The sequence below is a fragment of the Haliotis rubra genome, unplaced genomic scaffold, assembly GCF_003918875.1.
Source record: "Haliotis rubra isolate DU_JTF1 unplaced genomic scaffold, ASM391887v1 Scf77, whole genome shotgun sequence".
Classification (NCBI taxonomy): Eukaryota; Metazoa; Mollusca; class Gastropoda; order Lepetellida; family Haliotidae; genus Haliotis; species Haliotis rubra.
Window position 1 is genome coordinate 2,084,102 of NW_025767490.1, and position 72,089 is coordinate 2,156,190.

The window sequence follows — 72,089 nt, forward strand, 5'->3', positions numbered from 1 at the left end:
TATTCTACCCCGCTGTGGTTTAGGGTCTTCAGTTCGCTCTCCACGGTGCGTCGACAGGTGTTCTTTGGCCTTCCTTGCCTCCGTCGTCCTTCTGGGGTCCAGTGTAAAGCAGTGCGTGTGCTACTGCTGGGCTCCTTCCTGAGAATATGGCCAGTCCATCTCCACCTTCGTCTGGTTAAGATGGTATTTATACTTTCCATTTTGCAGGATGTTAAACGTTATATTAGCAGTTACTGGTTTTGTTGGGCCAGAAGATTTTTAGGATCTCTCGGAGGCTTTTAGTGCGAAATATGGACAGCTTGTTTATGTCGTATTGTCGTTCTCTAGCATTCAGAGCCGTGCATAAGTGTGGAAAGTACCCAGCTCTTGTACAGTCTAAGTTTGGTGTTTGTGCTGTACTGTACTGTGACGACTTCCACGCGTTGTTCAGCACACGAAAGGCATTGCGTGCTTTGCAAGGCGGTTCTTTATGTTGGTACCTGCGCCTGATGGTACTGCCAAGGTACATGAACTCCTCGGTACCTTGAGGCCTAACCTTTATGCCACGTACATTCTTCTGTGTATGGATACCAATAATGTAAACAGAACTTTCATGAATGATAGATACGTTGGTGACGCACATTACATTTCTAAATTAGCTGATTAGTTGTTTAAAAGTTGGATGGGGATTTCTTTAATATAGGAACTGCATGAGTATATATGCTATTTTCTGCTCCTCTGTATAATACAAAACATTTATAACAAAGGTGACGCTTTTTAAATCCAGCTGTTTGAAGGGCATGATTTTTTATTTGCGAGTGCCAAATGCAATGGTTTATTGAGAATGAGTGTAAATCAAACGTGGGTTGCTGTAGACCACTTCAACGTAGTCATTTTTAGGGGCATTTAGAAGATAAGTTGTTTAGATGAATGATTGTATTACAATCAGGATAGCAACTGGTGAATGTACGTTCTTTTAATCAGTCAATCATTATTCAATATTCAAAGGCCACAGGCCTATAGTATGATACATATTAATACAGTATAGAACAGTTTTATACACGATATTGATGATATGTTTACATACAATCGTGGCGTTCAGACGATGCTCTGCGGTCTTTTCTGGGTTTCATAGCGTGATATATAAACATAGCAACATTCTGAATCATATCATGGATGTTACAGTTTTATGAAGACTAAAATTTATATATAGATGGATGGACATAATAAAAGTCTTTAAGGTATTTCGTAGTTTATCATATAATGGACATACGAGCAAAAATGGTATATTATTTACATAATCTTTCATCTCTTTTTATTCCGGTGTCCCCCGCCGTGATATTGCTGGAATATTGCTAAAAGCGACGTAAAACTAAACTCAGTCAGTCAGTCATCTCTTTTTATCTTCATAAATCTACCTTTTTCATGGTAATGAGCAGCGAAAACGTGCTAAACTTAATCTAAATATTTTAAACGTGACACATGATAGATAATACTCAGTATACATGTATAGTTTAAAAGATGGCATTTCATAGAAAAGGAAAGTTTTTCAAGCCAGTTAGTTGGTATATATCTTTTAATCTTTGCGTAAATAAACTAATAAACTTTGAGTGAAACTCAACATTCTGCTCCTGCCTCATGTGATTGAAACCTCTTGTAAATAAATAATTCTTTACATTCGTTCCCCAATTCCTGTGCCCATTCCCATCATATAGAATCATCATCATTTTCATAACATTTCTTTGATTTTCATAACATTTCACTCTGTAGCGCCTTGAGCATATCTGTCGAGGTTGATTGGGCGCACACATAAATATGCATTATTATTATTATTATTATTAAACGAAAAGAGGACATATTTAAAAGTCTTAGCCAATATTTGACTACTTTAACTTGTGAAGTTATATAAAGAAGAAACCCGCCACATTCACCATAAAGAAGTTGTTCACATGCCTTACCCTTATGTGTTCATTAATTCCTGTTGCCGAAATATATTCATTATTTGCAAAAGGTATTTCTGCGACCTTCTGCTCTTACTCTACAATAACAATATTCTCATTGTGTTACACCGTCCTAGGCCATTTTGAAAGGGTTGTAGCCAAAGGACAAAAGGGCCAAAACTGAAAAAATCAAAAGCGCCAAAGAAAAAGTCGAAAAGGCCAAAGGAAAGTCAAAAGGGCCATAGATTCAAGTCAAAAGGGCCATAGATCAAAGTCAAATAAGAACATACAAACAAATATATATTTTATATGTTTTATTATATTTGTATCAATATGTAGTAGAAATAGTATTAATATGTAGTGTGGTCATCATACATTCAGGTAGAGATGACAACAGTTTATGGATGATCAACTTCTTTATTCTCACAATAGTTTATATACAGGAGGGCGGAGATGCATGTACATATGGGTGCAGTTGTCACCAGTGACTCTGTTGATACCTCTTGTAATCATTGACAGTCTAGTGTCTGTCAACTGGGAGATAACCAAATTAACAGTTGTATTGTTGGCTATACTCACAAAATAAACACTTAACCACTCTGAGATGTTTTAAATAAACAACACTGGGATGTTTAGATTTAGAACTACTTCAACAATATGTAATGGATTTCTTCTAATCTTACTATTTAAGTATATTCTAAAAGTTTGGCCCTTTTGACTTTAATCTATGGCCCTTTTGACTTTCCCTTGGCTCGTTTGACTTTTCTTTGGCCCTTTTGACTTTTCCAGTTTGGGCCGTTTTGTAATTTGGCCCGTTAAACCTGTTCCCTTTTGAAACGACTGTTGACACTGTTGCGGTAGGAGGTAAACAAGTGTTGCTAAGCAACTGAGAGTGGTATGTCTAATCACTTCCGCGCCAGACTGGTACCTTTCCCTTCAGGGTCCAATCGGTTGCACAATGTAGTGCAGCGAGATGCGCAAGCGCTGAAGGGCAGGCATACCAGTCTGCTTCCACGCTGGATGGAATTTTATTTAGGGTGCTTTTCAAGTATGAGTTGAGAGAGTAGCCTCCCTTACATTGGTCAGCCGGGTGTTCATATTTGTAAACAATTAGTGGAAAACAGAGCGTTGTAAATAAATGCTCATCGGTGAAAGTGTGGAACGTGGCACGGCTCTACATTAGAGTCTAATGGCCACACGCCAGTGAACTGCCACGCATCACGGCCATCAGCTGAACACTGTAGTGTACGCAGTGTCACCTACCAATCTGTATCACACGACCTCAATAAGGTTTATCGTACTGACCTCGGACGAATTAGATAACTGTCAACTTATCTTCAACCTTTCTCAACAGACGTATTATGAATGATCAGCTAGTGGGTGCGTGTTTCTGTGAAAGTTACGCTGGAGCTTGTGTTATCAACATCATTCCAAGTCGGAGTGGACTGTCTTGTCGAGGACAGATCGTGAAAAACGGGTTTGCAAACATCTCACACATAGTTTGAGTTTGTGTCGAGCGATTTCCATTATGTCCAGGTAAGTTAAATATGTTTCAGAACAACTGACTGTGTATTTCAATGTTAATCAGGGGCGGATACAACCTTTTAAGAAAGGGGTGGGGTTTTGGTGTGTGTGGTGGTGTGTGTGTGTGTGCGTGCGTGCGTGCGTGCGTAAGGGGTGGGGTGCTGCACACTTCATTTTCACCCGTTTTCAATGGTCTTTTAGATCTAATAAACTTTCCTCCCTCCTAATTCTCTCTCCCCCCTCTCTCTCTGGATCCGCCTATAATAAGGACTTTATATCTTTTACTGAAGGAAACTGCTCACTGCACAAGTCACATCAAGGCATGATACCACAGCCTTTTTGTCTATCTCACAGTCCCTGAACCACATTAATTTCCCTACTGCCTAGCCCTCCTTGCAATGCTAAAGCACTAAATGAAGCAAGTCTAGATTTCCTCAGGTTTAGGGTTTCCCACCTCACAGGGGCTCCTTTTCAGTTTAAATGGGTTTATTTTTACTATCAAAATTTTGTATATGCAGAGACTAAGCGTTAGTCTGCACTGGTTGATGTGGCCATGAAAGTTATAATGACATTAACCTACAATTTTGGGTAAAGGCAAGAGATAAATCTTCGAAAGGCACAATGTGTTGAGTAATAAAATATTGTCATCTAAATTTTTAATCTCACTTAAACATACTGCATCAAAACATTTGGTGAGTCTTTCTTAAATTTTGAACTTGTAGCCATTATTTGCATAAATGGGAGGGAGAAAAATAGGTTTAACTAGAAGAAAGTTAAAAGTCTGACGCAGGTGATGAGTTCCATAATTTGTGTATTTTAGAAAGAAAACAATTTTACACAGAATACTACATTGAAACCAATATTTATAAAAAATGAATTTACTTTTCACTAGTCCACAGTTATGAACCTTGAGAAAATTGTCCTAATTTTTAAAAATCGTCAAGTTATTGTTTAAACCTATAAAGTAAGTCTCTCCTTACTGAATTGCACCTATACTATTAACCTAGTGAATCTGTATATACGTGCTCGGCAATGGTGTGTTTTTTCCATCCTACATTGGTATATATATGTATTATTTTCGTGAACTGTTTTGTGCCACTGATGTTGCTAATAGAGGCATGAGGGTAAATAAAAGTTCACCTCAGTCTTTTAAATATTTCCAGACCAGTTACTATGATGAGTGTCAGAAATGCGCTATTCTGTAGTATGTACTGTGAATATTTAATAGGATGGTGCATTTTATTAAAGTAACAACACAGGGTCCACTTGCGTTATATATACCTTACACAGTCTTATACATCAATCACTATTTATCTGGGGCGGTCGGGTAGCCTAGTAGTCAGCCGTTCGCTCATCATGCTGAAGACATGGGTTCAGTGTGTGAAGTAGTGGTGGTCTGATTAATTGAAATAATCGAAGATTGGTCGCAGTGACTAAACGACCAAGCAATCGATCATGTTTTCTCATAATCGAACACAAACAATTCTAGAACACTTGTTTTCATTAACAGTATTTTTCACTAGGTTGGTTTTGTCTGTTACATTTCATAAGCACTACAAGCTCGTTCCAAGTCATGATTGAATTTATCTTAAAGACTCTAAGAAATTTATGTTCCTCCATACTAGTCATCCTTTAAAGATGTGAAATTTTGCCCCAAAACACCCCAAAGAACTACATGTTTTTTTCCTTATTTTTGTGTGCATTAACACATTTCATAAATGATGCTAACCAATTATTTTCGATGATTGATCGGTTGTAATGAACCAATCATCAATTATGAGATTTTAACCAATTCCCAACACTAGTGTGAAGCCCATAGTTGGTGTCCCTAGCTGTGATATTACTGGAGTATTGCTAAAAGCGTGCATGAAACTAAACTAAACTCAATCACTCACTGAGTTTGGTTTCACTCACTCAGAACATTTATTGTTTCCCGGGTCTTAAGCTTTAACCACTTGGCTCTAATCAGATGAAGAACTAACCTTTAAAAGACAACTTTGCCTTAAAGTTGAAACACAAGCCATCATCCATGTATATACAATGCCTGTACAGCACAACACAACCTCATTATATTGTGATTAAACACTACTGTCTGACAACGTATTATGTACTTAATATATACATTCCTAGAGCCAACTGCCATGGGACCTTTTTATGGCTTCATCAACTTTCCAAGGGGAATTCTTCTATATTTTTACCAATTTTGAAACTTTTAGTTTTTACATAATTTTTTACATAATGGTCTGTTACTACTAATTTGTTTTTTGACACATGTCATCGGTTCCCAGTTGTGCAGATCGATGCTCATGCTGTTGATCACTGGGTTGTCTGGTCCAGACTCGATTTTTTACAGACCGCCGCCATATAGCTGGAATATTGCTGATTGCGGCATAAACCTAAACTCAATCACTCACTAATTTGTGTTCTGACATTTAGAAATTAGAACATTGTTAACATCGACAAAACTAACACATTGAACTTTGCACTTTTTGTGAAAACATTGAGATTTACAAGATGCAAGAAATTTTCTTAAATGGTGCTTATGCAAACGAAAAATACATTAATTGCCACAAATAGATGAACAGATTATCATGATTTAGGAGAAAAAATACATGGATTGGTAGAAATTCTTTAAAGATTAAAAGTCATTTAATCCAAGAGAAATGAAACTAAAATTTAAATGAGAGATCAGTTATCATATTTATATACAGAGCAGTTGCACATGGAGTAAGGCAAGCTCTGACAAGTTCTGAAGTCTGCAGAAATATCTACATGAGTAATAAGCAACTTATACCATATCTGAATGTTTCTGTGCCATGAGAAACTCTATTGTAAGTTCTAGCATGAGAGTGTAGTTTATCAGGTTTATTTAAAAAAATTAAAGACAAGAAAATGTTTTTGGGATAATTTTGAAAAGCATGCCTGCGCTATCTGCTCAGTGTTTTACAAGGAGCTTGTTTGTGCCAATTAAAGACATTTTAGATAGGACTATCATAGTCATATTCTTAGGTCTTGTTCTTGATTTTTCCATTTACTTACTGCTGGACTTGTGCAAAAACACCAAAACGGGAAAGTAATGAATTTAGAGAGGATAAAAGATAAAAGACCTGCCTTGTGAGGCAGTGACCCATGCATATATGAAATGTAGTTGTTTACCTAATATTTTTGCAATGGTTGTGTCGATGTGTGGTCTGATACTGACCCCAAACAAGTTTACTTTGTCATCAAAATCAATTATTATGTCTCCAAAAAGAAAAATGTTAATTAATAATACAAAGTTCATTTTTCATGTTTATAATGCACCATTCCATATTACCCCGGTCAGTGGATCAGCTTGTACAGTAGAATACTTTTATAACGAACATGGATATAACGAACTGATGGTTATAGCGAACTTAAGTCCGAATAAACCTTATATTATCATTTAAAAGTGAATAGCGAACTACGGATATAACGAACTAATTTCAGTGGTCCCTTAGAGTTCGTTATAAAGGTATTTTACTGTACTTGAATTTCATCCTCAGGGTACAATGTGTGAAGCCCATATTTGGTGTCCCCTACTGTGATATTGCTGGAATATTGCTAAAAGCGAAAAAAACTAAACTCACTAACTTACTTTAAGCTCGTAACACTTAAGTTTTGCTGGTAACAATTCTTGAGGAAGACAATCAAAAGATTTTGATAGGTGCCTTAATACAATAATGTAATACCCAGCATTGTAAAATTTTCTTCTGGTCCTGTTATCAATGAAATACAAATGAGGTTGCAAAGCAATTGCGTTAGTTATAACCTAATTCATGGGAACAGTTTTAATCTTATCTTCGGACCCAGCAGAGACAAGTCTCTTTATGCTCCAGCGAGAGAAAAATGTTTGTCTATTATCTACAAGGACAGCACTATCTGAATGTACATAGGAATGTTTACTCTCAGATAGCCTCTAGCAGGGTCTTACATCTTCAATCAGGTGGTCACAATATGTATAGTGACACGAAGTGTAGGTGACACAACTGGTGAACTGATATCTGAGCAGATTGTTTTTTTCTTGTGTTTGAAACATTCTTGTATTTTTTAATGATTGAATTGTGATCAAATTCTAAAAGAATTCATTGTTTCATCCTCCTGTTAATGCCTCAAACAAAACTAACATTAACACAGTTACTTCTCCCAGAAAGGAGTTAACTCATTAACTGTATTACTAGGAAATGGATGTTTAGCATGTCTGTGCAGAGGCCCAGATAAGCTGTGTATCTGGGTAAAATATGCATAGAAAATTTCCAATTACGCATTGAAAAATATTTGTTGCGTACCAATTAGGCATTTAAAATGTTAGATACGCAAAAGTTTATAACAAATGCGTACGGAATATATTTATAAAAATCGCTTTGGTAATGAAAAAGACATCGATTGCTATCAAGTTGTACTGTTAGTATAGGACAAGTGTTGTACTGTCAGTACAGGATGAGTGATTTTTTATGAAAACATTTCCATTCTATTTAAGTTGGTTTTGATTAGGTATGACATAAGGCAGAACATACCTGCTTAGTAAACCTGCTCAATGACATAATACTTAGGTGAGTAAAATGACTGAAATACCCACATATTTGAAAGCAGTGGGTAACGGAAAATGAATACCCACTCAACATTCATAATACCCACTCCAAAAAAATACAATGGGTACAATACCCACATGAGCTAAATCTTATCTGGATCTCTGTCTGTGGTTTACTTATTAGGGTGATGGTGTGTCCAAATGGATAAGTGAGTGAGTGAATAAGGTTTTATGCTGCTTTTATCAATATTCCAGCAATATCATGTCGATGGACAAAGAAATGGGCTTCACACTTTGTACCCATTTAAAAATCAAACCTGTAACTTGTAAAGCTGTTTCCATTCTATAACAAACATTGGCTTGCATACCTAAACAGAGTTGTGTTTTGTGAACAAGAGCCATCCCTGTTAAATTTTCAGAATGATGAGTGGACGCTTTAACCTCTCGGCAACCCCCTGCCCCCAAATGGTTCAAGTTGTATACCAAAGTGGGCGGTGGGTATCCTAGTGGTTAAAGCGCTAATTCAAATCACACCAAAGACCTGGTTCGATTCCCCACATGGGCACAATGTGTGAAGCCCATTTCTGGTGTCCCCGCCGCGATATTGCTGGAATATTGCTAAAAGCAGCGTAAAACTAAACTCAGTCAGTATACCAAAGTTTGAGTGAAACCCATTCTTGTCCATTTGGTTGATATATCTGGAATAATACTTATAAACATGTGATTATTCACTGTTAGGTCTAGATCATAATTGGGGCGGTGGGGTAGCCTAGTGGGTAAAGCGTTCGCTCGTCTCACCGAAGGCCCGGGTTCGATTCTCCACATGGGTAAAATGTGTGAAGCCCATTTCTGGTGTCCCCCGCCGTGATATTGCTGGAATATTGCTAAAAGCGGCGTAAAATCAAACTCACTCTCTCACTCTAGGTCATAATTCATCTCCAGCACCATGAATGTCATAAGACACAGTTCAATGGATATGGTGGTCAGGCCCCAATGACTTTGTTTGTTGTGTGTCGACATGCCCCTCATTATATCAATCACTAGATTTTCTGCTCAAAACACATGTTATTTACATTTGTGATGTAATGTTTCAGCAAGCGTCCTGCCACATTTGTACCCGGCTTCCATGATGAAGAGCTTTGTTCCAAAATGCGCTACAATACCTTTGGAGATACAGGACTTGAAGTATCAGTATTAAGCCTTGGTGAGTATTGGTTGTGTTTGGTTACTGTATTACTTAGTATAGCTGAGGAGTCGTTGTCAGGAGGACGTTTCTGTATACAGAAATGTACCCAAGCCAAAATCAGAGAAACGTACCCCAGGACGATTACATACTGTATTGTGAACGGAACTGTCATACTGTTGTATTAGACGCTTTTGATTGTGTTATGTAAGAAACAAGCATACACAATAACAGCGTTCGAAATACCTGCCTGCCCGACCACCTGGGACGGGTTATTTTCAACACGGACTGCCAGATTCTCAAATTCACCTGCCCAACGGTCGGGTTAAAATTTAGACACGTATGTGAAGATATTCATCATATTTCAGGATAATAGATTATTATTAAATTACTTGTAAAAATAAATGATGAATTCCGATTGGATGAACTACATCGCTTGTCACACCTAAATTATTTGCGGACAGGTAAGTTTTGGTCAGGGCTGGCAAGTTTTACATCTTACCAGCCCTGTGGTCTGGCTGACATTTTTGGGAGTTTCATACCCTGACAATATGCACAATACCACTTGGAACCAGTTGAACGGGAACGACTATAAACGATTTCACTTTTGGGGTGTGGAATATGGACTCATCCGTCATTTAGGGTACAGAAAATGTTTCTGTACTATAACTTTGTTTATATCTGTACATTTGTATCTGTGCCGACGACCTTTTCAGCCTTAGTAAAATTTGACAGTTGTCAAACTATGGTCACTCAATAATGAAATATATACAGAAAGTCATTGCAAAAGAATACCCAGCCTTCAGTATCCTCAGAAGTAAATTCCTTTTGGCATAAAGAGAAAAAAGCTGTGAAAATTCTATGAATGGATGAATAAAGTATTTTTTGTGAGAAGCGGACACCACAAAGCAGTATTTCTGCCAGGCAATGGCGTTCTGTAAACAAAGCAGGCACTCAAATACAGTTTTAGAAAAGAATTGTTAACATTTGATGTGTTAAGGTGGCAATGGCTACCAAACAGTAAACGCTTACGGAGAACAACAAAAACAAAAGAGAGGATCTGCTCCTGGCCAAAATAGCAGCTGGGATTGCAAAATGTAAGAGGCAAGAACTGCTACTTGGCCACAAAATGTTTGGTTTCCAAACTTAACCTTTTCTCCTGATAGTTTATTGCCCTGTGTTGTTGCAACGCTGGTTGGATCATGTTCTTAACACTGCAAGACTGACCATGGCAAATTTATTTATTTATTTATTATAATCTATTTATATAGCGCTGAGTTCCAGCTAGGCTGCTCACAGGTGCTTTGTTTTTCCCTGGATCATAGGATGTCAGTCTCAATGGCTCCTCGTATTATCAATCTCAACTCCCTGGGTGAGAATACAACACTTGCCGCCACTAGGCGCATCGAGTTAATGTGGCTTTCCCATCCCTACGAGGTACCCATTCACATAGTCACAGTACTTTGTCCAAGTTTACTGCACGTTGCTGTACCCGTAACTAGGTGTTTGTACGTATTCATGTGGCCACCATCTGGTAATGTTAGTGTAATGGCTGCACACTGACTACATCGACTACATCGACTGTTTGTGTATCAGGTGCGTCGTCCCTGGGCAGCGTGTTCCGTTCCACCAAAGAGGAGGAATCTATTGAGGTGGTTCGCAAGGCTCTGAGGAGTGGCATCAATGTTGTAGACGTGGCACCCTGGTATGGCCATGGCAAGGCGGAAACTGTCTTGGGGAAGGTATGATATAGATTAAGTAAAACAATTTTATAATTTAGACATCCGGTGTTGCTTGGTTCATGTTATTTGTGTCGCACCACACCCACTTTCTCTCACCCACCACACACACTTTCTCTCACACACCACACCCACTTTCTCTCACCCACCACACCCACTTTCTCTCACCCACCACACTTTCCACTCACTCTCACACCACACACACACTTTCTCTCACACACCACACACACTTTCTCTCACACACCACACACACACTTTCACCCATCACACTTCTACACACACTTTCTCAAACACAACACACACTCATACCATACACACTTGCACACACACAAACAAACACACTCATACCATACACACCTGCACACACACACACACACAAACCCATAACACTCCACACACATACATGTTGCTGTATAAATGAATTAATATTGACTGCGACATTACACCCAATTTCACCCCACCACATGTCTTGTCATGATAACACCAGGATACACAGGAATGCCAAGCTCAGTACATAGTGTGGAGTCATCCCATAGATGCCATCTTTACCTTGTCAGCTTGCTGATGTGGTTAACCTCTTTGCTCATGTGGACAAGGCGTCCGACTTTGGATCAGATAGTCTGGTTCAAATACCCAGCACGGGACTCACAAATTTTATGAACTGAAGTTTTCAACTTCAACATATGTTGGGATAACAGGGCAGGACCAGGCCCCGATTTCTCGAAACAAACTTAAGTCTGAGTTTTGACTTAAGTTAGAGTTTTACTCAAATTTGAGCAAATGCATTTCCCAGAATGAACTAAAATCGATATTAAACTCAAACATAGTAGACAATTTGAGTTTGGTGGATAGATTACTTAAGTTGTTTGGGCTTTTTTATTTAAAAATGCAGTTGAGTTAAAAATTCATCTGCTTCAAATTGTCCAACTCAGGTTGAAATTTGAGTAAAAACTTAAGTTGGTTTCGAGAAATCGGGGCCTGATTTTATAAGTGTTTTACTTGTCTAGGCCCTGAAGGGCATCCCCAGGAAAGCTTACTACAAGTGTTTTACTTGTCTAGGCCCCCAGAAGGTGTTTTAGTCCCCTGAGGGAAAGCTTACTACAAGTGTTTTACTTGTCTAGGGCCCCTGAAGGAGCCCCCAGGGAAGCTACCTCACCACCAAAGCTTACTACCTCACCACCAAGTTTGTCGGTACCTGCCTGAGCCGGACCAGATGTTTGACTTCAGTGCTGAGAGAACCATACGGAGTGTGGATGAGAGTCTCATCGATATTATACAGGTGTATGGGAGGCTGGGTGTGGACTACATCGATATTATACAGGTGAGTGTCTACAAGGCTTTTTTATACTTCTTTTTTACATGATGTTAAGTTATCAGAGTGTAATGCGAGCCTCCAGGTCTAGCAAATATCCCAACAAAAATATAACTTTTACTTGCAGTAAATCAAGGAAATGAAAAAGGCAAAAAAAGGCAAAAATCATAATGGCCAAACAAACTTGAGAACTGCTCATGCTACAGATCCATGATATGGAGTTTGCTGACAACCTTGACATTGTGATCAACGAAACCCTGCCAGCATTACAGAAGGTCAAGGAAGCTGGGAAGGCCAGAATGATTGGCATCACTGGATATCCTCTAGAAAACTTCAGGTTAGTACAGGGTTGATCATCATTGTGCTGTAAATTTAGCATAGAAAATGTCCGGTTCAATTATATTCATGAGTCAAAATAGTTGTGAAAAGTTTTTGCATAGATTGCTCAAAATCATGAAATTCAATAATTTCAACATGCATTCTGGTCTGGAGACAAAACAGTTGGAACAGATCGCGTAAATGCACCATGCTTCGCGGCAAACCGAGGAGCATGACTTTTCACGTGCGGTCAAACCACGTGTTCTTGACCACGTGGGAAACGGTCGAATCGGTCAGTTGTGTTGAGGTTATGCTTAGGTTAAGGTCTGACTTGAGTTTAGATGTCAGTTGAGTTCAGATTTTACTTGAGTTCGGGTGTTTCTCGAGGTGGGTGACGGCTCGTCAAAATAGGATAAGATAGACTGATATAAAGAATGTATTAGTGCATCGAAATAGAAGTTCCATATAGCTAGCTGCTATAGAGCTAGATACTGTAGATAGTAGACTTACACTGCAATAGAGCTAGATAGTGTAGATCATAGAATTTAAGGTATCACATTAAGTTTCTTGCCTCATTAGCATTTGTTAAAAGAGATTCACGTTTAGTTCCCAACATTTATTGCTTGAATTATTTCATCAGTTTAATCAAGAGAGTCACATTTATTTCCCCAAATAGGACATTTCGATACTTCAATTTCAGTTAGTTTAATTTTCAATTCCACTGCGCAACACATTCATTAAGTGACATTTGGTCTTGTCTTGACTTCTCTGCATAATCGCATGATAAAACAAACTTGTGGCGATTCTTGGTAAGAATTTAGTTCCCCAGAAACCTATGCCTGTTGAAAGTCGTAGCTAAATATGTTGGACTGGCAAGCTTGATGACTTGGTTGATCAATGGATGCATGGATCAATGGTCATGAAATCTGGTCCAGGCCGGACTATTTACAGAGCGCCCGCATGTAGCTGGAATATTGATTAGAGTGTCGTTAAGTTCCAGTAACAAAAGACAACAACATGATGAAGCACCTTAGCATACATCAAACATAAATCTGACTGTTGGAACAAAATATTAAGGTTGTCCCGAGATTCAAAGTGTAAAAAAACTTCATGGCCCTCAGGACCAATTGATTTGGAAAGCTGTTGAAAATACCCCTTGACTTGGTGTTTCTCATTGGTGCTGTGGCCATCGATGTACAGCATCTCTATGATCTTGGTCATTCCTAACTACTCGCCTCTTTCCGTGACCTACAAGAAGACTCGTACCCCTATCGAACGCCATTATTGTCAAGAATCATGGCAAACCAATCAAGCATGAAAATGGCGGCACCGTTGAACTTTTAAACTTCGCTAAACTATGCAAAGCACAATTTAAACATAAACTTTGAGCTAAAGGATCAGCAACTTTATACACTGAAACATATTTACAAAGGGAATGACTGACATGATATAGTTGTTTTGCCCATGGGATATTAGGATATTCTAGGAGTAGCCATGTTTGGAAATTCAGAGTTATCTTTCCTTGGTAATAGTACTAGACTATTTTCATCTCCGTCACCGTGCCCGTTTGCACTTGTACAGAGCCCAGTCGTAAACATGGCCACGAGAGGGTTATGAGACGCCATCCAGCTTGCCGGAATGACACGAGTAGTTCTACGAATGTGATCCTGGTATCCTTGTGAGATATAAATACAACTTGAATCAGAACCCTATTCTGTAGTTTCCAAATCCTCTGTTCAGTTCTTATCAAGTCTATACTCAGTTCAAACTCAATTCAGCTTCAAAATCAAAGTCACAGGTCATGCACTTCTTCTATTAAACATGCCAATACCTTCAATACAGTTGACTTGACCTTTATAATTCATCATTGCTTGAATGATTGATGTTAATATATGTTGCAGGTCCTCAAATCTTCAAACATGTCAAGCTAACATTTCATTCCACATCTTCATACCTAACACCATGCAGCCCTAGCTGATCATGTGCTCACAGGGGTGGTGGGGTAGTCTAGTGGTTAAAGCGTTGGCTCGTCACGCCGAAGATCCGGGTTCGAATCCCCACATGGGTACAATGAGTGAAGCCCATTTCTGGTGTTCCTCGCCGTGATATTGCTGGAATATTGCTAAAAGCAGCGTAAAAACAAACTCAGTCAGTCAGTCATGTGCTCACATCTCTCAAGTCTGCCAAAATACATTAGAGTTACTTCCCTTTGCCCTGGCTGGGGCTAAGTGTCAAAAATCTAGGCCAATTTAGTTTTGTACATAAATTAAAGTTTTGACATTAATGTCATTAAACATATTACATGATGTATTGACACTTGCCTTTGCAATTCATTTTGATTGTTATAGTTATCCATGGTTAGACAGTGCTTCAATTGGAAATGTGGACTGTATTGTTACCATAGACACAGAAAGATATTGAATCTTGTGGCACATGTCTGGTTAGCATGGTCAGTGTCCAGTAAATAGATGAGAGGAGATGTGATGTAAAGACAATGTGAAATGTTGATTTGTTTATTTAGGACAGTGCTGGAGAAGAGTACGGTGAAGATAGACAGTATACTGACCTACTGCCGAGGATCTATGAATGATAACTCCCTTGCAGAATATATTCCATACTTTGAGGTAGGATATATCCCTGGCAGAATATATACCATACTTTGAGGTAGGATATCTTACTAGCAGATTATATACCATACTTTGAGGTAGGATATCTCCTGGCAGATTATATTCCATACTTTGAGGTAGGATATCTCTCCGGCAGAATATATTATATACTTTGAGGTAGGATATCTCCCTAGTAGATTATATCCCATACTTTGAGGTAGGATATCTCACTGGCAGAATATATTCCATACTTCGAGATATGATATCTCCCTGGCAGAATATATACCCTTCTTAGATATAGAATGACCGGTGTCAGAATATATATCATTCTTAGATATAGAATAACAGCTGTTAAAATATAAACTGTGTTTTTGAAGATATTATGTTGACACTTTAGCCTTCATATACAAGTTTTCAAGGACACAGTTTGTAATCAGTGCAGTATAGTGAATCACATTTTTAGTTGCATTGCAAGGTAGAAACTTGGGTCTATGAGTTCAAGGTAGGAATGATATGGGAATCACTGATAGTAATTTATATATCATGTGTTTGGTTGTCAGGCATGTTTTGAAGAGATAGTGAAACTTTATGACATCATGAAGGAAAGGTGATTCTGAAGAATATTATTGGATGTTGTATAAACGTTTCTGTTGCAGTCTAAAGGTATTGGGATTCTGAATGCCTCACCAATCAGTATGGGTCTGTTGTCGGACCGCGGCGCCCCATCTTGGCACCCGGCATCCCAGGATCTCAAGGATACCTGTGCTGCAGCAGCAGCCTACTGCAAGGTAAACAAAATAACATGCACAATAAGACATACAGTAAACACAGCACAGATACAGTCAACACAGCACAGATACAGTCAACACAGCACTGATACAGTCAACACAGCACAGATACAGTCAACACAGCACTGATACAGTCAACACAGCACTGATACAGTCAACACAGCACAGATACAGTCAACACAACACTGATACAGTCAACACAACACTGATACAGTCAACACAACACTGATACAGTCAACACAACACTGATACAGTCAACACAGCACTGATACAGTCAACACAGCACTGATACAGTCAACACAGCACTGATACAGTCAACACAACACTGATACAGTCAACACAACACTGATACAGTCAACACAACACTGATACAGTCAACACAACACTGATACAGTCAACACAACACTGATACAGTCAACACAGCACTGATACAGTCAACACAACACTGATACAGTCAACACAGCACTGATACAGTCAACACAGCACTGATACAGTCAACACAACACTGATACAGTCAACACAACACTGATACAGTCAACACAACACTGATACAGTCAACACAACACTGATACAGTCAACACAACACTGATACAGTCAACACAGCACTGATACAGTCAACACAGCACTGATACAGTCAACACAACACTGATACAGTCAACACAACACTGATACAGTCAACACAGTCAACACAACACTGATACAGTCAACACAACACTGATACAGTCAACACAGCACTGATACAGTCAACACAACACTGATACAGTCAACACAACACTGATACAGTCAACACAACACTGATACAGTCAACACAACACTGATACAGTCAACACAACACTGATACAGTCAACACAACACTGATACAGTCAACACAGCACTGATACAGTCAACACAACACTGATACAGTCAACACAACACTGATACAGTCAACACAACACTGATACAGTCAACACATACAGTCACTGTCATACAGTCAACACAGCACTGATACAGTCAACACAGCACTGATACAGTCAACACAGCACTGATACAGTCAACACAGCACTGATACAGTCACACAACAGATACAACACAACACTGATACAGTCAACACAACACTGATACAGTCAACACAACACTGATACAGTCAACACAACACTGATACAGTCAACACAACACTGATACAGTCAACACAACACTGATACAGTCAACACAACACTGATACAGTCAACACAGCACTGATACAGTCAACACAACACTGATACAGTCAACACAACACTGATACAGTCAACACAACACTGATACAGTCAACACAACACTGATACAGTCAACACAGCACTGATACAGTCAACACAGCACTGATACAGTCAACACAGCACTGATACAGTCAACACAACACTGATACAGTCAACAACACTGATACATACAGCCAACACAACACTGATACAGTCAACACAACACTGATACAGTCAACACAACACTGATACAGTCAACACAGCACTAATACAGTCCACACTCAACACAGCACTGATACAGTCAACACAACACTGATACAGTCAACACAACACTGATACAGTCAACACAACACTGATACAGTCAACACAACACTGATACAGTCAACACAGCACTGATACAGTCAACACAGCACTGATACAGTCAACACATGCATAGAGTCAACAACACAACACACATGCAGTCAACACAGCACTGATACAGTCAACACAACACTGATACAGTCAACACAACACTGATACAGTCAACACAACACTGATACAGTCAACACAACACTGACATACAGTCAGGCAACACAACACTGATACAGTCAACACAGCACTGATACAGTCAACACAACACTGATACAGTCAACACAACACTGATACAGTCAACACAACACTGATACAGTCAACACAACACTGATACAGTCAACACAACACTGATACAGTCAACACAACACTGATACAGTCAACACATGGACATACAGTCAACACAACACTGATACAGTCAACACAGCACTGATACAGTCAACACAACACTGATACAGTCAACACAGCACTGATACAGTCAACACAGCACTGATACAGTCAACACAGCACTGATACAGTCAACACAGCACTGATACAGTCAACACAACACTGATACAGTCAACACAACACTCGATACAGTCAACACAGCACTGATACAGTCAACACAGCACTGATACAGTCAACACAACACTGATACAGTCAACACAACACCGATACAGTCAACACAGCACAGATACATCAACACAGCACTGATACAGTCAACACAACACTGATACAGTCAACACAGCACTGATACAGTCAACAACACTGACATAGACTCAACACAACACTGATACAGTCAACACAGCACTGATACAGTCAACACAACACTGATACAGTCAACACATGGACATACAGGCAACACAACACTGATACAGTCAACACAGCACTGATACAGTCAACACAACACTGATACAGTCAACACAACACTGATACAGTCAACACATGGACAAAGAGGCAACACAACACTGATACAGTCAACACAGCACTGATACAGTCAACACAACACTGATACAGTCAACACAACACTGATACAGTCAACACAACACTGATACAGTCAACACAGCATGATACAACAGTACACACAACACTGATACAGTCAACACAGCACCGATACAGTCAACACAGCACTGATACAGTCAACACAACACTGATACAGTCAACACAACACTGATACAGTCAACACATACACTGATACAGTCAACACAACACTGATACAGTCAACACAACACCGATACAGTCAACACAGCACTGATACAGTCAACACAACACTGATACAGTCAGCACAACACTGATACAGTCAACACAACACTGATACAGTCAACACAATACTGATACAGTCAACACAACACCGATACAGTCAACACAGCACTGATACAGCCAACACAACCTGAACATACAGAAAGCCAACACAACCTGAACATACAGACAGCCAACACAACAATGAAGTCAGTGTACCCTGATGGAGTGGATTGCTACTCACCCTGTTGATCACCAGATTGTCTGATCTCAGTATTAAACAAACAAACTTTCACTACGTACATTATCACAAGTTACTGTGCAGAGTTGTGTCCCTTTTGCAATATTTAAACATAAACTTTGTCTCGACTTTCCTCTTAAATTTTCAAAAAAGCACATCTAGACTTTTATCCATGAAATTATGGCTTGTATGTCTTTTATTATGATATCATTGTGTGTTGATGAAATAATTAGGTTTAGTGTCAGTTTCAGGACCATCAGGGTAAAACCAACTATTTCTGAGTCTGTCAAGTGTGAAGTTCCTAAATTGAGCCTAGCATGTCACACTCTGAAAAGAGGGAGATGAAACCAAAGTGATAAATGATTTCTTAATTGATCAAATATTAAGCCACTGGCTGACATAGGCATGTCTACTTTGTTGGTTCCAGGAGAGGGGAGTGGATATATCTCGTCTTGCCATGGACTTCACCTTGTCTCAGCCACAATACCACTCCACTCTGGTCAGCACTGCCAGGTATGGAGCATTATGTTACCTTCATGTAAAATTCTTTAATTATAATTGGTCAGTGATGCTTTAACAAGTTTCCTAGGAGGGTGACAACTGGAAAAAAATATTACCCACTGCCACGGTAACCGCCAAACACTCCACGACAAGCTGTATGGCTAACAATCATATGACGTCATATTACCCTCGAGAGAAGCATACAACTTATATTGACACGCACACACTGTTAATCCAGAATCCTGTTAATTCAGGAATACAACTGGTCAACATAATAGAGAGGACAATCAGAAAGTATGTGCTGGTCATTTTCTATAACTTTACAATGTTTACACACAGATAATTGATCTTTTCCACCAAAAGTACAGTCTCCAATTCACTGTGTCCTCTTCGAAACTGAGTGAATATACGTCGATGTTCATGTGATTTAAAACTAATCAAATATCTTTCACTGCACAATGAGGATTTATGGTATTGATGAAATGACAAAGAATCACATCCAGTTTTTCATGTTGGAGAAGTAGAAAATGTAATTACATTTTCCGGGGGATCTTTATGGCAGCAAGACACATGATGTGGTGTAGAATTTATAATACTTTTTCTTTGTTTTTGTGTGGATTGTTTATTTATTATATGAAGGCGTTTTTGTTTTGTGTGTTTCTTTCTGTTTGTTGTTTAATGCCGTTCTCAACAATATTCCTGCTTTATGAGGATGGCTTGTTTGTAGCCAATCCTGGACCAGACGATCCAGTGATTGATATTTTCAACACTGACCCACACTGTAGTTTTACGCCACACTCAGCACTATTCCAGCTATATGGCGCCAGTCTGCAAATAATCAAGTCTAGACCATAGAATCCAGTGATCAACAGCATGAGTATCGATGTACGCAATTGGGATTCGATGACATGTGTCAACCAAGTCAGCGAGCCTGACCATTTGATTCTGTTAGTCGCCCCTTACGACAAGCGTGGGTTGATGAAGACCAAATCTAACCCGATCTTCACAGGTTGGTGGGGTTATGAGGAGATGCTATCAACCAAGTCAGAAAAGCTGACACGGGTTCCATTTCTCACCAGTCAGGTTGCTGGGGATCTATTCTGGTCTGTAACCCTCATTGTGTAGCAGTTGCATGGGGAGTGTATTTTATGTGTGTTTGTTGTTTGTTTCAGTTTGCAAAACCTACAGAAGAACATTGACTCCGTGTACACTCCGCTCAGTGACCTGGAGAAGAAGACACAGCAAGAAGTAATGGAGAAGTAAGTCAGCAAGCAGGGGTGTGTCTGGCAATGATTGGTTGGCTGGTTGGTTGGTTTAATGCCTCACTCACAGCAATATTCCAGCTATATGGCAGCGGTTTATAAATAATCGACTCTGGACCAGGTAATCCAGTGATCAACATCATGAGCATCGATCTCAAAATTCTCAGCGCAATTGGAAACCGATGACATGTGTCAACCAAGTCAGCGAGCCTGACCACCCGATCCCGTAAGTTGCCTCTTACAACAAGCATTGGTTACTGAAAACCAATTCTAACTCGGATCTTCATGGGTATCTGGTAATGACTACAGGCGAATATGATATGTATCACAGAGAGGGCTGGTTATTGATATAGATCCTAGAGATCTATCATCGTTAAATGTGTAAAGATATGAGTAACTATCTTTGGTAACACCAGTTACGGACCTGATTACATGGGAACATATTTTAAGGAGCACCACTGTCGGGTATACAAGATGGCTACCGGAATAAATGGCTGTTGAACGGAGCATCCTCTTCTTATTATTTCACATGGTGTCAGAAGAACCCTGAACGCGGAGAAGGGGGAGAAATGACAGATTAGCATCACTGGTGTAAGTGAAGTGACAGTTCTACTGATGTAAGTGGAAGTTCTGTGTAATTTCTGGACTCCAAATCCCGATATCGGCATGAGTGAAAAGAGAGGTACTGGTAAACATGTGTCTTCGTCGTGGTACGACAAGGGTCCGACGATGGATTGGACTGATGATGGGGGTCTGTACAGAAGATTCAAAGTTTGGAAACAATGTGCGAATTTTATATTCACGGGACCTCTCGTCAAAGTTGAAGAGCAGACGAAATGCAAGTATTTACTGTTATGGGCTGGCGAACGTGGGCTAGACATATACAACAGTTGGGCATTTTCTGATGAACAGTCTAAAAAACTGAATAACTACTTTGACAAGTATGAAGATTATGTACGACCTCAGTCGAATGAATTAATTGCAACTGCATTGTCTCAAACAGGGAACGCTTTCACTTGAAGAATTTGTTACCACACTTGTGAATGAGGCAGGATATCCATCGAAGGAGAGGTTTGTCAGAGATCACCTTGTGTTTGGCATGAATTCAGACAGGGTCAGGAAGGAATGTCTGAAGAAGGGCAATGATTTAGATCTTGATGAAGTGATTAGATTAGCCAAAACAGAAGAATCTGCCACTAGACAAATGAAAAGAATGACATTATCATCAGAAGCTGAAGTCAATCCTGTGATAAGAAAATCTCATGGTACTGGAAAAAAGTCTTTTGCAAACAAAGATAGAGCACAGACAAGGAAATGTCAGAGCTGTCTGTTAGAACATTTTCAAGGTGCAGGATGTCCGGCAAAGAAATCAAAGTGTTATTTGTGCAAACAAGTTGGACATTACTCTAGAGCTTGTACGAAGAAAATAAAGAAGAAAGTCCATGAAGTTCAGGTTGACAACGGACGGTCTGATGATGAAGATTCTTGTCTGTATCTGGGACAGATATCAGTTGACAGTATTGATACTGTCAGTGATATTGATACTGTGTGCGATGTGGATACTGTGCACAAGTCTGACAAGGACAAAGCTATTCTCACAGTGGTAATTTCTCAAGGAAAGGGAACAACAGTTACGTATTGCGACTGTAAGATAGATTCTGGAGCAGAAACCAACATTATTCCTGTGTCAGTCTTCAGGAAAATATTGCCAAAGGACTTTGAGCTTGATGAACCTATCAGTGAGAATGAAAGCTTGCCAAAGTCACAAACCTTAGATCGTGTGTGGTGTATTTCCATATCCCTGGTACCGAGAAACCAGAAGCAGTGACAGTTCAGGTTGCAGATGTGGAGTATTGTGTAATCAAGGGAAGTATTACAGCACAAAAGATAGGATTGCTTGAACTTCATTTCCCAACAGTCAATTTGGTGAATAGTGAAGAGTCACGAGAAGTGAAGAACTTCAAGAAGATGAAGAATCATGTGACCAGAACACTAAATCAGAGACTGTGAAACTGTTTGATGTGAATGGTAGGAAGCACCCATTTCCCTGCATCGATGCATCAATACTTTTTCGAAGACGATACAGTTATTGATACATTCAAAACTGTATCGATATTTAGTTATGAAAGTATCGGTTTAAATATGTTTATGTATCGTTTACAGTTCGCAATTGTATCAGTTTACAGTTTGCGGTTTTTTGAAGTTATGAGAGTTATAAATGATTATTTTTCATGCACAAAGATGGGGAATTAGAACTTTATAATCTCTGAGAATAAGAAATGTTGATCTTTTCATGGACAGTTATAAAGTATGAAATATTAATGTTCAAAATGTAACTAAATTTACGCAATAATGCTGTGAAAATAGGTATCGTGAAACGTATGGAATCGTGACATGGGTATCGTGATATGTATCGATTCATGAAACTTGTGTATCATGACATCCCTACATATTTCACATCAGTGGTGGGAAGTGACATATTTATGTGTGGATTACCAACAAAACGTCGACCTGAACATACGTTAGGAAAAGCCCATGAACACAGACCTAACTCTGTGTATTTTGAGGTTAAATTCTAAAATTATTTCATCACAATATTTCATTGATGATTTTCATATCGATAATCATTAAAAATGATTCCCATTGACAATATTTCTGATTATCAATCTTTTACCCAGCCCTAATCACAAATATAGGTAACGAATACGTATGTATATTGATAAATACAGCTAGTCTGTTGTTGATTATATTTTATATTATGTTTAGAGAAACAGAAACAAAAAAGATTATTTGACTTGGTTTGACCAATTTATTTGATTTATAAGAACAATGACCAGTGACTTACAAAACTGGCAAAATAAGACATAAGTGTTTCTACTAACATCCTTCATCATTCCAGCAGTTTGACTTGTTGATCACGTAAAATGTTTAATTCTGTATTTGAATAACTGTACAAGGTCCAATATGCTTGTATAGGTTTTGTTAGGTCTTAGGGTAGTCTTTTGGATATGGTATTTGCTCATCAGCCCTTAGAGCTGGTTTTATTCTGTACATGGATGAAATGATTGGCGCCAATTTCTGGGGTGCGTGTAAGGAAATAGCTGGAATATTGCAAGAGTCCTGAAAACCTACTTGCTTAGTCAATAGTGTTATCTTAATGCCATTATTTCATGGTGCGTAAATGGGGTTTTCCCTGCTTTCTGTAGTATTCCAGATATCCTTTGGATGGGGATGCTAGGAATGGGAATCAGTTCGAGCATCAATAGTTTAGCCATATCCCAACACCCTCAAGAGGAGCTGTCTCCTTCATGTTGTAATAACATGTAAACGAGACAACCTTAAATAATTGAACAAACAAGTTAGAAAAAATCAATAAAATTAAATGTTTTGCCAAAGTTTCTTGAGGTTCTATATTTTTGAACACATCAGGGAGGAAAAAATATGCGGCATGATGTTTTTCTAATTAGACAAATATCTTTTGAAATAGGGACTGTTTCAGCCAAGCCATGTTATAACTGGAATACTAAAAAAATATGTATTAAATCTAACTCTGAAGTCTGATTATTCATCACATTTACCTCCCTTTCCTAGGTTCATGAAGCCGCTGAACAACAAGAACTGGGAGGGCGTGGAGGTCGCAGAATACCGGGCATCTTTGAAAAGCCAGTCTGGTTGAAGCTTGAGGTGCTCAGCTCAGAAGATGCATCACAACATGTAGGGAGATGTTGGGATTGTTATACACAATGCAATATTTGAGTGACATCATACACATTTTGATACTGTACTAACAACGAGTATTGAATCAATAGGGTAATAATATGGTTACATATTGTGGTGCTTTTTGTACTGTTTTTGTGTCGAATTCTAGTTTTTCAGTCAACCTGAATGACAGGAGAGAAGCTAGTTATAATTTTGTCTGGTCAAGGCAGCTGTTGACAAACTGTTTTCTCCACTGCTTATCTAGTCTTCTAAAAGTTCTCTGCAATAAGAGTAAGCATTTTCGCTTATGATGGGCATGAAGGTAACTCCAGCTTAGGCTGTTATTAAGACTGAAGGGGTCGTTATCGGCACGGGTATTACTAGTGTTGGGAATCGGAAACCAAATCCACTATCAATTATCGACTATAATCGAAATATATACATTTTTAATGTAATCCCCAATTTTAAGGGTTTTCCCCAATTTTTTGTGTAATTAATGTTTTATATAACTAATACTGTCATGAAAAGAAATGCACGCATGCAAGAAAGACGCTGAATTGTAATTAAACAATGAAAATAGTTAACATTTTATAATGAGTATAGCTTTATGCTTTTGAGTGCATGTTTGCTTGTGAATATTTGTCAAATTCAATGCAGAGCTCCAGATAGGATTTAGCTCATGTGGGTACTGTACCCATTGTATTTTTTTGGAGTGGGTATTATGTATGTTGAGTGGGTATTTCATTTTCCGTTACCCACTACTTTCAAATATGTGCGTATTTAAGTCATTTTGCTCACCCTAGTATTACGTCATTGAGTAAGTTTACTAAGCAGGTATGTTCTGCCTTATGTAATACCTAATCAAAACCAACTTAAATATAATGAAAATGATTTTATAAAAATAGCTCATCCTATACTTACAGTACAAATAGCAATCGATGTCTTTTTCATTACGCAAGCGATTTTTATAAATATATTCTGTACGCATTTGTTTTAAACATTTTGCGTATCTAACATTTTAAATGCATAATTGGTACGCAACAATTATTTTTTCAATGCGTAATTGGAAATTTTCTATGCGTATTTTACCCGGATACGCAGCTTATCTGGGCCTCTGTCAATGGTTAGTTTACTTCATTTAAGCGTGTTTTTACTAAAACAACAAAATTCTGAGTAATCGGAAATATGTTTTTTACAATTGATAATCCTTTTCAATCCTTCCTTAGATCGATTTTCGATTATTTTTGATCATCAGAACACCACTAGGTACTAGAGATGTGTACCCCAGGTACATTTCTGTATACAGTAACGTACCCTAACCAAAATCAGAATGCTGAAACATACCCTAGGACATGTCCATTTCATGCCCTTTTCTTGATCGGAACTGTCATACTGTTTTATTGGATGCATTTGATTGTGTTATGTAAGAAAAGTGCATACACAATAATGAATATTTTGCGATGCTCAATGCCACTGACAATCAGTTGAACAGGAGCAAATACAAACGGTTTTGGGTTTGGGTTTGCAGAAGATGGTCCCAGTTTAGTGCACCAGGCTTGTTTCTGTAGATTAGGGTACATGTCTGCATACAGAAACGTACCTGGGGTACATATCTGTAGTACCTGTGTTTAGGGGTGGGTATTGCAGAGAATTTTCATATTGCGATATATTGCGATGCAAAAGCATGTATTGCGATATGTATTGCAATATATTGCGTGAAGTAAAAACTACTTATAATCGAGGCAATGCTTGATTTATAGAGCAAATACACAGCAATATCACTATGTTTGATTAAGCTTTAATAACAACTTTTATTCATGATTAAAAATAAAAATGTGAATAATATAAATATCCGAAGATTTCCGAGTGTTACGAAGTTTTCCGAATGCAAGTCAAAATACCATTTTTCCATCAATGTATCGCAATACGTATCGTTTTCATGTCTGAACCGGTAAATACCGGTAAACTGGTTATATTGTGCAGCCCAACCTGTGTTGACAACAACCCCTTCAGCATTATAAACATGTTGACTTCCACCACGAGTATACCTGTATTATCAATTCTGACAGAATTTGCCACTACGAGTTATCTTGTAGATATATGAGTGGTATTTTAAAACAAATTTCATATGTTGGCAAATAGGCACAAGAAGCAATCATGTTGATTGTGTAATGTGTTTGGGGAAAGTATTCTTTTTCATATTTTATTATTATTATGTGATATTTGTATAGCACCAGTATCCAGCGCAGCTGATCATGGACAAGTTATTGATCGCTTGATTTCTTTACACAATGGTACTTACAGACACAACCAGAATGTTCAGTAAGAAGCAGTATTCTTATTAATTTATTCTGCTAATTAATATATAATGGATTTCTATTGCACCTGGTATCCAACTTGAAGCTCTTCAACGGCGCATCACAAAGTCTAGTCAAAGTCACAAACCCTGGATAACCCAAGCTGCCTGTGCTAGATGGTTATATGACTTATCCCACCAGGTACCCATTTTCTGCTGGCTTCCATCAGAAGCAATATGGCATCTGACTATACAGATACAGAACTTGAAAATATTATCAAATAAAAGCTCACTTTATTTATTGATAAATATTGCTACAGCAACTAGTAATATGTATCACTGAAGGATTGTTTTGTGTGGGAGAACTCCTTTGTTTTTATTTATTCTGATCACTGATGTGGTTATGTGTGGTGGCATGGTGATAAAGCGCAGTCATCTGTATTGGTCAGTAGCAATCCATCTATACATTGTTACAGAAACAGGGAGCCAGTGTGTCTATTGTTCTATTTTCAGATTTCGTCACATTCATGCTAACTGGTTGTTAGAAAGGGGAGTTTCATTGTGATATGTGATATTTCAGTCATGCTTTACTGTATGTCTTCCAGCCTTTGGGTATTGCTCAGATGAGCTTCTGTAACATTTTTGATTGTTTGGGGTAATGTATTTGTAATGGACATTCAATACTATTAAATGGCTAGAGCAGGTCTTCTAGCGGTCAGCTCTCTGTAACTGCCCTGAGTTGCCTTTTTTCATTTTTCCTTACTGTATAGGTTGGAATGGTCAGGCAATTAGGAATCAAACTTGTAACAGTGTAAATGATTCTGGCTTCTGGCTTCAGTTACTCAAACAGGAGACAGGAAAATAAAAAGAGTTTAACATATTTTATGAATTTGAAATCCTAAGATGGAGATCAGACAAACATCAGGTGATACGAAAGGTCATTTGTTCATAAAAGATGACAAATTTTCAGTGATCCGTTGGTGAAGTTTTCACTGCAATTTCGCTTTTTCACCACCATTTCACCATGCATTATTGAGTCAGGCTCTTCTCTGCCATTGACATTTGTATTTAAATTTTCAGTAAAATATTTAACTGCACAAAAAAGAGCAAAGCAATTTCCCAGTGTTTATTTTCAGTGCCTCAATTTTGCCAGTTTCTATTGATTAATATGAAGCAGACAGCAGAAAGGCATGTTTTCGTCTCATACAGGGTATATTGGTGATGCACTTCCTTATACAAATGTACTAGTGTGAATATTTATATAACCTACCAGAAGGTATTGTTTCATGTGATACTAAAATTTATATTTATCTGTCTTCCATGACAAGGATGTCAACTAAATCCTTCCATCTATACACATGGACTAAGTTAAACACCACCCCTTCACTATACTACATCTTGAACTTCCATGATTCTTTAAATAATGTGCATACAACATATTCACGAAAATCTTGGTGACTTGGTGTCATCACTGAATTTCTGAGATTTGTTCATATAAATTTCATTGCTGTTTTGCCCTTTATGCAAAGTAAAATGTGTTTTGTGCATCTTTGTGCACTTTGTATAAGAGGCGGTGGGGTGGCCTAGTGGTTAAAGTGTTCACTCGTCAGGCTGAAGACCTGTGTTCGATTCCCCACATGCGTACATTTTGTGAAGTCCATTTCTGGTGTCCCCTGCTGCGATATTGCTGGAATATTGGTAAGAGTGGTGTAGAACCATACTCACTCACTCTTTATATAGGATACTTGCTGAGAGTGACTGCTGATGCAGAAACCGAAAGTGCAGCCAAATAAAACTACCGCCATGGAACAGTCATGAACATCAAATGCCAGTGCAAAAGAATACCCAGCCTTGACTTTCCTCAGAAAACTTTCTGTTGGGTATAAAGGGAAAAATAGCAGTTATTATCATATGAATGGGTTGCTAATAATCAGTGATGACACCAGGTGTTTGGAACACCTGGGCCTCCTTTCACAAAGCACTGAGGTGATCGTAAGTCATTAAGGTAACCTTAGTGCAATGTTAAAGAATGGGAGTTAAGGTTAACCTTAGTAAAGGTTGCTTCCTGTAAGGAGCCCCCAGGTTAACACACCATACCACTGCACCCACCTCATGAAAGACCTGGTTCTATTCGTACCATTGATCATAATGAAATTGTTTTGCAGTGTTTCCATGGTTGTGGCTGGACAGTTGTAGGTATGAAGTGTTCTTCTACACATCTATTTGCTCAGTACAGTGTGTATTTGTAACACATTGTTATGACCCTGAGAAGTTTACTGGCATTCTTAACATAAGACATACATCAACAGAAATGTTTATGTATACGCACTGTACTTACATGTGTATTACCTTATTGGGATTGTTTTTGGTATTGTGGGGAGTATTGTTTTAAGTATGGTTTGTTTGGAAATAAATGTGGGGATCCTCCGTTTTATTATTTTTGACTGAATGCGTCTGTCTAGGATGGATACATTTATCACACTCAAATGCTTGTCTACCTGTGGAGAGTCAGGCAGATAAGTTCATCTGACTCCCAGTGGAATTTCAAGGGCAGACAGATTAACCAGACGCACACATGGCTCCTTGTGGAGAGTCTGGGACAGACGTGATCATCAGATTCCCACACTTGTCTCTGCCTGGAAATTTATGGGGCGGATAAGGTCATCAGATTCCTGTGCTGCCATCCAGTGACAGCATAAATATGGTGCTAACTTGGGCTTATTCTAGTTTAAGGACAGGGTGACTTACTTACCTAAGGTGCCGTGACAGTTTGATACATGAACCTGCATCCTTTAGGCACCCCAAAACCTAGATCCCGGGTTCGAATCCGAGGTTTGCCCTGAATTGAATTTTAAGTTTATAAGCACCATACCCGTTCTTTGGGCTTCTCCAAGGATATCAGTTAAGGCATCCGAATGTTTTAACTCTACTCTTTTGAATTTGAGTCAGTCTCAACGTTTAGACCTTCTTGTCAACAGTACCCGTGGAGGTCCGGGTTAGAATACTGATCAGTGTTGGTGATGGAATTGGGTTTTACGTCATGCTTGAGAATATTTCGCTCATATGACGACGTGCATGCGTGTGTATGTGTATGTGCGGCTGCTTGTACTAGCCCAGACTGAAGCTGGTTTTATAGTGCTAGCCCACTGAGATACCATGCCGCAGTGAAGCATGAATACCCCACTCAGACACATCATACTGACTCCGAACCGACCAGTACTTGTTGTACCCATTAATGCCGAGCGCCAGGCAGGGACCAACAAGTACCATATTTTAACGTCTTTTGGTATGACGCGGTTGGGGTTCAGTCCCGCGACCTTCTGCACTCCGGGCGGACGCTCTAACCACTACACCACGGAGGCGGTCGAATATTGATCAGCAACCCATGCTTGTGGTAAGAGGCGACTAACGGGATCGGGGTGGTCAGGCTCACTGGCTTGATTGACACATGTCATCGGTTCCCAATTGCGCAGATCGATGCTCGTGCTGTTGATCCCTGGATTGTCTGGTCCAGGCTCGATTATTTACAGACCGCCGCCATATAGCTGGAATATTGCTGAGTGCGGCGTAAAACTAAACTCACTCACTCACACACTCTTGTCAACAGCCGTGCGTTATTTTGTGTTGGGTGTGATTGCGTGCTTTCTTTGAAAGGTTAAAAAATATAAGACGAAGCAATAATGATTTCACCTATTTAATAGCAAACCCATCTTCAAGATATATGATATATACAATCTACAGGTTTAGGTAATATGGTTAGCAAGTGCGTTTGAGCAGATAATACTGTTTGGTTTTGTGAGCATATGTGACCATTAATGCATATTTATGTAAAAATAGATATAATCTTTATTGCTTATTGTGAGACATGACTCCATAAATAATAGAATTTGTAACATAAAACAAGAGGATTGTGTGCATAAAAACATAATTACCAGCAATTAGGTTATTTGAGACGCAAGGACTTGTATCCAGTGAGAAAGACGACTAGGAACTGACGTAGATAATGCAAATAATTATATTATTAATAAAACCATGAAATGCAGAATCAAGGAATTCCTTATCTATGACTTTAACATAAAGATCAAGCTTCCGGTCATGCGCAATGCTACGAAACGATTACGCTTACTACTGGCACAAAAGGATAAGTTCAGCAGCGACCTGACAATTGACCCGTATTAGCATGTATGAGTGTCGCCAACTGGCGCTTGCCATTGTTAGCAAAAGGGGCCCCAGGTTGTCCGCGATCAAGTCTAGTGCTACTTGCTACACCGACGTCAGTCTTATGAGCAAGGCATGTGCAGCTACGCGCGGATTCAATTTTATCGTCATGTAATGCACGTGCACTAGCCTACACCTGCTCTACCTTTCACAAACCAAATGGGTTTGCTCAATGCCGTGCACCGCCTACTTCTGGTAAGCGCGTTCTCTGCGCCGGTCCAACTTATCCTTGTTTGCCACTAGAGAGTCGAGGAAAGTATAGTCTTGGACCATCGGGGGCGGTGGGGTCGCCCAGTGGTTAAAGTGTTCGCTCGTCACCCCGAAAACCCGGGTTCGATTCCCCACTTGAGTACAATGTGTGAAGCCCATTTCTGGTGTCTCTCGCCGTGATATTGCTGGATTTTTGCTAAAAAGCGGCGTAAAACTAAACTCGCTCACTCACCATGGGCCATCGAATATGTATTCTAAAGTTCCCAGACAAGCAATGAGTGGGGCTTGTTTTCACCGTTTAAGCAATATTCCAGCAACGTCTCCTTGTCAGATACCAGACACATATTTGGCATGATATGAGCCAGAACCAGTTTTCAGCATCACAGCGCCTCGTCACCAATGGGATTTTATTATTTTTTTAAAAAAATAATAGATAAAAACGAAACTAAATGTCTCTGTGGACCGACCCGAAGAATGTGTTGTGACAAACATTGTGTTCTGTCGCTCCGTCTTAGCGGAGAAAAAAACACAACTTTTTGAAGCAGTGAACGACATATCCAAGCTCCTCTCTGAATATTACATGGTCACACCATGGCAATTGTTAACTGATTAACAAGTTCTGATATCTAGACATTTGCACGCATTAAAATTAATCATTAATGCCCCGTCGGCATTCCCGACAGAAGATGCATTTAGCACTCTTTGGTGTATCAATTATTCACTGAAATGCTTAGTAGATCAAACATTCATGCTGTTGTCTCTTAATGGCTGGTAAGTGTGAGGTTGAACTGATGACATAGTGGAAATAAACCGCTTAAGCGGGAGTCCTTATTCTGGTCAGGTGATAATATTGAGTCAAGTTTCATACGTCCATATCAATGATAACAAGCTTTACCAGATACACTCCAACACAACCGTTTGAATCTACACCTGTTTAAAGTTTCACGACTTTCAAACTCAAACTGCAAACATATTCACGAAGAATGGCATTCATCTTGCTCGTTAAATTTTAAGTGGAATCCTATTTTGGTCAGGTTTTAAAATATTAAAAACTGTAAATTGTGATACATCCATATTAATTATAACAAGCTTTGTCAGAAACACTCCCTCTTAACCGTTCGAAACTACACTTGTTTGGTGATATGTTTTAAACACACGACTTTCAAACTCAAATTGCAAATATATTCACGAAAAAATTGCATTCATCCTGCTCGTTATATGCCCAGGGGATCCATCTTTCGGTGTACTGGTTCAGACTAGCTGTTTGTTAGAGACTGGAGCAATTTGTTGCCTGTGTAAATCCATTGAATACAGGAACACAACAATTAACGTTCGCTTCGTTAGGACACTTTAACGGCCTGCTTTCTCTCCTCGTATTCCCGCAAAACCTTCTCCAGTTTCTCACGTGCCCACTGCGTGACCAATTCCGTCTCCACACGTTCCATGAACGCGCTGTATGGCTGGCGGTTACGTCGACGGTGACGCTGAAAACAAAAAGGAGCATCGAAAAAAACTGAGGGGATGCGATACGAAGTTTTAGGCATGCCAGAATGATAGGATCAAAGTTATGTTGTCAGATTCGAGTGAATGACTGAGTGAACATGATTTGACGCCGATTATTCCAGCTGTATCACGGCAGGAGACATCAGAAATGGGCTTTTGTCTATATTAGCCGTGTGACGAGTCCACGGCGTGAAGAACGAACGCTTTAACCACTGGGCTACCCCACCGCCCCTGTCAGAATCGCTCTGTTTATGATTCTTGAATTGTCAGCACCATACCCTGTTGGGTTCCACTAAAGGCATTGATGTCTATGATCTGCATTAACTTCTACCTTCCTCCCACACGAAGCTGACAGACCTTGACTGTACTTTCATTTCAAATTGCATCAAACCTAACTCACTCACTCTTCTGGCAGTATACTTACTGTGTAAGCTCCGCTCTTGGTTGGCCAAGGATCTCTGGAGAGGATGAGCTCAGACTCGTATTTTGGCTTTGAGGGCATCGCCGGCGCCATCTGACGTTCGTTCACGAGGTCGCGTTCTGTGCAGCCCAGCGTCAAGCCGTGTACTGTAACGAAGGTGTGTAGAGCTAAACAACAGCTGGATTGAAATTTAATTTTGAAACACGCGGAGGAGAAGGCTTTGATAAACAAGGGACATTGGAGTTAGGAAGTGGACGCTACTCCCTAATGAATACTCTTCATCTAGTTTCTAGTCACCTGCGGGAATTCGAAACATGGAGCTGATGACACCGTGAGTATACTTCCACATAAACACATGTTCGGGAGAAACGTTTTTTTCGCTTTGTGCAACACTGCTGGGTACTCTACTCTATGAGATAACCAATAATGAAAGCTTATGGTACCTCGAGAAATATGATATTTCGAGATAAAACATAAACACAATTTCGTGAAAAATATGTTTTCGCTTTTTGCAATACCGCAGTATGCGCTACTCGTGCTGGGATAACCAACAATGAAAGCTCAGAGTACTTCGAGAAACATGATATTTCGAGATAAACAAGTTAAACCCTTTAAAGTACTCAACATTTTGAAATTACCCTTCATTGAGATAAACAATACTTCGAGAGGGACATTGCCATTTTAGAATAAAGGTCTGAACAATGATTGACTTGACGCCAAGATAAGCCATGCTTCGAGATGAACGACACATCGAGATAACCAATAGTTCAGTATGGATGTATAGCGTTTTTTTCGCATCATGGCAGAAAAGGTTCCAGAATGCACTAGAGACGTTTGCTGATTTGACGCATTGTTGATAAAATGAATAAGTCATTGTACATTGAGGAACATATCATTGAAATTAGGAAGATGTACATACTTGTATTGCGGTGTTCTGTGTTGAACAGGATGTTGTATGGGTCCTTCTCATAGTTTGTCAAGAACTCTGGCAATCCGAGGCTTTTGATTGGCGGATGCTGTGGAAGACATGTATATGTACGAGAACCATCCAAGACAAGATGCGACAAGATACGGATGGAACCAGCTGAGTAATCAAGTAATCAGTTTGGCTTAATTGGGCTATACATTAGTTGCTTCTAATCCACAGACTGTCATCAGATCAAGTAGGATATGTCGAATCCCTTATAAGTCAAACTATTGCTGTGGGGTTCAACGCACGATGTGATCGTGAAAACATAAAAGGATAATGACATTTTTCTTTATAGTTATGATCGTTTATAACTGATGTATGACAATTTGGAAGCAATTCTGAGCAATTGGATATTGTAACTTTGATCAAACGGCTTCTGAACAAAACTCCTTGAAACCATTGCAGAAAGAGCACGCTCGAATTCGCCTAGAAATGTCAACACCAAATGCTGCATTTGCTGGAATATTGCCAAATAAATGCTGACTTTTGGAAGCTGGATTTATACCTCTCGTCATACAGTCGTACGTTATTGTGGAGAGATTTTTGTCACTCTCAATCTTTAAAGATTGTCGGTCAAGATGTCGGTATGACGTAAATATGACCATGTCATATTATGACGAAAGGTGAAACATGCAGTGAAAACCTGGCATAGTATGACAGCTGGAGTCATTTTAAAGATAATGAATGACAACGGTATTGCCTTACAACAGGAGGCGAGGTGAATGGAAGACCATGACAAAAGGTAACAAATTTATGACCTTGACATATTATCATAGCAGGGGGTCTAAGAAAATAAAAGACGATTTAGTAAATTTAATAAAATGCCATGACGAAAATTGTCAAAGTTCACGAGTGACAATTGCATATGATTAGGTGAGGTGAGGTGAAACGGGTTAACGTCGTGCTTGAGCCTATTTCGCTCATATGACGACGTGCATGCGTGTGTATGTGTATGTGCGGCTGCTTGTACTAGCTCAGACTGAAGCAGGTTTTATAGTGCTAGCCCAGTGAGATACCATGCCGCAGTGAAGCATGAATACCCCTCTCAGACTCATTATACTGACTCCGAGCCGACCAGTCCTTAATTTATGCCGAGCGCCAGGCAGGGATAAACAAGTACCATATTTTAACGTGTTTTCGTATGACGCGGCCGGGGATCGAACCCGCGACCTTCCGCTCTCTAGGTGGACGCTCTAACCACTACACCACGGAGGCGGTCTGCATATTATTATGACTTGGAACAAAGTTCATCAAAGACAATAACAGGCCCCTCACTCACCCGTCTGAAGTCGTGTTTCTGGGGCGTCTCATACTCCTCCGCTGGGTGCATCCCATCTCTCACGAACTGTTTCTTAGCCGTAAAAGGCCGGGGTATATGGAATCTCGTCACAAAGTTTTCTACCTTTGGGCCTCTGTCACGGAATATGACTGGCAGTAACGACGCTCTCTCCCTCTTGACCCTGGTTCGCTCCCCAGGGATGGTACCGTACCTCCAGGGCTGCATGGAATCAACTGTGTTACGTTTAGGTGGTTGGGGGTCATATACAGCTACCCGGAAGTCAGGGGGTGGCTTTCGCCATATGTCATCGTCTTTGGTGTTCTTTTTGACTTGTAACTTTTCGCTTCTAGTCTGGAGCAATGCATCATCGGCGTCAAAACTTGTTTTGGCATGGAAGCCGAACTGGACTATCCCTAGTGAGCTCTTTCCGCTAGGTGGGCGTGACGTTTCAGCCTTCACATCCGACTGGCTGAGCGTGGTCGTCATGGTCGGACCTGTTTGCAAAAAATGCATATTGATTGTTATTTAATTATTTTTTATATGTGATTAAACGATCGCTGAAAAAATGTGAGGAACAAAAGGATACAACAGCTCCACAGGTGACACGGTAGATACGGCTTAAATAGCTCCATCACGGGCAACCATCAGCACCATCGTGTCCCAATCTACGCAATTGGGACACCATGACGTGTCAATCAAGTCAGCGAACCCGACCACCTGATCCCGTAAGTTGCCTCTTACTACAAGCATGGATTGCTGAAGACCAATTCCCACCCGTATCTTGACGGGTCTAGCAAGCAAGATGGACATTGTGCGTTAGACATGTTTCTTTATTGTAACAGGGTGATGGGCATGAATAAAAAGATAACATGTGAGAAATACATATATTTACTTCAAAACGAGTCTCTCTACCCTGCCGCTTCTGATTGATTCAAGTTAATGACGTATTTTTAAACATAGACACTCAATTGGATAATGTAATGAAAATTGGACAAATTTTAACCCGGATCACTCAAGGGTCAGTTGAGTCACTAATTTGGGCATACTTCTTAGCATTATTCTCAAAGATATATGTCAAGTTCACACTACAAAGGTGGAACGTTGATCACAGACCAAAACCTATTTTCCAGATCACGCCCTCGTGTCACAATTGTGAGGTGAGGTGAGGTGAGGTGAGGTGAGGTGAAATTGGGTTTAACGTCGTGCTTGAGAATATTTCGCTTATATGACGACGTGCATGCGTGTGTATGTGTATGTGCGGCTGCTTGTACTAGCCAAGACTGAAGCTGTTTTTTCATGGTGCTAGCCCACTGAGATACCATGCCGCAGTTAGGCATGAATACCCCACTCAGACTCATTATACTGACTCCGAGCCGACCAGTCCTTGTTGTACCCATTAATGCCGAGCGCCAGGCAGGGACCAACAAGTACCATCTTTTAACGTCTTTTGGTATGACGCGGTCAGGGATCGAACCCGCGACCTTCCGCTCTCCGGGCGGACGTTCTAACCACTACACCACAAATGTGAGATTTAAAGGGAAATATCGAGAACATAAAATATACAGTTTATTATGTCCATTCTACGTGCCAAAATGCGACATTATTTACCTCCCTCATACCACGCTGATGAGTCTCGATTACCTATTTCATAGACTTATTTTGTGAACCTTCTTCTATTGAAGCAGTAAACCTGGAAGATCTATTTACCCTCCTAATAAATTACTTGAATGAATTTGGTCAATATATATGTATGTGTATAATAATATCTTAATTTGGGCTTATATTCTGTGGTTTTGAATTGTAAATAATATTGAAATGTTAAATTGTATGCATAACAAATTGCTTTCTAGTGTGACTTCGTGTTTATAATAAACTTGTGTATGTGTGTGAATTTAGTATCTTCGCTATATGGATGAAATACAGCTGACGTTTTACAACTAAGTCACTTAGCATTTCTCCGAAACCGGCGTACCAAAAGGACTTTGCAACCTCAGATACTCGTATCGTCACGATACGTGCACCAGGACAGGGATTAGACGTTAAAAATTAAAGCATACATCCACAAATGTACTTTTGTGATGATTTCAACAAAGATAATGTTATAGAAATATCTATGATTTATAGCGTATCCATGGCGACATATACTCAAGGAAATTAAAAAACTTGACACTTAGATTGAATCCAGCAATGGGGTGATTGATTGAATATGGTTTTACGATGCCTTTGGCAGATATCAAGTAAAAAGTGAAGGAAGTATTTGTGGTTTTCTACACCGTTCAGGAGAGCCGTAAAACTAGAAGACAAATAAGATATGGCCGTGCTGGTATGGTCGACCCGTCGGGCCTGTGTTGACCCAAACACAGCGTTAGGGTGTATGTATGCCAAGTCAGGGAATCAGTGAACAGTACAAGTAGATCGCTGAGATTAAGCTCACCACTAGTATATCATATTACATTTCCTTAGGGGTTTGACATATATATTTACTTTATAATGAGGTAAAGATTTGCCTATTTACATGATTCCGGATAGATTTTATTCACGCAACAAGTATGAATTTATTATGAATGGAGAAATCTTATTCCAACACGTGATTGTCCTAATTTATCAGGGGATGTTTTACGATGGATCCCTGTAAATTCGTTATTAACAAAACCGAAACAGCCTCATGGGGGTCAGTTGTAACGTAACAAACCCCTTACTACACTTTTCCATGGTACAACCTCCCTTACATGATGTCAACCAACCTCCCTTACATGATGTCAACCAGTCTCCCTTACATGATGTAAACCATCCTCCCTTACATGATGTCAACCACCCTCCACATCATCATCTCCCCCCTTACATGATGTCAACCATCCTCCCTTACATGATGTCAACCAACCTCCCTTACATGATGTCAACCATCCTCCCTTACATGATGTCAACCAACCTTCCTTACATGATGTAAACCATCCTCCCTTACATGATGTCAACCAGTCTCCCTTACATGATGTTAATCATCCTCCCTTACATGATATTAACATTCCTCCCTTACATGATGTCAACCTTCCTACCATGCATGATGTTAACCAACCTCCCTTACATGATGTCAACCAGCCTCCCTTACATGATGTAAACCATCCTCCATTACATGATGTCAACCATCCTCCATTACATGATGCCAACCAACCTCCCTTACATGATGTCAACCATCCTCCCTTACACGATGTTGACCATCCTCCATTACATGATGTCAACCACCCTCCCTTACATGATGCCAACCAACCTCCCTTACATGATGTCAACCATCCTCCCTTACATGATGTGAGCCATCCTCCCTTACATGATGTCAACCAACCTCCCTTACATCATGTCAACCAACCTCCCTTACATGATGTCAACCATCCTCCCTTACATGATGTCAACCAACCTCCCTTACATGATGTTAACCATCCTCCCTTACATGATGTCAACCAACCTCCCTTATATCATGTCAACCAACCTCCCTTACATCATGTTAACCATCCTCCCTTATATGATGTCAACCAACCAACCTTACATGATGTCAACCATTATCCCTTACATGATGTCAACCATTCTAACTTACATGATGTTAACCATACTCCCTTACATGATGTTAACCATCCTCCATTATATGATGCCAACCATCCTCCCTTACATGATGTTAACCATCCTCCCTTACATGATGTTAACCATCCTCCATTATATGATGTCAACCAACCTCCCTTACATGATGTTAACCATCCTCCCTTATATGATGTCAACCAACCAACCTTACATGATGTCAACCACTTTCCCTTACATGATGTCAACCATTCTAACTTACATGATGTTAACCATCCTCCCTAACATGATGTTAACCATCCTCCCTTACATGATGTCAACCAACCTCCCTTACATGATGTCAACCATCCTCCCTTACATGATGTCAAGCAACCTCCCTTACATGATGTCAACCATCCTCCCTTACATGATGTCAACCATCCTCCCTTACATGATGTCAACCACCTCCCTTTCATGATGTCAACCATCCTCCCTTACATGATGTTAACCATCCTCCCTAACATGATGTTAACCATCCTCCCTTACATGATGTCAACCAACCTCCCTTACATGATGTCAACCATCCTCCCTTACATGATGTCAACCAACCTCCCTTACATGATGTCAACCATCCTCCCTTACATGATGTCAACCATCCTCCCTTACATGATGTCAACCACCTCCCTTTCATGATGTCAACCATTCTCCCTTACACGATCTTAATCATCCTCCCTTACATGATGTGAACCATCCTCCCTTACATGATGTCAACCATCCTCCCTTACACGATCTTAATCATCCTCCCTTACATGATGTCAACCAACCTCCCTTACATGATGTTAACCAACCTCCCTTACATGATGTTTACCATCCTCCCTTACATGATGTTAAACATCCTCACTCATATGATGTCAACCATCCTCCCTTACATGATGTCAACCATCCTCCCTTACATGATGTCAACCATCCTCCCTTACATGATGTTAACCATCCTCCCATACATGATGTTAACCATCCTCCCTTACATGATGTCAACCATCCTCCCTTACATGATGTCAACCGTCCTCCCATACATGATGTTAACCATCCTCCCTTACATGATGTTAACCATCCTCCCTTACATGATGTTAACCATCCTCCCTTACATGATGTTAACCATCCTCCCTTACATGATGTTAACCATCCTCCCTTACATGATGTCAACCATCCTCCCTTACATGATGTCAACCATCCTCCCTTACATGATGTCAACCGTCCTCCCATACATGATGTCAACCATCCTCCCTTACATGATGACAACCATCCTCCCTTACACGATGTTAACCATCCTCCCTTACATGATGTTAACCAGCCTCCCTTACATGATGTCAACCTTCCTCACTTACATGATGTCAACCATCCTCCCTTACATGATGTTAACCATCCTCCCTTATATGATGTCAACCAACCTCCCTTACATGATGTTAACCATCCTCCCTTATATGATGTCAACCATCCTCCCTTACATGATGTCAACCATCCTCCCTTACATGATGTCAACCATTCTCCCTTACACGATCTTAATCATCCTCCCTTTCATGATGTCAACCATTCTCCCTTACACGATGTTAATCATCCTCCCTTACATGATGTTAACCATACTCACTTACATAATGTCAACCATCCTCCCTTACATGATGTCAACCAACCTCCCTTACATGATGTTAACCAACCTCCCTTACATGATGTTTACCATCCTCCCTTATATGATGTTAAACATCCTCACTCATATGATGTCAACCATCCTCCCTTACATGATGTCAACCATCCTCCCTTACATGATGTCAACCATCCTCCCTTACATGATGTTAACCATCCTCGATTACATGATGTTAACCATACTCACTTACATGATGTCAACCATCCTCCCTTACATGATGTCAACCGTCCTCCCATACATGATGTTAACCATCCTCCCTTATATGATGTCAACCATTCTCACTTTGATGATGTTAACCATCCTCCCTTACATGATGTCAACCAACCTCCCTTACATGATGCTAACCGACCTCCCTTACATGATGTTAACCATCCTCGTTTGCATGATGTAAACCATCCTCCCTTACATGATGTTAATCATCCTCCCTTACATGATGTCAACCAGCCTCCCTTACATGATGTCAACCATCCTCACTTACATGATGTCAACCAACCTCCCTTACATAATGTCAACCAACCTCCCTTACATGATGTCAACCAACCTCCCTTACATGATGTCAACCATCCTCCCTTATATGATGTCAACCAACCTCCCTTACATGATGTCAACCATCCTCCCTTACATGATGTCAACCATCCTCCCTTACATGATGTCAACCATCCTCCCTTACATGATGTCAACCAACCTCCCTTACATAATGTCAACCAACGTCCCTTACATGATGTCAACCAAGCTCCCTTACATGATGTCAACCAACCTCCCTTACATGATGTCGACCAACCTCCCTTATATGATGTTAACCTTTCAAGGGAGTTTATTAACCTCCTTTCCATGATAGAAATTGTACATTATAAAGAAAGTGTTATCCCAAATATATAACGTCCAAGGTCCTATTTTAGTGCTTGTAACGGGTTTAAAGGCCCATACTTGTATCTTCATGGCACCCGCATCTCTATTGAGCTACAGTCAACCTCCGTCCCAATGGAAACACTGGCGTTCTCGCTATATTGCTATCTGTGCACATAAATCACCCCCTCTATTGGCTTTTTATATATAATTCAGACAATGTCTCACGTGAAAGATTTGGAAATAGCTTTTCAGGAAAATATCCAGAGCGGCCTGTTCCGAGAAGACTTACTTTTGTTGTTGATCTTGTACCTGTGTTAAATTGAGTACTTTTCTCCAAAATTGAAATGGAGAAATCCTGTTAATCAAAGTACACGCAAATACGAGTAACAGGTATAGTTCACAATTGTAACACAAACATGCATCGTTGTAAGAGAATTCATCCCAATTTAACACACCAGTAGCTTTTGTGCACCAAGAATATCGACATGCTTTGTCTTTGTGTGAACGTCGTAAACTTTCCAAATGAGTGAGTGAAGTTAGTTTTACGCCGCTTTCAGCAATATCACGGCGGGAGGTACCAGAAATGGGCTTCTCACATTGTACCCATGTAGGGAATCGAACCCGGATCTTCAGCGTAACGATCACACACTTTAACAACTAGGCTACCCCACCTCCCCAAACTTTCTAAAGAATGCAAACTCGCTAAGCACGATTTCGGCCATGGTAGCCACGCTATTTCACATTATGAAACGCCTGAAACAGAAAGAAAGGCCCTTTTCTCTTTTTGACTTATCTGACGGTCATACATGTGCTGATTTCGAAATGCAAAACTATACAGTAAAATTATCATCTTTAGTCAGAGCTGAAACCAATCTGGACCAACATACGTGTTAAATTATCATAATTCGCCTCATAGCTATGCGAACCAAAACACCTTTGGAAATATGTATTAATTTTGGATGAGAATGAACATTTTTCTACTGTTCTACTTCGGAATGAATAGTGAATTCTCCCTCCCATCCATTCTCCCTCGCTCCTGGGAGGTTTAGATATGAAAACATAGAGAATGACATACTCCCAGAAGACATTCATTTGCTATTTAGTTTGTTTTCAGAAGATATTATGTTATTTTAGAATCCCAATGGGATGTATGCAAACTGTGTTAAATTTACAGGAAAGATATCGTTGTCTTTTTCGTGTCAGAGGGAAAATCAACTCAGACGTTTATATTAGGGTAGCAATGTTTTTAAAAATATCAACCTGTTTGATATAGTAATAACATGAAATATAACGTCTCCTTTAGTATGAGGAGAACATGCGTGCAAAGATTTAAAGGCTAAGTTTATGTTCGTATAGAATATCTGAAAAATTGAATTTTCTACTTATGCTTTCAATTTGGTTAATTTATTTGATAGCCTCTAAACACCATACATCGCACATGGAACATGTTCATTTAAAATTCTGTTGATACGTGCTGTGCGTTCATTCACTGTCTTATTGTATTGACGTGTTGTATTATGTCAAACAGAATAGATATGAAATGTATGTAAATAGACACAACATACACAATGAATTTAGTTAAGCACCACATGACATATATCACGATTGAATGAGCCCCGATCTGAACCATTTGGGGCATATCTGGGACATGATTGGTCGTCGTGTGCAACAAAAGGATCCTCCTGTACAGAACCTGGTCCAATTGGAAGCTGCTTTACATGAGAAATGACATAGACTGCCCCATCAGAGGATCAGAGGGTATGAGGAAGAGAGTGCTGGCTGTCATACAGTCACATGGCTGGCTGTCATACAGTCGCATGGAGGTTACACTATGTATTGACCTTGAATCTTGTAAGACACGCAAAATGACATTTTGAATGTGCACATTCGCCAATAAATCCAACATGAAACATTCTAGGGCCATACTGGTACAGACATGGTTTTGTATGAAAATCTTTTTTTTTTCAAAGTGAGCAATTATTATCATAAAATCAACATGGATTCCAATCATTTTGAGTCAAAGGGTCATACGGGTCAGAAGTACTCCTGTTTTCCCATCGTGGTCACCACGAGAGGTTTATGAACGTGTTGCAAACCTATCATTGCAAAAATGCAGGGGGTACTAAGTTAAGTTCTTTGTGTATATGTTCGTGATCATAGAAAATGTTTGAAAATGTGAATTTTCTATTTAGACTCTGGTTGATTTATTTGATACCATGGAAACTAAAATACATTTAGAAGTATGTTGATACGTGCTAACTGTCTCCTTTTATCGACGTTTTCGTCAAACTGGATACATATCAAATGTATGTCAATAGATATATATATTCTCCTCTTAAAATACTTCTTTAAATTTTTAAACTCATGCAATCGTATCGCATTGGCTATACATCAGGATCCAGTTGCAAGTGGAATGTGAAAAATGTGCCTCAGATAAATAAGGTCTGAAATAGCTTGTACAGATGTGGATTGTACGTCTTGGAACATCCATAATACACGGTTATCAAGGCATTGTGAATTCACAGTGCCCTTGTCGATCCGGATTAGAACTGATCATCAGCAAGCCATGTTTGTCGTAAGAGGCAACTAATGGGATCGGATGGTCAGGCTCGCTGACTTGGTTGACACATATCGTATCGCAGTTACGTAGATCGACACTCATGTTGATCACTGGATTGTTAGATTATTCGTGGACCGCCGTCAAATAGCTAGTGCGGCGTTAAACAATACACAAAATCATGAACACAACATCATGAACACAAAAATCATGAACACAACATCATGACCACAAATCATGAACACATCATCATGACCACAACATCATGAACACAAATCATGAACACAACATCATGAACACAACATCATGAACACAAATCATGAACACAACATCATGAACACAATCATGAACACAAAATATGTTCAAAGATGGTTAAAGGAGTTACAGAATACTGGTAAACCATTTCCGTTTGCGAGGTATTTTAAACCTTGGTAGGTGACAGTCAAATATTTTTTGGATGGCAACTTCTGTATTTGAGTATTATGTGACGTTTCGGAGTGGAACATGTACCCTTGTCAAGCAAGAATGAAGTGAGTGAGTGAGTTGGGTTTTACGCCGCTTTTTTTTAGCAATATTCCAGCAATATCACGGCGGGAAACACCAGAAATAGGCTTCACATATTGTACCCAAGTGGGGAATCGAACCCGGTCATTCGACGTGGTTCAAGGGTTCGCTCGTCCACGCGGAAGACCCGGGTTCGAGAAGTCGATTTCTGGTTTTTGTGCTAATATAAAGGATTTTCTTTTTCAACTATGTTAGAAATTGTACATAACAAGCTTTTACAGAATGGCAATTCCTGAATATAACGCTCCGGAGCATAAATGAAGAATTGAAATTTAGCGATGCAATATTTCATCAAAAGAGTATTAATGCCCCAATCTTAGAAATTAGGCCGTCAACAATAGGCCTGAAAATACGTTACAAATAAACAGAAAACTAGTTGTACAATGTGAGTTTATGTCTCCAAGTGAAAGATTATATCGATAATTGGAGGTTCGAATATTCCCCCTTACCTACACCCCCACACACACCCCCACCCCCATCTCGAATCACCCTGTAAATTGTTGATGTGAAATATGATCTGTTCAGATGCAATCTAACCAAAATCAGATATTTCACATGAATACGAAACCTCTTTTTAATAAAGTTTTGAAACCACATCCACAGCCTTTGTGGATCGTTGTGCAGATCTAAGCCGTTTTACCTGTCAGATCTAAACATGTTTTGTTTTACAAAACTGTCCCTTTAGATCCAAATAATTAAATATTTTTATAGAGCTATATGCCTCACTACTTTAATCCTTTCCAACACAATATTTTGATTCCTGCAAGGTTAATCCTCGGAAAGAATAATCCCTGCCCTCTAATGTAAGGATTACACTGAAAGGGATTATCATGCATTACGCACGTGTACGTTATCTGATTACGGAGATTAGGATTATCCATTATGGTTATCGATGAAGCAATGCTTCGTGTAGAGGTCTAAATATAATCTCACCGTTGGCCTTCGTCAAGTCGTGGGGTGGGCGAGTGCATGCGATAAGGGTTCGATCAGCTTTCGATCGTCCCGCAATGTATGCCGCGTTCGATTCCCCGTTGGTATTATGTTTATTGCTCATCGGACGTGATGTGGGTTTAACAGGACGAGTTGACATTTTAGTCTACGTACCATACTACAGAAGCTAAACTCGGCATACAAAACAAAGTGTGATTATATTTAATTTTAAATTTTTCTTTAAAAAGATTCAATTCGTATTATTTTCAGTCAGGAATTATGAATCTATAACTTGATATAGTCACGATCTGGCTGAAATTCTGCCGATGTGACTTAAAATCTTAACTCACTCACTCACTGACTTCAATCTAAAAAATAAAGAGATACACGCACACAAAATAGAAATTAATTTTTAAAAATTATTTCAACTACTCTTTTAATGGTAAGAACACCATAAAAGAGGACAAATTCTTCTCTACTTATAAATGTTAATTATTTTGTATGTTCTGACTGGTTAAGATATATCATTATTGCCTGAAGGGTCAGTACATCGGCAAACCAAAACGCCTGCCACTTAGAATATTGCTGAGTGCCACGTTCAGCAACAAACAAACAAACAAACAAACAAACAAACAACAACGGGTGTTATTCTGTGTACGTGTTTCGTTGAACAAACAGGAGGAAGCATAAATATGCATCATAACCAAAATGCCAATACAAAATAGAAGAGTGTATTTCTGATTTGGCAGTTCGCGTTCTGTGATTGTATTACTTTGTTGAAATATAAATAAAATGAATAATAATAAATAAAATAATAATAATAATAATAATAATAATAATTCAAGTGTAACTAAGTTGCATAACATATTTCCAATCGACCATGCACCGTATTCCCTGTAAGCTTTAATACGCCTTCAAACGTAAAGATAGTACATCGCCTTCGTACTATATTCAGTTTATGTCAAACAGTATCTACACACGTATAAAAGGTGTCCTTTTAAGTATTTCTTACGAACGTATTTTGTCATGATTGGTATATTAGTAAACGATCGTATATGTAAATAAACCTGTATTGGGCAATATATATAGTATACAGGTTTATTTACATATACGATCGTTTACAGTGTGTGTGTGTGTGTGTGTGTATACTGGATCTCAGTGAAGCACATCTATCTCTGCTTATCTGCGAAACCAAATACATGTTGTTTATAGCTATTGAAACAAATTGTGTGTGAGAGCTCATTGTCCGAGTGTAAGGACAGTGAATGCTTCCATAAAGCCATAAATCTATTGATCTTGCCTCTATAGGTTCTATAACAAGCAACCGAGTCAAATACATACACACATGTCGTAAATCTTCTCTTCAGACTACAGACATATATACCATACAGTTTATGGAATTTTTAGCAGTGTATTTGTGTAGTGTACTTATTCAATGATAACGTGGGAATAAGAACGTTGATACCAACGACTGCCAAGCCAGATTGGATGTGTTATCATATGTTTATCACTTGCGTGTTAAACAAAGTATAACGTTAACTGATTGTGCTTGTACCTGTATATAGGTTGCGTTTAACACAGGCCAGTGACATTGATCGATATACTGCCTCCAACACGACAAATGTTTATTGCAGTGGTTCTTGAATATCTGGGAAAAGGATCATAAAACACTTAATAAAATATATTAGTTTACATTTGAATATACCAATGATCAAGTCAAGGATATGACAACTTTTCTGATTTGGTAGGAAGGGTGGAATAGTCTTGGAGATACATTTGTTTTAAAAGGCAAACGATTCTTGCATTTTTTTCCAGTATGGAAAGTATTTACCCAGTAGTTTCTTAACCAAAACAGTACATATATCACACAAGTAACTAAACTTATTTAGTGTACTACAATTGTGTCTCAATCTATTGTTTGAAACGTGATCAAATGTGATAGTCATGGGTTTGTATTACTTTAGTTTTTAGTATACCCATCGCTAATACGTTTTCAAACAGCATCAGCATTTCCAATGGCTCAAGTAAATGGCTCATATGCAACACATAGAATCAGCGGATAGTGGGATTAGGGGTAGACCATATAAGCCGGCCCACACCCACCTTGCCAAATCAGGATCTGCATGGTGTTCTTCAGATTGCGTTTTATTGTAAAACTCTTATATTGTCATGTATAATTTATAAACAGAGCATAACAAAAATCATTTTACAATAATAAGAAAAAATGTCTGTTAAAGGCAGTCACCATTATAATACCGACTCAGGCATAAGCAGGAGTTTATTGATCACTGTGAAAAGCTTATGACACCGGGTGTTTAATTGCTTCCTATTATACCTTTACAAAGCATAAACGGAGAAATTCAGTGCCGACAAGACTGTTGACTCGTTAACGTTTATAATATACAAATATCACTTTGATTAAGATGGTATGCTGTAAATATGGTTTACACGTAATACACTTATAATAACCGATGTGTGTTTATCGTGTTTCATAATGGTGTAAAATGTGATAATTAGTAAAGATACCTGGACAGAATCTCATTCAGTCTATACTAAGACAGTCTTTACCCGTCAAGTGCCTACTTAGCCAAGTGGGCGAGGGATATACATGTATATTTACTTATATACCGACCACGGCGACCAGCGGACGGTCCGAGGACATTTAACATATACACATCAATGTACATATCAAATATATAACTAAAGTTTGTCCTACCTGGTGTGTGTATCAGTCTAAACTCGGAACGACCACATATTAAATCCCAGTCACGACAATCACAACCCGACTCTATAAACTCGTCAACCTCAAAGTTTGTTTGCCGAGGGTCGCCGACATTTGCCGATAGCTTCCTTAGTTACGGGGCGCGTTGAAACCTGCGTTGCTGATTGCGCATTGATAGAAATCCCCGAGGCATGCATTAACAGTAGATCTGTATAAAGCCGGGGGATAGCTCTCTGATCCCATGTCACCAGCTACTCAACTGCAAAGCACAGACAGTACACTGTAGTTTATAATGTTGGCCTCCACTGACCCTTCGTTTCTATCTGGGCCGATCTCTGGCTTTGTCAGTGCAGAGAGAAAACTATTATTTCCCTTTCAAGCCCTAATGTAAATCGATTAGCGTTTACAATTCGACAGGAGATAGGAATTCAAATGCCGCACTCCTGCCGTTATAGGCTTATGAATGAATGAATGAGTGAGTGAGTTTAGTTTTACGACGCACTCAGCTATATGGTGGCGGTCTGTAAATGACCGAGTCTGGATCAGACAATCCAGTGATCAACAGTATGAGCATCGGCCTGCGCAATCGGGAACCGATGACATGTGTCAACCAAGTCAGCGAGCCTGACCACACGATCCCGTTAGTCGCCTTAAAGGACAAGATTGGGTTACTGAAGGCCAATTCTAACCCGGACCTTTACGGGTCGAATGAATGAATGAATGAATGAACGCGAACGAATGAACGAATGAATGAATCATACACTTAAAAATACATCATGGACTCAAACATACATCATGCACTCAGACGTCAAACATATCAATAAATTTCATTCGTTTTAAGTGGTGGATGGGTAGCCTAGTGGTTAAAGCGTTCGCTAGTAACGCCGAAGACCAGGGTTCAATTCCCCACATGGTACAATGTTAAGCCCATTTCTGGTGTCCCCCCGCCGTGGTATTGCTGGAATATTGCTAAAAGCGGCGTAAAACCATACTTACTCATTCACTCTAATAATCTGTACTGACTATATCAATAAGTTATTAGTTAAATATCAGCCACATCATAGATTAAACCATCATGCTTACAAGCCTAAATCGGGCACTCGAAACGAATGTCGGTTTATCATAATGCTCACCTCAGGGCAGCTGTGAACAGAAAGATGAAACATTTCACACCACGGAGCACAAAGCGTCCCCGAGCTTACTTAAGAACTGATTTTGCACGAGATTATATTTATTTCCGAGCCTTCATTTAATTGTTTCAGGTGACAGGTCTTTGCCTCATCGTCATTTACTACCGGCATTGCTCCTTTTGACTTTGCATGTGTGTGTGACGGGTGGGGCAGGATACGCGAAAGCTTTGTATCATCACGATAATGACCCGCAAACACGTGCTCATCATATAGTCGAATTGTAAAATAGAATCTGCTTTTAGTCGATATTTCTTAGGACTATAGGAAGATTTTTGTCGTTTTTTTATTTTCGTTATCACAAATTTTCAATTATTTACTTTTCTGATTTTCATGGCTATATAACTTACGTCGTAATCTTATTCGGTTCAAAATCCTCTGTCAATAACGTTATATTTAATAACGGTATCAATAAAGGATTCAACCGGTAAGCTTACTGTCAAAATTGGAACAACTGGCTAGATCAATTACAGAAGTGTGAAATTTAACTGTCAAATTTGGGACTGTCAAAATCGGGACTAAACCGAGGCGGTTGGGGTAGCCAACTGACACTGGCTGGACATACATGTACAACGGATCACATTACAATTACCGAATAACATGCTTTTTATTTGTTGTTTAACCCCTCACTCAGCAACATTCCAGCTATATGGCGACGGCCTGTAAATAATCGAGTCAGTACCAGACAATCCAGTGATTAACAGCATTAGCATCGATCTACGCAATTGGAAACCTATGACATGTGTCAACCAAGTCAGCGAGTCTGACCACCCGATCCCGTTAGTCGCCTCTTACAACAAGCATGGGTTGCTGAAGACCAATTCTAACTCGGATCTTCACATTGTGCTTTAGCAATGTTTTTTTCATTGTACCAGAGAAACCGGAATGAATGAAAACGATAACATGTGAGAAATACATATATTTACTTCAAAACGAGTCTCTCTACCCTAACGCCTTTGATTAATAGGTTGTATTTAAGCTATTGTATAACGTAATAAAGAAATGATAAGACTAAAGACGCATTTTCATCCATTACGGTAAAACGTTAACACTAAACCTTCTTTTATGATCGGGATGTGGCTTTCTGAGTGCAGTTATCAAATGTTATATCTTTTAACTCAGCAGAACGTATCTTAGTGGCTTGGGCTACAGGTTGTTACAATAAATAAATGTGTTGTAGGAATATCTATCATAATAATGTTAAATTAAATATTTGTTTTTCTTAACTGAGAACACAACTGACATCGTAAACTTGACAAAAGGTTCTCAGTGCCGATATCATAGACTCGGCACTAGGTTCAAAGTGATAACATCATGAACTCGGCACAAGGTTCTCGGTGCCGACATCATGAACAAAAGGTTCTTAGCACCGACATAATGAACTCGGCAAAAGGTTCTCGGCGCCGACATAATAAACTCGACCAAAGGTTCTCGGCGCTGACATCATGAACTCAACAGAAGGTTCTCGGCGCCGACATCATGAACTCGACAAAAGGTTCTAGGCGCCGACATCATGAACTCAACAAAAGGTTCTAGGCGCCGACATCATGAACTCAACAAAAGGTTCTAGGCGCCGACATAATGAACCCGACAAAAGGTTCTCGGTGCCGACATCATAAACTCAACAAAAGGTTCTCGGCGCCGACATAATGAATTCGGCAAAGGGTTCTCGGCTCTGACATAATAAACTCGACAAAAAGTTCTCGGCGCTGACAGCATGAACTTGGCAAAAAGACTCTGAGTGCTGAGATCATGAACACTGCCCTATGCTAGCTCTAAACTCGAGCCTAGTTCTACTGTGCTGTCACACGCAATTCTGCCCCAAGTTCGCTGTGTTATCATTATCAAGAATTCTTCTCTGAGTTCATAATATCATCACAACGGGGCCCCAGGTTCACACTGCTGTTATCATGAAAGGGGTCCAAGGTTCACATTGCTGTCACATGTACGAGTCCCAGGTTCACACTGCTATTATCATGTACGAGGCCCAGGTTCACACTGCTGTTATCATAAAAGGGGATCCAAGGTTCACACTGGTGTTATCATGTACGGGGCCCAGGTTCACACTGCTGTTATCATAAAAGGGTCCAAGGTTCACACTGCTGTTATCATGTATGGGGCCCCAGATTCACACTGCTGTTATCATGTACGGGGCCCAGGTTCACACTGCTGTTATCATAAAAGAGGCCCCAGATTCACACTGCTGTTATCATGTACGGGACCCAGGTTCACACTGCTGTTATCATAAAAGGGTCCAAGGTTCACACTGCTGTTATCATGTATGGGGCCCAAGGTTCACACTGCTGGTCTTCATCAACCCACGCTTGTCGTAAGAGGCGACTAACGGGATCGGGTGGTCAGATTCACTGACTTGGTTGACACATGTCATCGTATCACAAATGCGTAGATCGATGCTCGTGCTGTTCATAACTGGATTGTGTGGTCCAGACTCGGTCATTTACAGACCGCCGCCATATAGCTGAGTGCGTCGTAAAACTAAACTCACTCACTCATTCATTCATTCATAAGCCTATAACGGCTGGAGTGCGGCATTTGAATTCCTATCTCCTGTAGAATTGTAAACGCTAATCGATTTACATTAGGGCTTGAAAGGGAGGTAATAGTTTTCCCTCTGCACTGACAAAGCCAGAGATCGGCCCAGATAGAAACGAAGGGTCAGTGGAGGCCAATATTATAAACTACAGTGTACACTGTCTGTGCTTTGCAGTTGAGTAGCTGGTGACATGGGATCAGAGAGCTACCCCCCGGCTTTATACAGCACGGCGTTAAACAAGTAAGCAAGCAAGCAAGCAAGCAAGCAAGCAAGCACGCAAGTGTTTTTTGTGTAATGCCGCACTCATCAATAAACCAGATGCATGGCGGTTATTTGTAACGTATTGCGTCTGGTCAAAACAAACCAGTGCTTGACATAACAAACACCAAATCCAGGCTATTGGAATACGATGACAGACAATTAGCTTAACCCCTGGATCGATTTCGTCACCTCCTTGGAGCATTGAGTGCTCCAATATTCTTAGTTGTCCCCGGATGTATCAAATTTTGAATGTCCTCTACACGTCTACCATATGTTTTAAATCGTTTTCTGAGTCCTTGGATACTGTAACCTATAGAACACCTGAGGAACTGAAGAATTGGAAATGTTGGTGAAAGGGACATGCTCGACCGTATCTCAAAAGTTGCGAAATGTAAAATTTGAGTTGCCCCAATATTGAAGGAAAAGTTGATTATTGAAAAAATGAAACCATCGCTTTTGAAATCATACAGCCCTGTGGATAGTTTGTTGTAGTGGTTATGAGACGAATTGGCCACGCACGTTTTACTGATGAATAATTGCTGAAAAGATGAAGGGAAAAGATGAAGATAACCCAGTCTGTGTCCCATTAGGGAAACGCAGTCAAGCACGTTTTTGCCTCTCACAAGGAGTATCTATTATCTCCCCAAAATAATCTTTATGATAAGGTCAGTGTTCATTTGATACTTGGTGCTTTGAAAGAAATAGAACTGTTTCATAAATTTTGAATAGTTTTCAAATAAGAATGATTTCATAACCAACAGATCGTTATCGACGGTGCCTCTTAGTCCTGTAGATGTATCGTTACGATGACAGTAGCACACATGGCCATCAAAGTATATAAGTCAACTGGTGTTATAATTCCTTGAAAACAGTTTGTTATTAAGTTATTAGTAATAGTAATATTCCGCTTGTATGGCGCTTATATCCAGGCACATTGCCTGCTCACGGTGCTACGTACATTACTTTTTAAACTCCCTGGGGATCATACAGTCATGCTGCCTGTTAGGCGCAATGAACTAAACACTCACATTGCCAGCACATCCTCGCGGGTACCCATTTTACAGCTGGGGGAACTGAGACAATGTGGATCTGAGTATCTAGCCAAGGATACTACGCATATGTGCCCACCTCGGGACCCGAACCTACGTGCCTCATCCTGGCACTAACTAATATTAGTCTCTGTACACAGCCACCACGGTGATGCAGCATATCCTGCAGGAAACAGAGGCACGTCTTCTCTTCACCCCTACAAAGGTGGTCTAGCGTTGGTTGCTAGTGGATTATAGTTTTAATTACTACTAAATAATATACTGAGTAATTATTTGTTTTAATACTGAATTGGTTTCCTTTACGTATCAACTGTGATAGTTGACTTTGTCGACAGACATAAAATTATAATTAACTTCTTCTTATGGCTGCAACATTGCAAGTGTGATGTACAGTTTTGACTCACTCTAACACGGCTGTTTCATAGCCACGGACACAAAGGTTTTCCTTACGTTTAAGACATCAAAACAACAACCAATGTGTACGCAGTAAGTTCCAATCGTTAGTAAGATGAGAAGAGACCAATCCACACAAACTCAGCAATAAATATTTTAAAGCTTCAGAACACCAGCACTTTGCTCAGCTGTGGTGCAGAACTCTCGCCAGAGTTGTTCAACACAGGACTTGTGCAAAGACACACATTGGCGACATGGCTAAATGTGTTTGGTTCCTTAGATGCGGGCTTGGCATATTGATGCATACATTTACCTCAGCACTACAATGCGATCGTCCGAATATTCCTGGCTTAACCGGTAATGCTGGAAAGAACTTTGTATGTACGAAAGGTTTTTACAAAGATGGATCACGTTTAATGATGTGTGCGGCCAGATGTCTGGCTCTCGGACCGACGAGCTGCCTTTGGCCTCGGAGGAATGTTTCATCATATTCATATCCACTTACGATTTGGCCTCAGGTGAGAATAATAATTGTATGTTTCCATTTTTTTTGCAGTCAGAAAATGATTAAAATGTTTTTTTTTACATGCAATTTAGAATCAGATGTCACAAATATGCCTCTCACAATTGAATCATTAAATCAATGCGTGACAGATGATTACTTCTGCTTAGGGAATATGTATTAACTTTCATGGCATATAGACGGCCCTCACTTGATGTAAAGATGGTTAGTTTCCTCACAAATAATCGAGAATAAGTTCGTAAAACAACTTAAAACAACATGAGCGAAACCTTTAAACAACAAAGCAATGTGATATACCGTATTTCCTGTAATAAGCGCCGGGTCTCTCTATTAAGCGCCGGGTCTCTCTATTAAGCGCCGGGTCTCTCTATTAAGCGCCGGGACTCTAATCAGCGCCGGGGGTAAAGCAGCGGTTTAAGAAATAAGCGCCGGGTACGGTTTTTATAAATAAATGCATTCTCCTTTGACCCAAAATTAGATTTATTAAGGAATGGCCCCATTAGTGTTAGCTTCCTGTCCTCCACATGGCACGGATTGATGGATATTATGTAATAAGCGCCGGGTCTCCAATAAGCGCCGGGTCTCCAATAAGCGCCGGGTCTTGGAGTCCGTTTAAAAATAAGCGCCCGGGCGCTTATTAGAGAAATACGGTAACTAACAAGTCAGTATAATACAAAAACAGTGGTTATAGCAATTACGACAGATGATAATTTAACTTCCCTTTTAACTACCACTACATTTCTGAAAAAAATTAAAATAAAAGATTCTGATTTATGTTCATTCTGTAATGAAGAAAAGGAATCTATTTGTCACTTGTTATGGGAATGTGAATTTATGCAAACCTTTTGGTCAAAATTGTTATCATGGTTAACGAAAGGTTGTGACCACATCCATGATCTCAATCTCACTATGGAACTGATAAATTGTGGCTGTAAGAAAAATGTTTTTACTGACTCTGTTTTTGAATTGTTCATTTTATTGGGAAAATATTACTTGTACAGATGCAAGCTCAGTTCTGCTTTACAAAATATTGCTCAGTTCAGAAGTGAGTTGAGATTGAGATATAGTATTGAAAAATGTTTTTTTCTTTAACAAAAGCTGTAACGCAGAATTTTATTCTAAAGGGCTCTTATATCATGGCTTATTTACAGACGAATAAAATTATATCATATTCTTAATTAATTTATTTGATAATTAAAAATAACTTCGTATTTTTGTGAATAGTGAGTGAATGGTTTGTCTTGTTTCGTAAAACTTTACACCTGTATCCCAATAGATTGCTGCATATCTTCAAAATAGTTAGTTGTATGCTCCCCAGGGAGATGAGATTGATAATACATTGTGCCGTTTGAGACTGACATCCAATGATCGAGAAAACAACAAAGCGCCTTTGAGCAGGTGATCTGGATATTGGCGCTATATAAATATATATAAATAAAAAAAAAAAAAAAAATCAACCTAGGCTGAGTATCCAGGTTAAGAAGGATCTTCTGGTAACCAGAGTTGTAACAGGAGATGATATATTATATAATGTAATAACGCTTTTCAAGTGATAGTGAATGAATTTGAATTTATCATCCAAAACTGTGTTCCACATTAGATATTTCTTGTGTGAAATCAAACCATACCTCCTAGAAGATATCATTTTAACAGTAGATTTTGTACAATGTTAAGACGTCATGAATTTGATGACGTCACAATGCTATGACATCACTGCACTGCAAGTCTAATGGCAGAACCGTGTTCAGAGATGTACATTTTTCATTGAAAACTAACGAAGAGTGATTTTTGATGATAAATAGAATCTCACCCTCCTGTCTTCTGATATGAAATATATCAACACTCGTTGATAAAAGTAACAATATTGCTGAGTGCGGCGTTAATTTGTTACTTTATCAACTCGAGGTGATATATTTGATGTCAGAAGACACTCGGGTGAGATTCTAAAGTAAAACAAAATCGTGTTTTCATAGATTGTTTTCAATATATTTCACAATAATTTAAGATCCTGGCAAAGAGTACAAGCAAACTACGCTTGGCCACCCCACTGGGGACCACGGGGACTAACGGTCAGGGGTGGAAATAACTTTAAGATTGTTAGTGTACTCCGGTACAGTGGCACATGTAAAATCACTTGCCCTGATAATTTTTCCACTATACTGGCTGATTTTCCTTTTGATTTTTAAAATAAACAACATAATTAACATTGGAAAGTCAACTGGACACCGGTACAGTGTGATATACAAATTTGCTTGCCCGACAGAAAAAAACACTTGACTGGGGCGTCGGGCAATGGGTTATTTCCACCCCTGACGGTACCTTAGTTTTGCCGTCATATCTCTGTAAATACTGCTGGTTGTATACACTATGAGTCATCATTTTAGAAAACCTGTTCAGCAGTGAGTTGACTGATATAAGCAATGCATAAATTTAGGCAATTATGATAGGAATTCCGTGTCGCACAGGGTGACATTCTATTAGGGTGAATAAACAGCCGGCTTATGTCGTTTGATAAAGCCATTGTTTGTCCTTATCCAGTAACAGGGCACTCTACGACAATGCTGTTTATACAGTAATGCACTTTAACCATAACAGAGTAATATGAAGTCACTTAACTAAAACAAACAAACCTGTAGTTATACCATTGCCGTTCGAGCGCGGTTGTCAGGGGAATAGGAATTAATATTTGTAGAGAAGGTGGCGGTCATGGAGGAACTACGGACATAACTTCCAAACTCACCCATTATAATGTCATCAAAGAAACAGGCACCGCAAAGTAGCGTCCCCTCTGTCTGAAAATTTACGAGTGAGTGAGTGAGTGTCGCTTAACGCCGCATTAGCAATTTTATACCTAAATTTGAAAATTTACAAAAACCTGAACACAATTAAATTGAAGTTGAAAATCACTAAGATCTCAGTCAAATATCACATTCAAGTTTTAACAAACTGTCTCTTCAGACAAAAAATCTATATTTTTTCATGTAGTATGATTTTGTTCTAAATACCCTAAAATCAGTTGGTAAGAAACTGTTCTAAAAAATTCAGATAAAGTAGCAACATTGTCTTAGAACATTGTCTAATTTGTGAAAAAAAACCTCAACACATTCAAGCAAAATGTTCTTGATACTAATGGGTCTTTTGCAAGGGATGCATTGCGGTGGGTCTTCCTTTCTGAATAAAAAGGATTGTCCATCGTAACGATAGTGGCCATGGCCGTCGGGACATCGCTGTATCACAAACTCATCTTGAAAATTATTCAACTGAACAGATTCCGTCCTGTTGGGTTTTGCGTTTTGAGTGAGTCAGTTTGGGTTTACGGGGCTTTCAACCGGGTCTTCGGCGTGACGAGCGAACGCTTTAACCACAAGGCAACCCCCGGCCCCCTAACGGAATGAAGCTTATTTGAAACTTGACCTTTCCAACTGTTCTGTTACATATGTCGGATTGAAACGTTAAGGTCAGTAAAAGGGGAAAGTAGTGATGGAAACTGATTTGTTAAGAGCTGTGTTAGCTACACAATCTGGTATTGAATGTTGACACAGGCTGCTTATTATTTCAGCGACTGAAGTTTTCCTATATACCGTTGAGGAAAAATTCGCATAAAAGAACAAGAAAGGTAAAGATACGCTTTTTAATCCTGTTTGTTTGAATGATGTTTAATTTAACGCGGCAACCCACTGAGTGAGTGAGTGAGTGAGTGAGTGAGTTTAGTTTTACGCCGCACTCAGCAATATTCCAGCTGTATGGCGGCGGTCTGTAAATAATCGAGTCTGGACCAGACAATCCAGGGATCAACAGCATGAACATCGATCTACGCAATTGGGATACGATGACATGTGTCAACCAAGTCAGCGAGCCTGACCACCCGATCCCGTTAGTCGCCTGTTACGAAAAGCACTGGTTGCTGAAGACCAATTTTTACCGGGATCTTCATGGGTTCCAGTGACTGACATCACTGACCTGCGCAATATTGAAACAAAGACGAACAATCAACAAGTCAGCCTCGCCTCCCGATCCCGTTAGTGACCTATTTCGAAGCATGGATTGCTGAATACCAACGCTGTCCCGGATTGGAGGTATTCGGGACAGACCGCCTTTTCACGGGATCAGGGTAGACGCAGGGATTCCGTCTGGAGACAAGCGCTTTTCCTATTTTAATCTGCCAAACCAGAAAAATACCAAGAGTCATGGGAAGATGAAACATCTCCCGCAAACTCGAAATAACACCGACTCGTCTGAAACAGCACGTGTAACAAGAACGATCTTCGAAACGTGATCACATGACGAGAGTAGTCCTTTCTGACCATATGTCAGAAGCATTACCATACACTTTAAACTTCTGTGTCAGATTTCCAAAGTGGTGGGCGAGCTGTCTGACTACTGATCCAGCGAACTTGAGGTGCCGGGATCGATCCCACCTGTGTAAAAACCTTGGAGTCAACTCTGTGTGCAGACTCTTTCAGTGTTGTCACAACCCCTAGTGTACAGTACACTACCCTGTGCGCTTACAAGAACCCACGAGTCCGTTGGTAAATGACCAGATGGTGGCCACACGAATACGCGCCAACACCAAGTTGCGGGTACAGCAACGTGCAGTAAACTTGTACCTCGGGGATGAGGCTGGGATTCCGTCTGGAAAGCAGTGCTTTTGCCTGACTGAATCTGGTCAACCGAAAAACAAAACAAACAAACGTAAAAATCAGAGTCGCAGGAAGATGAGATACAATGTATTCCCCTTCCCCCAAGTCGTCAGTACACAGGCATCGTTCCTCTAGCCCCCGTCCCCCTAGCCCCCTGTTGTTACAAACCACTAATTAGTACCCCTAGCCCCTCGCCTGGCCGTTCTGTTGGCTGTACTCACTAACCGTAACTGGATTAGAAGGAATGCTTCTCTACCCTGTTAGAAGGAGAGCAAGAGTACATGTTCTGTGATGTTATCTTATATCTGACCCAACTCACTACTTAAATTCGGAATACAACCTCCTATTAGTGGCAGTTAATCCAGTTACAGGGGAGTGAGTACAGCTTACAGAACAGCCAGGCGAGGGGCTAGAGGTTGGGGCTGCGCACTATAACCGGTTTACCGGTATATACCGGTTCAGACATGAAAACGATACGTATTGCGATATGCTGATTGAAAACAGGTATTTTGACATGCATTCGAAAAGACTTCGTAACACTCGGAAATCTTCGGATATTTCCGTTTTATAAATTGTTCCTTTCCTCTTTTTATTAGTGCCAAATATTATTTACATTTTAATTTTGTCATGATTAAAAGTTGTTATTAAAGCTTAATCAAGCATGATGATTTTGTTGTGTTTTTGCTTTATAAATCAAGCATTAACTCGATTATAAGTAGTTTTTTGTTAAAAGAGAACTTCTTGCAATATATTGCAATACATATCGCACTATATGCTTTCGCATCGCAATATATTGCAATATGAAAATTCTCTGCAATACCCAGCCCTACTAGAGGTACTAATTAGTAGCTTGTAACAACAAGGGGCTAGGGGGACGTGGGCTAGAGGGGTGGAGTCAGTACACATAACAAGAGGGATCTTCTCAGCGTGATAGCGTGTTGAGAGCATTCCTTTTTTGACCATATCCAAGAGCAATCACTGACCTATTAAACTAATACCATGGAGGTGCGATTTATAAATTTGAACATGCATGCAGGTCCTTGCGAAGTTATGACTTATTCGACGTCCCGCATTTGTTACAGTCTGCTGTAATCTGTACGAAACGACTAACAGAGTCTGGTGTTCAAACTGGTTTTCCACATGTCATTGTATGCCTATTGCGCAGATCGATGCTCATGATGTCAGTCACTGGATTGTCTGGTCTACGTACGAGTTTTACAGATGACTGTCATATTGCATAGTGTGGCGTTAAACAACATCCAACAACACTGTCCAAATGGAGATCTATATAAGTCAAACGGGATAATCCATAAATAGAAATATCGCATGAGACCTTCATTGTTTATTGTGATTATATTATTCCGGTTATCGTATTTACAGACCAAACCAACCACGTCTGCTGTTGTAACGTCGGGAACAACGATGACTACAAGGAAATATGAATCGATAAGAAAAGTTGCGCAGAAGAAATTAAAACGTAAGTTATTGTACGGCTACATTCCTATATATTACTTTTACCTGATACCATCCGGGTTAGACTTGGTCTTAGCAACCAATCCTTGTCGTAAGAGGCGACTGACGGGATCGGGTGGTCAGGTTCGCTGACTTGGTTGACACATGTCATCGTATCCTAGTTGCGTAGATCGATGCTCATGCTGTTGATCACTGGATGATTGTCTGGTCCAGACCTGGTTACCTGCAGACCGCCGTTAAATAGCTGGAATATTGCGGCGTTCAGCAAAAAAAAAATCATCATAACATATTTGATACATGTGTGCGATGTTATGTTTGAAATGACAGAATCTGGACCGGTGATTGATATTGTGAGCCTGACCACCAAATCCGTTGTGCCGCTTCTCACAATTAGCATAGGACGCTGCAATAATAGTTATACCCGGAATTCTCATGGAGCATGCACTTATATCCTCGATAATCCACTAGTACGCTGGATGCATCTACGGCTCGGTCCGATAATTGTATTACCTCCCTTTGTTGGCTTCGCCTTCTCACAGTAGCCAATCAGATAAGCCGTTACAACCGAGTTTGCCAGTGTCAACAAATATGACGGCCGCAACTCATACAGACAAACTGACAAGTCGTGAAACCTATGTAAGAACTCCTTCTACCTCTTCCAGGGTACCTCTGCAACAATTGTGTTTAATTGGTTAGATAAAAGAAGCGGAAGTGAGTTATGATAGAAGCCTTGTGATTGGTACGCTCAACGCCCCAGCGTAGACACCTCGTTGGATTCAAAGCCACCAAAGGGAGGTAATACAATTATGGGGCCGAGCCGTAGATGCATCCAGGGTACTAGTGGACATTTATCGGAACGTATATCCTGGACATTATCGAGGATGGCACATTTATGCATTTAAGTGTTATTCACTGTGCAACAGTGCGCCATCTATAAAATACTGATCAGCAGCAAACAAAACGTCAGTACGAATTCAAAATTAGATAGGCACTGTAATCAAATCATTACAGAAATAGACTTAATTAGTGGATCAAAACCTTTTTTTGTGTACAATATCTTGACATATCAATGAATAACTCAGCACCATTCCAAGACATTACGTGAAGGTTTGAAGTCCATTCAGACTCTTGACTTCAGTATCTAGTGTGACCACCACGAGCGGCAATAACTTCAGCACAGCGTCTATGCATGGAGTGCACCAATCTATTCATGAAGGCCATTGACACCTTGAACCACACTCTGAGAAAGGCCTGGCGCAATAAATCGGCTGTGTTCGGCCTTGGTATGACATTATTCAGTCTCCTCTGAATTTCATCCCAGAGATGTTCATCTGGGTTTAAATCAGGACTAAGGGCTGGCCACTGCATAATGTTGATATCGTTCTGCTGTAGGAAGTCCCGTGTAGCTCTGGCAGTATGGGCCCGGGCGTTATCATGCCTGAAAATGTTGTTCCGGTGACGTGCGAAATGTGGTATGACGTGGGGTCTGAGAGCTTGGTCGATGTAGCGAACCGCTGTGATGCCGCCTCCTCTCCTTGGACCAAGGCTCTGGAACACCACAGGACCCACTCTCTGGTTCAGGCCTATTCCACCCTATACCATGATGCTTGCACCTCCCAATGAGTCTCTTTCCATAACACATTAGTCTGAGTAACGCTGGCCACGCCGTCGCCATCTGCAGTTGATACGACTCTCATCGGTGAACAGAACACTTCTCCATTGCCTGTATCGCCAGTTTTGGTGTTGTAGGGCAAACTGTAGACGTTCATGCCGATGACGAGGGGTGAGGATAGGTCCACGGTAAGGTCTACGGCAATGGAGGTTCCCGCTGTTAAGACGTCGGCGTACTGTATCAGTACTGATTGGTCTTCCGTGTGTTCCCACTGTCTGGCGTGCTGTTTCGGATGCCTGCATTAAGGGATTCTGTACATGCTGTCGCACAACATGACGGTCTTGTCGTCTTGTGGTCACCCTTGGTCTGCCAGTACGGGGTGATCATTTGTGATGTTAGTGGCCCGGAAACGTTGCTGCAGCTTGTAGATGGTCCAGATTGACCTGGAAGTGATTGGCAACGGCTTGTGCAGTGCGGCCAGCTTCAAGTCGTCCTAGCGCCTGGTTTCTCTGAGCTGTCGTGAGTCGTGGCATCTTGCTGACGTTGTAATGTGAATGTTTCAACCAGGTTTGGGGGTGCATTTTAAAAGGGCTAGTCCTTGTGAACAGCACGGGCAGCATGAGTTGCATGAAAAACATGGAGAACACCGTACCATCTCCGAAATCAGGTTGCGCTTTTGAGACCATTTCCTTGGTTCCATTCTGAGTATGGGAAGGAATGTCTTTGCTCAGGTAAAGTCGGAGATGTTGTCAAAAATATACAATCAAAACATTAAATGTGCTTACAGTTATCCGTTTCTGCGAAGGAAAATTCCAAACTGACGTTTCTTTTGCTGCCTAGTATATAATACTTTGTACTTGTGGGGATTTTGGGTAGGTCGGATTTGATACTGCCACTGTAATATCTTCGACGTGATTTGTATTTAGGAGATAAACATCGTGTGTTGGCCAAGTTCCGGGTGTTATTGAGTATTTGAAGCACGGGAATTCATTTGGAACCGACAGCGTTAGTTTCAAATACTCAATAACACCCCGGAATTGGCCAGCATATGATGTTTATCGACATTGTAAACACAAAAGTAAAACCAAAAGGTCCACACGCGTTTTTCTGTCTCCACTCATTGACATCGAGTACGGGTACAGCAGTGAAGTATCATCAGCCGGCCGTTTCGGATGGTTCGCATGGCAGCATATCAATTGTAACGTCATTCCGACTTTTCGTCACAATATGATTTGAATGGCTTCACAATTTTTTGTTAAAATATTTGGGATCAACACATAACACCATTTCGAGTTGGGTATTCCCGTATTTGTTTACAAGGTTGTATGTTTCGGCTTACATGAGTGATGTGCAGGCTCGGTAGCTGCATGTTTGTCTGTAAGATCATGTCTTGAATACAAGAAAAGACAAAAGGGACATTTTCAATTTATCTATTGTAAAATCACAAAGTTCTGTCCATTTTGTAATACTGTAGAGAATGAATTACATTTCTTATTTTTTTGTCCTGTATATAATGATTTAAGGCAAATGTATTCTCCACAATAGCTACAATCAAATATTAATGCTACAAAACTGTATTCAATACTTTCCTGTAAAGCATCCCTATTACAATATAAGGTAGCTCTATTTATTTATCATGCGCTCGTTTTGAGAATAGATTCAATGTAACGTGTGTGTCGTATGTTGTATATGTTGTACATACTATGCATATATATTATGTATATGGGCCTATGGTCTTCATGCAATAAACTGATTGATTGAGAGTTTCTAATGGATATGGCACAATACTCAATCATCTGTTTGGTTCAAAATGGTACCTGCTACAAAGACGATCAGGCAACATGTCGTGTATGAGATGAGAGAAAAAATTGTAACCTGGGAACGTTGTCCTGTTGATTTAAAAAAATATAAATTATTTGATTTTTTTAATATTTGAAATGATGATTGCCTGTCTTCTGACAATACCTTGTTCCAACGGTTCAACCCTCGGCTTGACTTGGCCACCCAACGAAAAGCGGTTACTTTTGCATTTTACTGTTTAAAGTTCAGCCGAAACAGAAAAACTGCGCCCGCTATCGTACAGGCTGCTACAAACTATGATTTCGATTGCAGTTCGCAGATGATCCTTCGAGATATGACAAAGAATTTATCTTTGATCATAAAAAGAATGCCAACGCTTTAACTTTCTACAGGTGTTGTTCTAATTTCAAGTTCTCAACGACATGGTGGAATTCAGTATTATCGCAATCATTGTATGTTCAGTATTCTGCTGAACGCAACATTCTGCTGTGGGGTTTCAGGTGTCGTGGAAGCATCAACCTTGATACACACTGTATAGTGTTACTGTTTGTTGTTTAACCCAGCACTGAGCAATATTCCAGCTGTATGACGACGGTCTGTAAATAATCAAGTCTGGACCAGACAATCTAGTGATCAACATGAGCATCGACCTACGCAATTTGTAGACGATGACATGTGTCAACCAAGTCAGCGAACCTGACCAACTGGTCCTGTCAGCCGCCTCTCACGACAAGCATGGATTGCTGAAGATCAATTCTAACCCGGATCTTCACATTGTGCTTTAGGAATGTTTTTCATTGAACCAGAGGAACGGGAAGGCACACTTTCTAATTCTTCGAAGATTCATTTGCAAACTGATGTGGTTGCTGACATATAAAGTATTTTATACATTTAAATATGTTTTATGCTTAGTAGCTTAACTAACGTTAAAACAGGGTAACCTTGATCAATGTTTCTTCACACATGACCAGACAATCCGATGATTGACATCATGGGCATCGAAATGCGATGAAATGCTTCAACCAAGTGAGACCACCCTAACCCGTTAGTAACCTCCTTTGGGTCTAACTCCGATCTTTAACTACCATATGACCTTTTACCCTTTGAGAGAGCGAGTGTGATAGTTATGTTAGGTTTTAATTAAGTCTGTGCACGTGTGTGAATTACGTTTCTTTATTTATTTAGTTGTTGTCTACTGTAGGAGCCGCATTTGAATCCAACATATAACAAAGAAATGTGAAATGATTAACAGGTTTATTTAAGATCATCAATATTTACAATTCAAACACTGTAAAATAATTACAATGGCCACATATATAACGAACTGTGGGTCCCGGCTATTTGCTCTATGTGTATTGTGAATTGCGTATAACGAGCTACGAACTAAAATTAGTGGTCCTTTTGAGTTGGTTTACTGATCACGGATTCGAAGACTGCGATCTTACATTCCTTTTCACATGTTAAGGTGGTGGCGTAGTCTACACGTGTAGTGTTTAAAACGTTCGCTCGTCACGCCGAAGACCCGGGTTCGAGTCCCTACATGGGTACAATGTGTGAAGCCCATTTATGGTGTCCCCCCGCCGTGATATTCCTGAAATATTGCTGAAAACGGCTTAAAACTAAAACTTGCTCACTAACAGTTAAGGCCCTTGCTCAAAACTTGTCAACTTATTGTATACTGTGTGAATTGTGAACAACTTTTTAACTTAGTGTATACTGCGTGAATTGTGAACAATTGTGAACAACTTTTCCCAGAAATTGCTGAAGTTTCTTGAATGAAACTTTGGACTTATACTACAGGTACATGAAAAGTTGCATGCTTATGAGATATATTCGCAACCACCTAAATTCTACTGTGGACACGGCGGGTTGCAGTGTTGATGGAATGATTCTAGTGTTAAAGAACTGCTTAATTCGTCAAGTGTAAACCTGAACATGAGAGAGATGGGCGGTATACTCCAGTGGTGACAGTTCGTAAATTGGTGCAATATTGAGATGCTGATGAAAATTTTCAAGTTGTTTTTTCTTCCAGGTTATTGCAACAAAAGCAAGAAGAATGGTTTTAGATTTCACAAGGAGGGGATCCGACGCGATGTGCTTGGCATTGAAGAACGGTAATCGGGAAACGTTTCATCTGGCAAAGCAACAGTGTAACCGATACAAAGGGCGTCTTGCTGTTGCTGATACCAAAATGAAGATAAAACTTATGAACAAATTCCTGAAGACTGAAAATGAACGAAGTACGTGCATGCATACAGTTCGCAGTTCGCAGTTCGCAGATATCCTTGTATTTCTCGATTGTTTACTACTTAGAATTGCCCTGACCTGGATCACATGTATTTCTCGGCACAGAGGGATGGGGTGGTGGGTGGTGGATGGTGGGTGGTGGGATGTAGCGTGGTGGTTAATACTTTCGCTCGTCAGAACGTAGACCCCGGTACGATTACCCACAGGGGTACAATATGCGCAGCCAATTTCTGGTGTCCTCCGCCGTGATATTGCTGGAACATTGCTAAAACGGCGTAAAACTCAACTCACTCACATTCAGTCTCAGTAGAGGGTCAATGCTCGTATTGTTTTTGTACTAGGTTTTGGCCTATCATCGGCCTAAATAGTACGGGTGGGTATTGCAGAGAATTTTCATATTGCGATATATTGTGATGCGAAAGCATGTATTGCGATATGTATTGCAATATATTGCATGAAGTATTTTTAAACAAAAAACTACTTATAATCGAGTTACTTCTTGATTTATAGAGCAAAAACACAACAAAATCACTAGGCTTGATTAAGCTTTAATAACAACTTTTAATCATGATAAAATAAAAATGTGAATAATATTTGGCACAAATGAAACAAGGACATATCCGAACATTTCCGAGTGTTACGACGTTTTCCGAATGCAAGTCAAAATACCGGTTTTCGATCAGCGTATCGCAATACGTATCATTTTCATGTCTGAACCGGTAAATACCGGTAAACCGGTTATATTGCGCAGCCCTACTAAACAGACACAAGAGATGTCCTACAAGTCTGAATAGATGAAATTAACGCGACTATCCACTGGCATCACTAATATGTTGTGTGTTGTATTTGAGAGGTTTTAAGAAGCAAGGTCACATTTCTAGATCCACAGGCAATTATATTTCAAACAGTTGTAAATAGTGGTGCTTTGTTAAAATATGTGTTCGATAAATCGTTTTTCAAATATACATGCTTGAAGTTAAATCTAGTTCTCATCGCTACATGGCTGAAATAATGACAGGTATCGTTAAATTTTACCTCACTCACTCCACAATGTTAGTTTTTCTTGTATTTTACAGATTGGCTTCAAGCCTTCAACCAAAAAAGCTATCGCATGTGGATTGGCCTTCGTGGGAACAGTTGGGTGGACGGGACACGCATAATCGACGCCAAATTTGCAAATGTGACAATAGAACACGACAAAGAATTGTGCGTGTCAGTGAAGGTAGCTGAATTCACCTGGAAATACGAGAAGTGTGAAATCTATAATTTTTATATATGCGAACTGGCATAGTCCACTGTTTTGCCGAAAATTTAATTAACTTAAGTTGCTTTTAGAAATATTCATTCAAGATGAAAGGCACCTAAAATTCACAATTTATGCACCGATTTTGTTTGTTTTGTTATTTAACGCCGCACTTACCAATATACCAGCTATTTGATGTTGATCTGTTAAAACATCCGAGTTTGCACCAGACAATACGATTATTAACGGAATGTGTAGCGAGGTACTCTGTGCAGCTGGCATATGCTGACATGCAACAACCGTATCAGCGGGAATATGATGACATGCAGCAACTACGTCAGCGGGATTATGATGACTTGCAGCAACCATCTCAGTGGGAATATGATGACATGCAGCAAGCACGTCAGTGGGAATATGACATGCAGCAACCACGTCAGCGGGAATCTGATGACATGCAGCAACCATATCAGCGGGAATATGATGACATGCAGCAACCACTGTTAGTGGGAATATGATGACATGCAAGAATCATCTCAGCGGGAATATGATGACATGCTGCAACCATATCAGCGGGAATAGGATGACATGCAGCAACGACGTCAGCGGGAATATGATGACATGCAGCAACCACGTCAGCGGGAATATGATGACATGCAGCAACCACGTCAGCGGGAATATGATGACATGCAGCAACCATATGTACGGGCTGGTAACCATCCGTTTCCGCATAGCGGCTAGATGGATGGAAACATAATACAGGACTGCCAAAACCGGGGCCATGAAAATCAGGACTGCAGAAAAGTAAGACGGAAACTTACACCTCTGTGTTGATACAATTTCATAGTTCACAAATGTATAGTGTTTGAGTCTAAACGTATATTTCACAATGAAATATGAAATAAAACTATGTGTTCCGTAGAAAAGCCACCGCCTTGAGTGTTTCTGTTATGACATGTCTATGTGAGAAGGTTAACTGCCCGCAGCTTATGACGCGGGAAGTCCTGGGCAGGTTGAAGCGTTTTGACTTTCCCTAATTAACGTCATTTGGTTCATGCTGAAGCTGCACTGGATGCTTTTTTCATTGAAAGTGAATGAGTGAGTTTAGTTTTACACTGCACTCAGCAATATTCCAGCAAAATTGGCGGCGATCTGTAAATAATCGAATCTGGACCAGACAATCCAGTGGTCAACAACGTGAGCATCGATCTATGCAATTGAGATACGATGTCAGAGTCAGCGTGCCAGAACCCACGATCCCGTTAGTCGCCTCTTAATTCAATTGAAATTGGATATTGGCGAATGTGAATTGAATGGCAAAACATTTTTTAATGTAGGTTAAAGCACTTACAGCACCGTTAATGTGTGTCGACTCCAAATAAAAAGCAATGTCTTCATAGAAATATCAACAATTTTTTTTTTTATGTTAACAGACACAGTCTGCGGGCTCCAAGCATTAAAAGACAAAAGCACACAAAAACCCAACAACCTACACTAATGAGCGAAACACTAAAACCATACAGGATCTGCAAGCCGAAAGGCGAAAAAGGGTAGAATTCATATGGATGACTGCATATGTTGGTGTGTTTGGCCACACACGTGCCGACCAGGCGGCCAAGGCGGCGCTTAAACTCCCAGACGTTTACTTAAACATACTATTATCTAAAAAACGAAATGAAATGTCTATCACAACGAAAAATCTTCCAAGAGTGGCAAAGTTTAAATTCTAAAAACCTAAAACATCTAGTACAAAGACCTCTTAAAACTAAATAAACTACCATTAATCTAAAAGTATTGACCGGGTGATAACCAAATTACAAACAGATCACACACAATCATACATTCCCATCTACATAACATACCACCAAGCACACCAAACAGACAAATGCACACATTGCAACGAAATAGAAACGCCCGACACTGCATGCGTAAGCAATTGCGACCGCCTCCGTGGTGTAGTGGTTAGAGTGTCCGCCCTGAGAGCGGAAGGTCGCAGGTTCGATCCCCGACCGCGTCATACCAAAAGACGTTTAAATACGGTACTTGTTGGTCCCTGCCTGGCGCTCGGCATTAATGGGTACAACGAGGACTCGTCGGCTCGGTGTCAGTATAATGTGTCAGAGTAGGGTATTCATGCTTCACTGCGGCATGGTATCTCAGTGGGCTAGCACTATAAAACCAGTCTGGGCTAGTACAAGCAGCCGCACATACACATACACACACATGCACGTCGTCATATGAGCAAAATATTCTCAAGCACGACGTAAAACCCAATTTCACCTCACCTCACCTCGTAAGCAATTGCAAAAAACACAGAATGGTGCTCCAGAGACACGAACACACATCTAAAAGTACAAACGCTCCTATGCCCACTAAATAACACCAAAACCTTCAAAGCCTTACTGTATTTCTTATCAAAACTGATCTTTTAGGTCGCATATAACCCCACCTAACCCACTACTGGTAACATGAATGAACATGCTAAAACAAAACATCAAAACAACTACCAACCAAACCATCAGAAGTTAATCCACCCTGCCATTTCTGGCCAATTTCCAAAATTCAAACTTCGTATAGATGTCATTATGCAACCCTAACGCCCCCCTTCAGGTTGCTGTATCTTTTGCTCACATCACCTCTCTTTCGATAAAACGCCAGATGGCCCGACATCAGTCTAAGTAAACTTAGGCTCAGTATTATTCGTTACACTACCATACTGAGTCTAACAAAACCTAGTAGAAGGTCGTTACATCGTGTAACCCTTGGATTCGAACACCTCACAGATAATGAACACTACCTGGAAAAGAAACTATTCGTCACGAACGTGCAAGAAGCAATGTGTACGGTATACAAGAAAGGATTGAAAGAGACGATACATGACGAAAAAGGAAGATGGCGAGGAAACAAGTTCAAAAACTATAAACTGTTTAAAACAAACTATGAAAATGAATAGTGTGGTGAATGGAGTGGCCCCAATAACAGTTGAAACGGGAAGATATGAAAATATACCGCACAACGAGAGGTTTTGTTTCAATTGAGAAAATGTAGTCAATCTTTATTTGCGCTAAAGAGGCCACAGGCCTATAGTACATTATACAGACAATATTATTATTAGGCATTAGAGAGTACATTTTTTTTCTTGATTTATACAGAAACGTCTCTGTCCTTGCTAGAATAGGTTGATAGAGATATAAATTTATAAATATTATGGTGTACAAAGTAATATTTCTTAATATACTTAATTCTCAAAGTATGGTAGGCTTCACAGACACAAAGAAAACGATATTCATCTTCAATTAGATTCCAATCACACATTTTACAGATTCTATCTTCTTTTTTGTATTCCAATATATCTACCTATTACTGTTAACAAATCATGGGATGAGTAACGAAATGTTGTAAGCATGATTCTATATTTCCGATTTCAAAGATGATAAATAGGTTCCATTGTATAAAGAATGCTTAAACATTCTGTAACAAAAACATCTATTTGATGCAGATAATTGGTCAAGTCAATTCTGGAGATATATTTCTTGTAACCTTTGTTTAATGGATACGTAGAAATTTGGATGCGAATCTATGCACTGTTCTAGTCTTATATTTCCGAAACCAGTAGAAAATAGTAAAATAGTAAATTTTAACATATGTGACCCAATTACGTTTTTCATTTCTATCGTACAAGTTCATGATATTGCAACATTGTTTACGGAATCTGTAAGATGGCATATTTAAGAATTTTAGGCAATATTTTACTACTGTCATTTTCGATTCAACAAGTAATGGAAAACTACCATATTCACCATAAACCATTATGTTTGAAGTAGTAACTTTCCCACCGAAAGTGTGCTGGCGATTAGGTGCCTGTCTCTGAGGGTGTGGGTTCGAATCCCGGATGGGACTCAACCCCAAAAAGTACTAGAATCTGTACTTTACTAAGAAAGTGTAATCCCAAATATAACATATGTTACATTTGACTACTTTCTAAAATGGCATTGTGTATTTCATAGCTTTCGGCCGTGGCAGCCGTGCCAATTAACACTTATCAGAGGGGTAAACAAAGTCCGCAGTCTAGACTACCAGTTGTCCGACTTCCATTTTTGTGGAAGCCGCGGTGGCTGAGCGGTCTAGGCGTCTGACTTTGTGTGCTGGCGATTAGGTGCCTGACTCTGAGGGTGTTGGTTCGAATCCCGGATGGGACTCAACCCAAAAAAGTACTAGAATCTGTACTTTACTAAGAATTGTAATCCCAAATATAACATATGTTATACTTATAACTGATTCAAACATGACATCGTTGTTCAGTTACACTAAAATCATCACTTTACAAATTTCCAAAACATGATTATCCAGAATGAGTTTGGTAAAACCACAGAGGGCTATTAAAGCCACTTGGTCAGAGAAAAGTGTTAGTATCTGGTGTGACCACCATGCGCATCGATAACAGCTTGGCAGCGTTGACCCATAGAAGAAAGGAGACGCCGAATGCTGTCTTGGGGAATGTTTTGATACACTTGCTGAAGTGCTGTGAGCAGTTCTCGTAGTGTCTGAGGTGGCGGATTACGCTGGAGCAAGCGTCGATCAAGAACATCTCATAGGTGTTCAATTTGGGACAAATCCGGTGATCGAGAAGGCCAAGGTAACAACTGAACATGGTTTTGCTGGAGGAAGACCTGTCAAACAGGTGCAACGTGAGGTCGAGCATCGTCATGCTCCAAGGATCACGTTGATGTAGGTAACGACGTGACGTTGAACTCGTCTTCTGGCAAAAAGTCTGGCTTTCCATAATCAATTGCGCACTGTCGGGTCGGAGATTCGGCGCAGTCAATGAATTTGGATTGTTGTGGATGATGCGGCCGTGGTGTTTGAACGAAAATGTCTCAACCGGATGTAGCGATCCTGGGCGGCGGTGGTAACTCCAAGTCGACCTGACC

General features: G+C 39.9%; 2 protein-coding genes across 2 annotated transcripts; one reads left to right on the forward strand and one right to left on the reverse strand.

The window, feature by feature from the left end:
* The first annotated feature begins 2,945 nt into the window (after positions 1–2,945).
* Positions 2,946–24,823, forward strand: LOC124260617 (L-galactose dehydrogenase-like). Its single transcript, XM_046694939.1, has 11 exons — positions 2,946–3,455; positions 9,087–9,196; positions 10,772–10,917; positions 11,922–11,967; positions 12,099–12,235; positions 12,433–12,563; positions 15,066–15,168; positions 15,807–15,938; positions 19,384–19,469; positions 20,630–20,716; positions 24,311–24,823. The coding sequence occupies exons 1-11, from the start codon at positions 3,448–3,450 to the stop codon at positions 24,393–24,395; spliced, it is 1,071 nt and encodes a 356-aa protein (XP_046550895.1). The 5' UTR covers positions 2,946–3,447; the 3' UTR covers positions 24,396–24,823.
* Positions 24,824–31,277: 6,454 nt separating this feature from the next.
* LOC124260578 lies at positions 31,278–48,250 on the reverse strand. Its single transcript, XM_046694903.1, has 5 exons — positions 48,174–48,250; positions 35,316–35,809; positions 33,986–34,082; positions 33,070–33,212; positions 31,278–32,626 (listed from the first exon to the last, which is right to left on the reverse strand). Exons 2-5 carry the CDS (start codon positions 35,799–35,801, stop codon positions 32,483–32,485), a joined length of 870 nt encoding a protein of 289 aa, XP_046550859.1. The 5' UTR covers positions 35,802–35,809; positions 48,174–48,250; the 3' UTR covers positions 31,278–32,482.
* Positions 48,251–72,089: the final 23,839 nt, after the last annotated feature.

What these genes read in the sequence shown, in the direction of transcription:
- LOC124260617 (XM_046694939.1), top strand. An exon ending in ACTACATCGATATTATACAG is followed by an intron (nt 12,236 to 12,432) that starts GTGAGTGTCTAC and finishes CTCATGCTACAG; the next exon opens with ATCCATGATATGGAGTTTGC. An exon ending in AATATATTCCATACTTTGAG is followed by an intron (nt 15,169 to 15,806) that starts GTAGGATATATC and finishes TTTCTGTTGCAG; the next exon opens with TCTAAAGGTATTGGGATTCT.
- LOC124260578 (XM_046694903.1), bottom strand. Translation starts at nt 35,801, where the DNA reads ATGACGACCACGCTCAGCCAGTCGGATGTGAAGGCTGAAACGTCACGC. An exon ending in AGAAACACGACTTCAGACGG is followed by an intron (nt 34,083 to 35,315) that starts GTGAGTGAGGGG and finishes TGTCTTCCACAG; the next exon opens with CATCCGCCAATCAAAAGCCT. An exon ending in CACAGAACACCGCAATACAA is followed by an intron (nt 33,213 to 33,985) that starts GTATGTACATCT and finishes CCTTCGTTACAG; the next exon opens with TACACGGCTTGACGCTGGGC.